Source organism: Pristiophorus japonicus, chromosome 18 (assembly GCF_044704955.1).
Source record: "Pristiophorus japonicus isolate sPriJap1 chromosome 18, sPriJap1.hap1, whole genome shotgun sequence".
In the NCBI taxonomy this organism is placed as follows: Eukaryota; Metazoa; Chordata; class Chondrichthyes; family Pristiophoridae; genus Pristiophorus; species Pristiophorus japonicus.
This window is the reverse complement of record NC_091994.1, coordinates 78,060,400-78,132,488: the sequence shown is the minus strand read 5'-3', so window position 1 is coordinate 78,132,488 and position 72,089 is coordinate 78,060,400.

Here is a 72,089-nt window from a genome sequence, read left to right as displayed (position 1 = left end):
GTTACTTGTTGTGAGCTCTCTGCATTCCAGGTTCTATTGTGGAATGATGGGCTAGTATGGTACAAAGGACATTGCGGTCCAGATAAAGCCTTGTGAAGGCTTATGGAGGTAAATGATTACATAGGAAACACACCACAGAAAGAGGCCATTCGGCCCAGTCAGTCCATGCCAGTGCTTGTGCTCCATTCGAGCTTCATCCCGTCTTTCCTCATCTAACTATCAGCAGAAGCCTCTATTCACTTCTCCCTCATGCTTGTCTAGCCTCCCCTTAAATACATCGATACTATTCGCTTCAACCACTCCCTGCGGTAGCGAGCTCCACATTCTCACCACGCTCTGGGTAAAGATTTTCAGGTACCGTAGTTGCCCGTTGGTGCTGAGGGCTTCTTTGACGAGCAAGTGGAGGAGCTGCTGCATAACTTCACTATCTTTCAATTCTATCCTTCTAGAAATAAACCCTAGTGCTTGGTCAGTTTGTGGTACCTTATCAACTGGTCTATAATTCCCTGGACATGTTCTAGATGGGTCTGTGGGGGGGGAGGTGTTGGTTATTGGCTGTCAAATGAAACACAAATTGAAAGGTGTGGAGTTGGCATTGAGAAATGGATGGGACACAGAGGGACGGCGTGAGGAGAATTTCAGGAGCACCGCTCCGCTCCTTCTGTGGTTTCTCGGCGGCATTGATTTGATTTCTGTCACGATGTGCTCTCTCTTGTCTGTGTCTGATCCACTTGTCTTTGTGGGTTCGTTACTCACAACTTTAGTCTGTAGGTATTTTGATGAAACCGCCCATTTTCTCTCTCTCATCCTGACACCAACCATGTACCTCTAGCAGAAGTAGAAATTACAGATTTTTTTTTAAAATCATTGGATCACAACAAGACCACTACGAGTACTTTAGAGCTACCCTTGTATAGTAAACCATCGAAGCTGTAAATGCTTAATGCAGATTCTGGGTGCAAAACTATCAACTTGTTTCTTTTCATGTAATGTTACTGGCCATCGATTCTGATGCCACCTGAGTATTAAAGGTTGTGGAGTTGGGGAATGTACACCTCCAGAATCCGAGTGATGATCCAGAATGGCGGCACACGGAGCTTCTCTGACACAATCGGAGGGCTTTTGGTGTCAGTACCTGAGCCAGCTGACCTGGGAGTGGTTCCTTGGCAAGTACCCAGGGATTGGCAAGGTAAGAGGGCACCAGTAACAGCTGGGACAAGAGTTTCCCATCGACTCCTTGTCCCACAGATTATCCCAGTTGATCAGGACAATGAGCGAGTACTGATCTGGTTTCAGTTTCCAGGGTTTGAGTATTGATGTCTGCATGGTCACTGCAGTGGATTATACTGTTACGCACTCTGACTATCACGGGGATTATACAAGCTGGAATAAACAAACCTTCTACAGCAACACCCTCTGACTGTCAGCTGGTTAGCGATGATTCCATTGTTCACGCTTCCTTCATCAGGTCTTCTAGCCAGCCACATTCACTCCTAGAGAGATCAGCCAGTTAGTCACAGTCAGTACAGCTCTCTTCCCTTCACTTAAACTGCTTGTGCTCACCCTGCAGACTGTCCCAAGCAATGCCATGAGAGATCTACCAATGATAAGTAGTTGTCCACATTTACAGAACCAGGAGTGAGCACCAAACTCAAGGGCTGGGAGGGGCTGGTCAGTGAGGGAGCTGAGAGTGGGGCTCAGTAATTATCTGTGAGCAGGCTGCAGGCTCCAGACTACCTGTTAACAAAGCTAAAGAAGATCTAATAACAACAAAATGAACTGTTCCAACAACCTACTGTGCATCAGTATTACTGTATCTGTTGAACTCTTTATGTTGCTCGTTATGACTTTTATAAATGAGGATACAAGATCAATAGGTTAATACCAACCTTTCAAAGCTCACAACCTGCTCTCTAATCTGCTGGTTGATGATGTTTTCATTGCTTTTGTTCTCTTTATAAAGCAAAGATGGTGAGATATTGTAGCCGGCCACATTCACCCCTCGATAGATCAACCGGCTAGTCACAGTCAGTGCAGCTCGCTTTCCTTCCCTTAAACTGGTTGTGTCTCAGGTTGCTCGATGTTTACAAACCTATTGTGATGCCTGATCCCACGGTGATGTACAGTGTAGGGTCAGGCTAGCCTTGTGATGTCAGAATTTGACCCGTCCAATTAAAGGGCCTCACCTTGATGCAACTGTGTTTGGCCAAAAACCCTTGTGCTTTAGGTTACAATGACTAGATGCGCTAGAATGCAATAACAGCTTTACACTTGGTTATGACCCAGAGAAGAGGGTACTTGGGTGATGGGCAATCATGAGCTTGTTGGCCTTCTCCGTGCCCCATCTCTGGGTGGAGGATGATTCTAGTTCTCCAATGTCCTTCTGAAACAGAGTTTGTGTTTTTTGGATTTGGAGCGCTGGACGCTCAGATCAACGGTGGTGCAGCAAACTATTGATCAGGACACACTGATGCCGTGTTCTACATCATTTTCCAATCTTCAGCCCAATCTCCCAACACATTCAGATCTGCCTGTAGCAGACGAGCACTTTCCACAGTTCTAACACTCGCACAGATCTTGGGGGCACAAATTTAAGTTGTATAAGGCTAGATCGAGGTTAGACGTCAGAAGGTGGTTCCTTTCCCAGAGAACAGTGGACCTCTGGAACAAGCTGCCCTCTCGTGTGGTGGATGCAGACTCACTGAATTCCCTCAAAGCAAAAGCTGGATTTGTTTTTGGCTGCGGCAGAGATCACCTGTTACAGAAGGGAATTTAATGGCCAGAGTGATCTCCTGGACTAGTTTCGATCGCCTAAATGGGTCCACACTTTCATTTTTAATCCTTCACCCTCCCTTTCCCAACCTTCCCCCTTCAATAACTGAAGTAACTGGGGAAAATCATCATTTGGATCTGGTGTTTAGTAGTGAGCCTGACCTTGTAACAGGCCTCCATGTGGGGGAACATCTGGGCAACAGTGATCACAACATTAAACGGTTCCAATTGGCTGGTGGAATTAAAGGTACTGAAAACCTACAACTCATACCGGATTTCAGAGCGTCAAACTTCTCCAAAATGGCAGTTGATTTGGAACAGGCAAATTGGCTAATCCTCCTTGTGGTGATGCAACCGATGTTAAATATAAATGGAAAGTTTTTAAGAATAATTTTAAAAATGTGGAAAATAAACATGTACCTAAAATCAAAAGAAGAAAATGTGGTAAGAAAAAGCCAAGGTGGCTGACTGGTAATGTACAAAGACAAATAAGATGTAAACAGAAATGTTTCTATTAATTAAAGAAATTTAACACTCAAATAAATAGCGTTGATTACAAAGAAATCTCAGGCTGCTCTTAGATCAGCAAAAATGCTAATGGAAAACAGGATTGTAGACAACTGTGGCAGTAATGGGAAGAGCTTTTTTAGTTATGTGAAGAGTCAGAGAACTATCAATGACTGTATTGGGTCACCGAAGGGTGTTCAAGGACATCATCATCATAGGTGGTCCCTCGTATCGAGGATGACCTGCTTCTACACCAAAAAGGGATGAGTTCACAGGTGTTTCAGTGAAGGGTGGAAGATGCCTATGCATGGATTTTTAACATGTGGTGGCCGTTGCACACCAGCCATCACACAGGCTTGACAGAACTAGGACTTTGTCCAGTGGCAAGGATCAACCAAGACGACTGGAGACCAGCTCTGCTGCACGGATGATAGCCACCCGAGGGTCCTCCGGGAAATGGGACATGTGCTGTGCGAGCCCCTGGCCTGTATGTTTAATAGTTCACTGCACTCTGAAATGGTTCCTACAGATTAGAAGGAGGCTAATGTAGTCTCCATTTGTAAAAAATGTGACAAGGCAGACCCGGGTAACTATAGGCCCATCAGTTTAACATCAGTAATAGGGAAGATGCTTGAAAGAATCATAAAGATGCAATATAGGGAGGGACATATTAGGGACACCCAACATGGCTTCTTAAAAAAGAGGTCATGGGGCCGAATTTGGTGAACCTACCGACAGCTGTCGCCGAGTTTTCTCGGCGGTTTCCCTGTTTTTTTCGGCGCTCTCCCCTCCGAGCGACTTTGGTGAGGCCCTCACGCCGGTGGGGAGAGAAGACCGCTGGGGAGCGCCCGCTGGTGTGTGCCGACGTGCAACGCTGACAAAAGTCCTACCACCCGCTCCCTCCCCAACTTGGTGCGGGCAGTCCTCCGCTCCAGCAGCAGAAGAGGTGCATCTTCGGTACCGAGAAAAGCACCTACAGGGGTTATGATTGAGATGACCGTTTATTTCAGTTAAATCGGTTTGGCAGGACCAGTGGGCACAAATTTAAATTAGGCTAGATATAGGTTAGATGTCAGGAGGTGGTTCTTTTCCCAGAGAATAGCAGACCTAGCGAAAAAGCTGCCGTTTCATTGGGTAGATGCAGACTCACTGAATTCCTTCAAGCAAAAGCTGGATTTGTTTCTGGCTGCGGTGGAGATCACCTGTTACAGAAGGTAGGTACTGCAGGGAATTTAATGGTCAGAGTGATCTCCTAGACTAGTTTCGATCGCCGAGATGGGTCAGAGAGGAATTTCCCAGATTTCTTTCCCAAATTGGCCTGGATTCTTTACCTTATTTTTGCCTCTCTCAGGAGATCACATGGTTTGGGGTGGGGTGGAGTGTATCTGTTGTGATACACAAGGTATCGCAATTGTGTGGGACAGGCTCGATGGACCAAATGGTCTTTACCTGTCTGTCATTGTTCGTATGTTCGTATTCCCAAGTCCCTCTGAACACAAACCAATCTCTCACCATTCAAAACATACTCTGCTTTTCTATTTTCTCTAACAAAGTAGATAACTTCACATTTCTCCACATTATATTATATTTGCCATGCCCACTCACTTCGCCTGTCGCTATCCCCTTGAAGCTGCTTTGCATCCTCCTCACAACTTATATTTCCACCTAGCTTTGTATCATCAGGAAATTTGGATATATTACATTTGCTCCCCTCATCCAAATCATTGATATCGATTGTGAATAGCTGGGGCCCAAGCACCGATCCCCGCAGTACCCGACTAGTTACTGCCTGCCAAGTCAAAAATGACCCGTTTATTTCTACTCTCTGTTTTCAGTCCTTTAACCAATCCTCAATCCATGCTAGTATATTACCCTTACCATGAACCCTAATTTTATCGAATGCCTTCTGAAAATTCAAACAGACCACATCCACTGGTTCCCCCAATCTATTCTGCTAGTTACAACCTCAAAAAATTTAAAACAACTTTGTCAAACATGTTTTCCATTTCCTAAATCTATGTTGACTCTTCCCAATCCTATCATTATTTTCTTAGTGCCCTTAATAATAGATTCTAGCATTTTCCCGACTACTGATGTCAGGTTAACTGGTCTGTAGTTCCCATTTTCTCTCTCCCTACTTTCTTAAATAGTGGTGTTAAATTAGTTGCCTTCCAGTCCATGGGAACTGTTCGAGAATCTATGGAATTTTTGGAGATGACAACCAATGCATCCACTATCTCTATGTAGAGTATGAACATAACACCTTTTTTAAAACCCCAGGGTATAGGCCATCAGGTCCAGGGGATTTATTGGCTTTCAGTCCCATTCATTTCTCCAGTACTATTTTTTTACTAATACTAATTTCTTTCAATTCCTCACTCTCACTAGACCTTTTGGCTCTCCACTATTTTCAGGAAGTTTTTTGCGTCTTCCTCCGTGAAGACAGTCACAAAGTATTTGTTTAATTTCTCTACCATTTCCTTATTCCCCATTATAATTTCTCCTGTCTCATTCTGTAAGGGTCCCACGTTTACCTTTGCTAATGATTTCCTTTTTACATACCTATAGAAGCTTTTACAATCGGTTTTTATGTGTCTCACTAGTTTACTCTCATATTCTATTTTTTCTCTGTATCAATTTCTTGGTCCGATTTTTGCTGAATTGTAAAATCTACCCAATTCTCAGGCTTACTGCTCTTTTTGGCGACATTATAAACCTCTTCCTTTAATCTAATACTATCTTTAATTTATCTTGTTAGCTGTCATTAATAAACCCATATTTTTCCAAGCGACAAATAATTTTGCCTTGGATTTTTAACCGCGAAATTCAGCTCGGTAGGGCCCGGTTTTCTGCACTACGGATGCTGTTTTGTGTCCAAAATGGCATCCATACTGCCTGTGTGCACTTCTGGTGCAGGTCGCACGGGACGCCATTTTGGTCAGGTTGTTGGTGTTAATTGTAGTGAAGTGGTGTATTGCAATTGAGTGCCAATTGTAAGCAGGCGGTGGGAATTAATTGCGGACTCTCATGCTCTCACACATATGGGAGTATGCTGGGGAAGGGTTGCAATCTTATCTTGGGGATGCACAGTCTGTAAAGTGCGTCTCTGTGAACAAAGGCATCTAAAGACTAGGCTTCAGTATTTCTGCTGGCACGACTGGAAAGTGGGGAGAAGGGGAGTAACTTGCTCGGTTGCTTGTTGGCTCTCTGTATTCAGAAAGGGAGAGTGAGGGAGAACCACAACTTCAACTTCTACAACAACTGGAAGAAGATAACATTGACTTGGAAGGAGGGGGACCGCGACCAACCAAAGATCTACATAAGGTGGGTGTTGGTGCACTTTCTCCTCGACTATTACCTGTAGTTGGGGGCAGGAAAGAAGCTAAAGGCTTCAGGGATGCAGTGCGTGTGTGTGTGTGTGCTCTTTCAGAATCAACTAAGCCACGCACACTTATCTTTAATTTCTCTTGTTAGCTGTCATTAATTAACCCAAAATAATGCATCTTTCACATTTTATTCAAACTGGTTTATTGGTTATAAATATAATCGAGACGGGGAAAGGCTGTATGACTGGGTGGGCGGTTGGGGGCAGGAAGTCATGTGATAAAACCTCTAGGAACATGTCCAACCAGAGTTAATAAGAACATAAGTACATAAGAAATAGGAGCAAACGTAGGCCATACGGCCCCTCGAGCCTGCTCCACCATTTAATACGATCTTGGCTGATCCAATCATGGACTCAGCTCCACTTCCCTGCCCACTCCCCATAACCCTTTATTCCCTTATCAGTTAAGGAACTGTCTATTTCTGTCTTAAATTTATTCAATGTCCCAGCTTCCACAGCTCTCTAAGACAACAAATTCCACAGATTTACAATCCTCTGAGAAAAGAAATTTCTCCTCATCTCAGTTTTAAATGGGTGGCCCCTTATTCTAAGATTATGCCTCTAGTTATAGTCTTCCCCATCAGTGGAAACATGCTCTCTGCATCCAGGAAGGGACAGAGCAAACAAACAAAAGAGTGCACTAACAAATAGGGTCCAGGTAAGCAAAAATAGTGATAAGACAAATAGGACTATAGTACAATATCATGTTAAGATGTCTAATAATGTTAAAAAGACACATTTAAAAGTATTGTATCTGAATGCACGAAGCATCTGTAATAAGAAGATAAATTAACAGCGCAAATAGATGTAAATGGATACAATATAGTTGCAATTATGGAGACATGGTTGCAGGGTGACCAGAGTTTGGAACTGAATATCCAAGAATATTCGATATTTAGGAAGGACAAGCAAAAAGGAAGAGAGGGCGGTGTGATGTTGTTAGTAAAGGATGAAATCAGAGCAATAGTGAGAAAGGATATTGGCTCAGAAAATCAAGATGTAGAATCAGTCTGGGTGGAGCTAAAGAGCACCAAGGGGCAGAAAACATTGGCGGGAGTTGTCTATAGGCCTCCAAACAGTAGTGGTAGTGTAGGGGATGGCATCAAATAGGAAATTAGAGATGTATGTAGCAAGGGTACTACAGTAATCATAGGTGACTTTAATCTACATATAGACTGGCCAAACCAAATTAGTAACAATACTGTGGCAGATGAATTCCTGGAGTGTGTACAAGATGGTTTTTTAGACCAGTATGTTGAGGAGCCTACTAGGGAACAGGCTATCCTAGATTGGGTATTGTGTAATGAGAAGGGGTTAATTAACAATTTTGTTGTGCGGGGTCCTTTAGGGAAGAGTGACCATAACATGATTGAATTCTTTATTAAGGAGAAAAGTGAAGTAGTCAAATCCGAAACTAGGGTCCTAAATCTAAACAAAGGAAACTATGAAGGTATGAGGAATGAATTGGCTATGATAGATTGGGAGGATAGGTGGCTAGGCAATGGCTAATATTTAAGGAACTAATGCATGAATTGCAACAGTTATACATCCCTTTGTGGCATAAAAACACAAAAGGAATAGTGGCCCAACCATGGCTAACAAAAGAAATTAAGGATAGTATTAGATCCAAAGAGGAGTTATACAAAGTTGCCAGAAAAAGTAGCAGGCCTGAGGATTGGGAGCAGTTTAGAATTCAGCAAAAAGGACCAAGAGATTGATTAAGAGGGGAAAAATAGAATATGAGGGTAAACTCGCAAGGAACATAAAAACTGACTGCAAACGTTTCGACAAAAAGAAAAGGATTAGTGAAGACAAATGTAGGTCCTTTACAGATAGAAATGGGAGAATTTTTAATGGGGAACAAGGAAATGACTGAACAATTAAATAAACACTTCGGTTCTGTCTTCATGGAAGAGGACACAAATAATGTCCCAGAAATGCTAGGGAACCAAGGGTCTAGTGAGTAAGAGGATTTAAAGGAAATGATTATTAATAAGAAAATAGTTTTGGAGAAACTAATGGGACCGAAGGCCGATAAATCCCCAGGGCCTGATGATCTGCATCCCAGAATACTAAAAGAGGTAGCCATGGAAATAGTAGATGCATTGGTTGTCCAATTCAATAGATTATAGAACAGTTCCTGCAGATTGGAGGGTGGCAAATGTAACCACACTATTTAAAAAAGGAGGGAGCGAGAAAACGGGGAACTACAGACCGGTTAGCCTGACATCAGTAATAGGGAAAATGCTAAAGTCAATTATAAAGGATGTGATAACGGCAAACTTGGATAATATCAATGGAATTAAACAAAGTCAACATGGATTTATGAAAGGAAAATCACGTTTGACAAACCTACTGGAGTTTTTTGAGAATGTAACTGATAGAATAGATAAGGGAGAACCAGTGGATGTAGTATATTTGGATTTTCAGGAGGCCTTTGATAAAGTCCCACATAAGAGGTTAGTGTGCAAAATTAAAGCACATGTGATTGGGGGTAATGTATTGGCATGGATTGAAAATTGGTTAACTAACAGGGAACAGAGAGTAGGAATAAACGGATCTTTTTCGGGGTGGCGGGCAGTGACTAGTGGGGTACCACAGGGATCAGTGCTTGGACCCCAGCTATTCACAATATATATAAATGATTTGGATGAGGGAACCAAATGTAATATTTTCAAGTTTGCTGACGACACAAAACTAGGTGGGATTAGGAGTTGTGAGGAGGATGCAAAGATGCTGCAAGATGATTTAGATAGGTTGAGTGAGTGGGCAAACACATGGCAGATACAGTATAATGTAGATAAATGTGAAGTTATCCACTATGGTAGGAAAAACATAAGGACAAAGTATTATTTAAATGGTGATGGCTTGGGAAGTGTCGATATGCAGGGGGACCTGGGTGTCCTTGTACACCAGTCATTGAAAGCAAACATGCCGGTGCAGCAAGCAGTTAGGAGGGCAAATAGTATGTTGGCCTTCATTGCAGGAGGATTTGAGTATAGGAGCAAACATGTCTTACTACAGTTATACAGGACCTTGGTGAGACTGCACCTGGAGTATTGTATGTAGTTTTGGTCTCCTTACCTAAGAAAGGATATACTTGCCATAGAGGGAGTGCAGCGAAGGTTCACCAGACTGATTCCTGGGATGGCAGGACTGTCGTATGAGGAGAGATTGGGTCGACTAGGCCTGTATTCACTAGGGTTTAGAAGAATGAGAGGGGATCTCATTGAAATGTATAAAATTCTGACTGGGTTGGATAGACTGGATGTGGGGAGGATGTTTCCCTGGGTTGGGATGTGTAGAACAAGGGGTCACAGTCTCAGGATACAGGTAGGAAATTTAGGACCGAGATGAGGAGAAACTTTTTCACTCAGAGGGTGGTGAACCTGTGGAATTCTCTACCACAGAAGGCTGTGGAGGCCAAGTCACTGAATATATTTAAGAGGGAGATAGATAGATTTCTAGAAACAAAAGACATCAAGGGGTATGGGGAAAAAGCAGGACTATGGTGTTGAGATAGAGGATCAGCCATGATCATATTGAATGGCGGTGCAGAGTCGAGGGGCTGAATGCCCTATTACTGCTCCTGTTTTCTATGCTTCTTTTAATTTTTTTAGCGATTTGTGTTGTGGTGGCGTGGGCAATGTTTTGGGAATGTTTTTGTGTTTGTTTTTAAAGGTTTCCCTGCCACTCCCCCCACCCCTCCCCCCACCCCCCACTCCCTGCTGCCTCCCAGTCCTCTCTCAGAGCGAACACTGCCTGGTACTTTAGTTTGTGAGTTTCCCATCCTTGCGCCACGAAATGTGTACAATGCCTCCCTTCGCGTTATGGCCCCTGACGCACAGCCCAGATGGCGAGAATTCCTTACCAAAACGCAGACCATTCCCGGCTGGTAACTGTCCCGTCCCACCTCTGTTTTTGCCCCGAAAACAGAAATTCATAAAATCCAGCCTCTTTATGGCCGGCTAGTAGCTCTTAAGATGTTCTGGCACAGGATATCAAGGAAGGGAATCAAGGGATATGGGGATTGGGTGTAAAAGTGGAGTTGAGGGAGATCAGCCATGATCTTATTGAATAGGCTCGAGGAGTCGAATGGCCTACTCCTGCTCCTATTTCTGCTGTTCTTAAATCTCACCCCCAACCTTGGTTCAGTTCCAGTGTGTTATGCACTAAATGTTGGGAATGTCATCAAAAATATTACTGTGCTGATCTTGTATTATTAAAATCATTGGGTTCAACTTTAACCCTCACTCACACGTGCGGGAGGGGTTCCTGGAGGGAGGCGGGGTTAAAGTATCCGGATCGAGCAATCCGACTCCAGTCCCACCCCTTTAATTGTTGACATGCAGAAATCAAGCCATTGATGCGGCTCCCACATAAGGCAGACTGGGGCCTAATAACCATTCCAAATTCGTGGCCTAACTTTAACTGAGTTGGAGGCCCAAACTGTGGGCCGCCTAGCAGCTGATCTGAGGTGGGAGCTTCCAGATCCTGAAACCAAGGGCTAACAATCTGTTCTTTTAGCACCTCTTGTGGCTCAATAGGAGCAGTACTTCGGTCACCTGAAGAAAAGAGTGTTCGAAGATCAGGCCCTCAAATCGGTCACCAAGCTCATGGTCGACAGGGCTGTAGTGATACGCGCCCTTCTGTATGGCTCAGAGGCGTGGACCATATACAGTCCTCAAATTACTGGAGAAATACCATCAACAATGTCTCCGCAAGATCCTGCAAATCCCCTGGGAGGACGGACACACCAACATTAGCGTCCTCGATCAGGCCAACATCCCCAGCATCGGAGCACTGACCACACTCGACCAGCTCCGTTGGATGGGCCACATTTTCCACATGCCAGACACAAGACTCCCAAAGTTAGCGCTCTGCTCGGAACTCCTACAAGGCAAGCGAGTCCCAGATGGGCAGAGGAAACATTTCAAGGGCACCCTCAAAACCTCTTTGATAAAATGCAACATCCCCACCGACACCTGCGAGTCCCTGGCCAAATACCACTCTAAGTGGATGAAGTGCATCCAGGAGGGCGCTGAGCACCTTGAGTCTCGTCGCCGAGAGCATGCAGAAACCAAGCACAGGCAGTGGAAGGAGCGTGCGGCAAACCAGACTCCCCACCCACCCTTTCTTTCAACCATTGTCTGTCCCATCTGTGACAGAGACTGTAATTCCCGTATTGGACTATTCAGTCACTTGAGAACTCACTTTTAGAGTGGAAGCAAGTCTTCCTCGATTTCGAGGGACTGCTTATGATCATGACAATGAAGCCGATCACTGACCCTAGCCCTACCCCCTCCAGCCCCGATTTCTGCCTCAAGCCTACTGCTCCCCCCTCCCCACGATTGGTGTGACCATCCCCATGGGCTCTGCCTGCAGCTCCGTGCTGTTAGTTTCCCTCCCACCCACTGGCCAGGCTGCCTGATCAGAAGGCAGGTCAGAAATATTGGAATGAGATCGGCACGGCCTCCACTTCCCAGGCCCTGCCAGGTTCTCCAGCTGATTACCTGCTCCTCCCGCACCATCCCCGGTTCCCCGTTATTCTTACAGCACTGAAGGAGGCCATTTGGCCCATTGTGCCCATGCCGGCTCCTTGACAGAGCTGTCCCATTAGTCCCACCCCTATTGTCCTTCAAAATAGTGCCAGCCGTGGCTCAGTGGGAAGCACACTTGCCTCTGAGTCAGAAAGTTGTGGGTTCAAGTCCCACTCAACAGACTTAAGCACAAAAATCTCAGCTGACACTCTGGTGCAGTGCTGAGGGAGGGCTGCACTATCAGAGGTGCTGTCTTTCAGATGAGACATTAAACTGCTCTCTCAGGTGGATGTAAAAGATCCAAGTGCACTCCTTCAACGAAGAGCAGGGGAGTTATCCCTGGTGTCCTGGCCAATATTTATCCCTCAATCAATATAACAAAAAAGCAGATTATCTGGTCATTACCACATTGCTGTTTGTGGGTGCTTGCTGTGCACAAATTGTCAGCCACATTTCCCACATTACAACAGTGGCTATGCTTCAAAAAGTATACCATTGGCTATAAAATGCTTTGAGATGTCCAGTGGTCGTGAAAGGCAAGTCTTTCTCTCTTTGTTTCTTTTGCTAATTAAAATCTGTGTTCTCTAGTCAATGACCCTCCTGCCAGCAGAAACTGTTTCTCGCTGTCTACTGTATGAAAACCCTTGATTATTTTGAATGAACTCAGCTTGTTGCTCCATAACACACATGCTCTGCGACTGCATTATTGGCCTGATAGTGACCAGTGTAAACCTTTCCCCATTGTTGGTTTACAGAATCATTTTTTCGTACATACACACACATGTGCACAAACACACACACATGTGCACAAATATGCAAGTGCACACATGCATGTACAGACACACACGCAAAAGGTTCTAACCAAAACTTTGGCCTATCTCTTTCAGGTGCTGATTCACCTCGGATGTATTTCTAGCGATTTAAAGACGATTTATAGAAAAATTGATGTATGGAAAAAATCAATATGGCCAAAGTGAATTAAGAGCTGAATTTGATGTTTTAACCTCGGAGTAATTTCCAAAATTTAAACTTTAAGCCTTTGTAAGATTCCGTACAGCCAATGAGCTTTCTAAAACATATTAAAATGAGAATGTAATAACACTTCTAGATAAGCAAATATTCTTGTGGTGTCATTGCTGAGTATATTTTGAAGTACGGCACTGGTGAAATATGAGGACAATATATTACTGGGAGTTATGACTAAAATAAATCTGTACTAAAGAGATTAAATTTCTATATCGAAGTGGGTTGGAAGCTGTTCAAGTTTTCATCCTGGGAGAATGAATGTTTACAAAATATTATTATTTTAACTCAAACCCTCTGGCATTCTCATATATTTATTCTACCTCTCCATTGCTTTAATATTGTTGTGTAGATCAATTTCTTAAAAAAAAATGCCAGAATATTCCACATGGGACCAACTGAGTTAAGCGATTGGCTACAAACTGCTTGTATGATTTAAGGCAACCATTACTTCTGCTTGGAGGCTGAAGCAGAGAGATGTGTTCAACGTGAGGTGCTGTTCCAGCCGAGTACACCAGGGAATCATTATTGCTATTATACTCCCTGGTTTGTAAGCAAAATTATGAATAATGGAAAATGAATTGAACATACATGGAAAGTGGCAGATGGAGGTGAAATTTTGAGCTACCGAAGGAAGCCATTTCCTCTCCATCATTATTATTTGCACTGGGGAGGGTACAGAGGAGATTTATAAGGATGTTGCCGGGAGTAGAGAATCTTAGCTATGAGGAAAGATTGGATAGGTTGGTTTGTTTTCCTTGGAACAGAGGAGGCTGAGGGGAGAACTCATTGAGGTGTATAAAATTATGAGGGGCCTAGATTTAGTGGATAGAAAGAGCCTATTTCCCTTAGCAGAGGGGTCAACAACCAGGGGACATAAATTTAAAGTAATTGATAGAAGGTTTAGAGGGGATTTGAGGGGAAATTTCTTCACGCAGAGAGTTGTGGGGGTCTGGAACTCACTGCCTCATGGTGATAGAGGTGGAAACCCTCACCACATTTTAAAAAGTACTTGGATGTGCACCTGAAGTGCCGTAATCTGCAGGGTTACGGACCGAGAGCTGGATTGTGGGATTAGGCTGGATAGCCTCTTGTCGGCTAGCGTGGACACAATGGGCCGAAATGGCCTCCTTCCGTGCTGTAAACTTCTACGATTCTATGATTCCAAGATTCTATGATTATAAATTGATAATAGATGAAAGAGCAAAGTCCATGGTACAGGACACCAGCAATGCTGGACAAAACAGGGCAAAGGACAAAATAAATTGAGGATTCCGGCATGCCTGTATCCTCACTATGTTGAAGTAAATGGGAGTGATGTTGGTTTTTGTCGATAGTCTGTCACTTAAACTAGTAGATACGTTTCTAAAATGGCGAATTTTGAGGTCACCAGATTCCCTTGGGTTTAGAAGCTTTGGTGGGAAGGGGATGTGGATCCATTGAGGATAAATGGGGATGGGGTACAGATGAGCTGTGAAATCATGGAATAGTAGAACATGGCTGAGGGGCTTAATGGGCTACTGTTGTTCCCACGTTGTTCCAGAAAGGGTATCATCATCATAGGCAGTCCCTCGGAATCGAGCAAGACTTGCTTCCACTCTAAAAATGAGTCCTTAGGCGGCAGAACAGTCCAATACGAGAACCACAGTCCCTGTCAGATGTGGAACAGATAGTCATTGAGGGAAAGGGTGAGTGGGACAGGTTTGTCGCACGCTCTTTCTGCTGCCTGCCTGCTCTCAGCGATGAGACTCGAGGTGTTATAACTGCTCAACCATCGGTGGATGTGCCTTCAGCTGTCTGGTCCCTAAGCTCTGGAACTCCCACCCTAAACCTCTATGCCTCTCTATCCCGTTTAGCATGGTGGTAGTGCCACACAACACGATGGAGAGTGTCAGGACTTTGTCTGCACAAGGGCTGTGCGGTGATTACTGCTACTAATGCTGACATGGACAGATGCACCTGCGATAGGTAGATTGGTGAGGAAGAGGTCAAGTAGGTTTTTCCTTCGTGTTGGTTCTCTCACCACCTGCTGCAGGCCCAGTCTGGCAGCTATATCCTTCAAGTCTCGGCCAGCTCGGTCAGTAGTGGTGCTACCGAGCCACTCTTGGTGGTGGACATTGAAGTCCCCCACCCAGAGTACATTTGTGCCCTTGCTACCCTCAGGGCTTCTTCCAAGTTGTGTTCAACATGGAGGAGAACTGATTCATCAGCTGAAGGAGGGCGGTAGGTGGTAATATCGAGGTCAAAGTATCTGGGACTAAGCTGACTCTAAGGAATGGAATACTTTTTGACTTTGTACAAAAGATTTAGTAAATTTTGATGTTAAACTAGATAGTATGACAATCTTATTTTAACTCTGTGAGGATTACATATTGTCCAGTAACATTTTTTAATTATGTTTTTGGCAAACCAGTGGACAGCTTGTCCACTATCCACTGACCTTAAAGCAGATATTACCGTAAATTCTTACAGTTACAAGCAGTTACATTTTTTGTCACAAAGTTTTTTTTCTTTTTATTGAGAAATGTAGTTTAAATCTGAAGTTCCATAGTGCAGGACATCGCCATAATTGAAAAGTAAGAGTGAAGATGGTGAACAAGGACATAGTGATTAGATGATGCTAAACTTGTGTTTAAAACCCTGAGTTTGTAGGAGCAAGATAACACTGAAGGAGGTAAGGAATTCCAAAAGTTTGAGATCCTGGCAAAGAGCTGTAGCTCAGTGGGCAGCACTCTTGCCTTTGAGTTGGAAGGTCGTGGGTTCAAGTCCCACATCCAGGGACTTGAGCATAAAAACATCTAAGCTGACACTCCAGTGCAATGCTGAGGGAGCACCGCACTGTCAGAGGTGCCGTCTTTCAGATGAGACGTTAAACCAAAGTCCCGCCTGCTCTCTCAGGTGGACGTAAAAGATCCCATGGCACTATTTCGACGAAGAGCAGGGGAATTATCCCTGGTGTCCTGGCTAATATTTATCCCTGAATCAACATAACAAAAAAACATATTATCTGTTCATTATCACATTGCTGTTTGTGGGAGGCTTGCTGTGTGCAAATTGTCTGCTGTGTTTCCTACATTACAACAGTGACTACACTCCAAAAGTACTTCATTGGCTGTGAAGCGCTTTGAGACGCCTGGTGGTTGTGAAAGTCTTTCTTTTTTCTTTACGAATTGGAGATAACGTGATGGGTATTGCACCACAGTGATGTTGCAGGGAGAGGAAAGAACATGTTGGAGGTTATGTTTGGCCTCGAGGAAGGACAAGAGAGGAAAGTTCAAAAGGGGCAATGACAGAGTGATATGGATAGGCCTAACCTTTGAATGTACAGGCAACTCTCGATTATCCGCACACGGATCTAACGGAGAACTCGCTGCAAGGCCACTTTAAAAAACTGTCACACACGTAAATATCTCGATCAGCTCAAGTGTCAATCACACATAAATTGAAGCAGGCGTGGACTTCTTTCTCACTTTGCAACTGCCACACGCATTGAAAGCAGTTCAAGCAGTCGGGTGCACAATTTAAAATGTCTTGTGGAGGCACTAAAAGGAAACGAAAGGCATTGTGCATTCAGCAGAAGTTAAAAATTATAAAGAAGTATGAAGCTGGCAGAAATGTGCGTAACTTGATGGAGGAATATGAAGTTGGATCATCAACAATTTACGATATCAAGAAGCAAAAGAAAGATCTTGAAAGATTCACCGATGCTTCTGAATCTCCCGTGAAGGTAATGGCCCGCAAGAATTTGCGAAAGCTGAAGCTTGACAAACTCGACCAGGTGCTTTATGAATGGTTTGCTTTGAAGCGTTCTGAAGGTGTGGCAACTTCAGGGCCAATGATTACAGTAAAGACCAAGGACTTCAAGATGAGAATGAATCCAGATGAAGAGTGCATTTTCTCAGAGGGGTGGCTCACACGATTCGCATACTATCTGCCCCCCAATGTGACCTCGCTCATTCAACCTATGGATCAGGGTGTCATACAGAACTTCAAGTGCCACTATAGGAACAACTTCATGTGCAGGTTGATTAATAGCGATCTATCAATCATTGAATTCCAGCGAGCATACAATATTAAAGATGACATCTCTGCATGCTCTCTGGCATGGAGAGAAGTAAAAAACGTAACACTGATGAGGTGTTGGTGCAAGTTGTGGCCCAATGTCATGATTGAAGACAGTGCTTCTGACGACGAAGAATTCGAAGGTTTCTATGCTGGGGCTAATACAGAAGAGGCTGTCAAAGAAATCGTGGAGATTGTCAGCAGTGCTCATGATACAAACGCACTTAAATCCCTAGCAGAAGATGAGATTGCTAAGTGGATATATGTTGACATCGACACAGCTGTAACACAATCTTATACCGACGAGCAACTTATCGGCATAATCACCAATAAAGACAAATCTGATGAAGAGATGAGCGATTCAGACACTGAGATTGAAGTAAAAGAAAGGAAAACTTGGGCACGTGCTGAAGAGGCAATGAAATATGGCGTAATTTTTTTTGAGGAGAATTCTCATTTCACTTCTCACGAGGTTCTGCAAACTCATATCATCCACAACACTTTAATAAAGAAGAAAATGAATTCATTTAAACAAGCAGATATAAGATCGCTTTTTTAAAAATCAAGCTCAGTTTTAACACTTTTAACTCTTTTAGCATAATAAAATTTCGAGAGATATGAATCCATTGTCATGTATTTTATCACCTTCACGCCATGATAACACGAACTAAGTCTTCGTGGTTGGTTCTATCAACGTCAAATTTCTGCTCTGAGACATGCACTCGCCCTAGCGGCAAAATCGATTACCCAGAATGGCCCGATCCCCGAGGGACCCGGATAATCGAGAGTTGCCTGTATTGCCAAACACTATCATGTCAGAGTTCTTGAATATCATTTGCCCAGTGTGAGCTACACACTAGAGTGAATTAAGCACTGGATGGGCGGCCTTACAAGCTGAGCTGTTTATGTTATGAGGGAAACAGTATAGACAGAGTTGGACATTACAGAAAAGAGCTTTATGAATAGATGATAAATTAGCAAGAGGAATGATAGAAGCTGTGTGTAACATGGCATAATAAGCACAGTGAGACTGATTTTAAGTTGAGACACACAACGGATGGTTGGCTATCGTCCACCCGTTTCACCATTTTCAGGCTGCTAATGCCCCATTTATGCTGGGCAGAGGCACTTAAAATCAGCCTCGGTAATTAGTGCATAAGGGAAGTTTACAGTGTGAATAAAATAAAAATGTTGTTATTTTTATTTGCAATGTTGCTACTGGCAGTGTGATTCTGCTATGACACTGAAACATTATTATATTTAATGATGTGCAGACCTTGTTGGTGCCTGGAATCCCCACCGAGAACAAACAGCACATCAATGGACAGGCATTGAAGTGAAAGACTTGTGCTATTAATTGCCAGAGTTATCTTCATTTTAAAAGCACAATATAAAAATGTCTGTCGAAGCGAAGCAAGGAAATATTTTGTCTCTGACTATAAACTGACCAGTCTTGTATAAATTCAACATCATGTCCTTCGTGCTTTTATCTTCAGTAAGCCAGGGCTGGATTCTCTTCCCGTTAGGTTCGAGGTTCGGTGCCCACGAGACTTTGCTGCTCACTTGCTGAAGTTTCCTTCCATACAGAGTGGATTAGGAGCCGTAATACTGCCCTTGACTGGGTGACTGCTGCTCAGAGGGAGGGAAATACAGCTTTTCTCTAAGAGCTGAGGTGAAATAGTTATTAAACATCTCTGTCATTCCCATCGTCTGAAGTACACAATGCCTCCTCCACCTCCCTTCTAACTAAATGCCTCCAGTTCCTTGTTTGTATCGAATCCTTTGTACAGTTGCATATAGACTCCGTATCCTTTTCCCATTTATTTTTTTCTTATTTTATCCTTTATTATCCTCTCTCCTTTCTGCCCTAAGGTATGTTTCTCCAGACTCTCCTCAGCTTACTATTCTACATTGCTTGAACTCTTCACGATACTTATTTTAACTGCTCGCCCATACACTCTGATTGGTCCCTTCTCCATACCTCATTACTTTAACCCCTCTCTCGCCACTCTATTTAACCTTTGTATGGACATTCATCATCATCATCATAGGCAGTCCCTCGAATCGATGAGGACTTGCTTCCAGGCCATAAAGTTCACCGGTGTTTCAATGAATGACCTAATATTCCTGGCCCCAAACTAAATCTTGAAGGGTGGAAGATGCCTGTGCGTGGATTTTTTTAACGTGGGGTGGCCATTGCACCTCAGCCACCACACGGGCTTGACAGAGCTCGGCCTTGGTCCAGTGGCAAGGGTTAACCAAGACGACTGGAGACCAGCTCTGCTGCATGGACCTAGTGCGCACACATATCGCAGTGTGGGCTGGCCCGTGCTGCCCCTGGGCCCTCGGCTCTTCTGGGCCAAAACTCACGCCTCTCCTGGGCCCCTCTACAATCGCTTGCCGCTCCTTCGCCCCGACCTCGCCGTTCCTGCAGTACCCGCCCACGGTCCAATCAGCGACCTGCATCTTGGTGATGTCCAATCTAGCGTGGCGGCCTAGTCCAGCAGTCTGTGCGGCCCCCGGCCTGCGAGCACCACTCCAGGGAGCCGCACGTGCTGGAGCAGAAGAGCAACGGCAGAGAAGAGGGCGACTGGGATGGACAGTAATGCCTGTTTGTTTTACTTGAAAGTCATGCCGATTCTAGAAATGTCTCGCACCCACTGCCTTAGGAATCTGAAACCTTTCTTTTTACACTATACAGTGGGGGGAAATGAGGGAAAGTTGGGTAGCGAGGCCAAATAATGCATACCCATCCTGCCGACCTGGATTTCCATTCTTTTCCCACTGCAGTAGAGTAGGCAGCTGGAACCCAGACCACCCTGCCAATAGCAGGAAGGCAAGGGAAGGACACCCACCCAATTTCTCTCCCTACCACTGCTGTAACACCTGACCCTGAAGACCAACAGAAGAGGGTTGGCAATGGACCCTGGACAATGGTCGCAACCTAGCCCTCAAGAATGTTGGCGCGAGAAGGCATGTGTCATGTATGCACCCGTGAGTATGCTCACAGGTTTGTAGAGCTGCTGGGTGCCGGAGGGATTGGACTGCATCATCACCCCCGGCAACCGAATTTTCATTTGATTTAAGTTTAATTTGCTGGTTTTAGTGCCCAACCCCCCCACATTTTTAGCCAGGGGCACTTGTATAATTTGTGTTTCAGTGCCCTCAAAAAAAAAACAAAGGTGTACTTGGAAAGTTTTTTTGGAGTATGCCCCCCCCTTTAATCAGGGGGTACTTGACTTTGATTTAATGATTTTTTTATTGTTCACAGCAAAATAGTTGTAGAGCTGTTGCATTGTGAGTGGCTTAGCCAGTCATGTGATGTTCACAAGACTCAATAAAACTCTAGTCAGTTGGGTCTAGGTCATCCACGATGAGGTATGCAGTTGTGAGTCTAATGGATGAACTGATAATGTGTAGTGTGATTGTTAATGCTTTGTTAATAAACCAACTTGTTTGTAATAGCAATGTGTTGCTATGAATTCTTAAGCAAGAACCCATGAAGAAAATACATTGCAATCACCTCTCATTTTTCTAAACTCCACCTTCAGCAATGCCATCCAAAAGCATCTAATATGCTTCACATGACTCCCTGCTTTATCCCTCTGCCTCCACCTTTCATTCCACCTAGAGCAACATTATGCTCGAAGGGTCTTCACTTCCTCCAGCTTAATGTCTGTTAAACTAAAGCCATCCTCCTTGGCTGCTGACAGTACCTTCATGACCCCTACAGCTAAAGGGATCAAGGGGTATGGAGATGAATGATCAGCCATGATCTTATTGAACGGTGGTGCAGGCTCAAAGGGCCGAATGGCCTACTCTTGCACCTATTTTCTATGTTTCGATGTTTCTATGACACTGCCCTGGACCCGATCATCTGGCCTGGCTGATCCAGTGCTGTGAGGCTCTGCGTGCTTCCTTCCCACACCCAATCCGATATGAAGATTGCTTTCTTCCATCTCTGGAATATTTCCCACTTCTCTCCTAGCCTTCCTAACCACTACCAAATTCCTAATCCATCTATCATCTCAGGCCTGAGCTTTCAAATGCTCTCCTTGCTGGTCTCCCTTCCTCCATGCTTTATGTACCATAACTTGCACAGATTACAGCATTCCATGTTCTCCCCAATAGAGCCCAGAATACAGAAACTTTTAGTTTCCCACTTCCGCTATTGTACTTTTTGTGAATATTCCTTTAGCTACTACACAGTATCCTCTGGAGCTCTGTCCTAAAATCCACCTGAATCTCTACCTCCCTTCCAGCTTTCAAAAGCCTCCTTGAGACCCTTCCATCTGACCATTATTTGGCTTCCCCTCCCGATTCACGATTTTCCCCTCTCTTTTCCTTTCCTTTTTGACATCCACCTCTTTGGAAAACACTCAAGACATTCGGGGAAAAATTCAGTATTGTCCCGTTTGGGGCCAGTAACAGTCGGGAGGCGTGAGACTTTGGGCCAGGCGCTGAAGTCTCGCCCCTCTCCAGAAATTCGGGTTACCGTCCCCAGAAGGAAGTGGAGCGCTAAATCAAGCGCTTCACTTCCTTCCCGGGGCGCTAACGGGGCGGACGCCCCGGCACCGCTGCACACTGGGCAAAGAAAAAGGGACTGACCTGGACCACCGGGGAGCAGGGGTGCCGGGCTGAGCAATCGCTGCCAAGATCGTGCGAAGAAACCACATCAGGAGCGGGAAATCGAAGGTTCAGAGAGAAAAAAAAAAGGAAACAAAAATAGGGGCAGAGGTTATGGTCTGAAATTGTTGAACTCAATGTTGAGTCCAGAAAGATGAGGTGCTGTTCCTCGAGCTTCGTTGGAACAGTGTAAGAGGCCGAGGATGGAGGGACCAGAATGGGAGTGGAGTGGAGAAGTAAAATGACAGGCAACATCGAGTTCAAGAATTTCAAACCATATCCTCGGCCCCTATTTTTTTTTCTTTTCTTTGTTTTTTTTCTCTCTTTCACACACCAGCTTTTGATGATTCTGCAATCTCCATTTACACCATATCTAGACTCATCTTTTGTTTCTTAATTTGTCCCATTACCATCTCCTTTTGCCTTGCACCATCATCCCTTTTGTCTCTCTAATCTCTCCTGCCTTCCATCCCATCACAGACCTTCCCTTTTGTTCTTTCCTCCCCTTCCCCCCTTTCCCTGCACCTACACTTGCTTAAAAACCTGTTACAGCTCTAACTTTTTCCAGTTCTGACAAAGGGTCACAGGCCTGAAACGTTAATTCGGTTTCTCTCCACAGACGCTGCCTGACCTGCTGAGTATTTCCAGTATTTCCTGTTTTAATTCCAGATTCCAGCATCTGCAGTATTTTGCTTTTCTATATAAATTGCTAGTGTGCCGTGGTTGTCAGTGGGGGTGGCTGGGTAAATGAGTGAGATTGCTGATTTAGTGGCAACTTATGCTGATTGGGGAACTTTGTGCCGTGGACCTATGCCCAGTGGGAAATGGCTGTGACTGTTAGTGTGCATTTCACATCGGGCCACCTGCAAGTTGGCAGCGGAATACCACCTGGGAATAAGTTGGACGAATATATCAGACACTTCAATCCAGAGTTGCTGTGCCAATTTCTCATCTTTCCGCATAAGCTAAATAATATGGATGTGCAGCATAAACTCAGTTTGATCGCTCAGTATTAACTCATTTTTCTCCGTGCGCTCCAGTTTTGGCATCACTGATGTGATACTGAGATACAGACGTGGAAGGTCTTTGGGGGGTGGGAGGCATCATGGTTTAGGCTCTGGTCTTCCCCCACAAACCATGGTTGGCATGGAGTCCCAGCACAGGCAGACAAGCTGCCAGAAACACAGCATAAAAACATCATCATCATCATAGGCAGCCCCTCGGAATCAAGGAAGACTTGCTTCCACTCTTAACATGAGTCCTTAGGTGGCTGAACAGTCCGATACGAGAGTCACAGACCCTGTCACAGGTGGGACAGACAGTCGTTGAGGGAAGGGGTGAGTGGGACTGGTTTGCCGCACACTCTTTCCGCTGCCTGCGCTTGATTTCTGCATGCTGTCGGCGATGAGATTCGAGGTGCTCAGCGCCCTCCCGGATGCACTTCCTCCACTTAGGGCGGTCTTGGACTAGGGACTCCCAGGTGTCAGTGGGGATGTTACACTTTTTCAGGGAGGCTTTGAGGGTGTCCTTGTAACGTTTCCTCTGCCCACCTTTGACTCATTTGCCATGAAGGAGTTCCGAGTAGAGTGCTTGCTTTGGGAGTCTCATGTCTGGCATGTGAACGATGTGGCCAACCCAGCGGAGCTGATTAAGTGTGGTCAGTGCTTTGATGCTGGGGATGTTGGTCAGCATAAAAACAATGCAAACCCACACCACTTTCAAAATCCCTCGGGGGGAGTGGGGGTGGGGAGGCAGTCGGAAGTCTCTATCAACTCTTACTGAATCACGGAGAACTCGAATGCATTGAGAGAAGTGCATTCTGAAACTGGCACAAAAGGAATCACCTTGGCTCCTCAACAGAGGCCAGGTTATGTCCTTTTAACAACTGGGAAGTAATGTCCATTCTGCCCAACACCATCTATTCTGCTACCCGTCTAGCCACATTCAAAAACTGTTTAATGGATGGGAAATCACAGGCTGTGGGCCCATGAGTGAAGTTTGCTGATGGAGTGCTGGATTACTGAATTTGCCACGATTGTGCGAGGAAATCAACAAATACAGAAATGATATAGAATTCAAGATACTGTGCTTGTTTCATGTGTTATGCCAGCCCTAGAGAGGCTCAATTATGATTACCTTGTGCACTCCCTGGGATCTCCTTACAGACCACATTTTGAAAACCTATGGTGTAGGCTCACACTTATGGCGTGTCAGCTGTGGCTCAGTGGGCAGCACCCTTGCCTCTGAGTCAGGAAGGTTGTGGGTTCAACTCTCACTTCAGGGAGTTGAGCACAAAACAAACTCTAAGCTGGGAGTGCTACACTGTCAGTGATATGTTCTTACTATACAGTATAAATGCACATGAGACCCATACTTGAGAGAAGGTCACTCTGTGACCAGTTACCTTTATTACCGAGGCTGAAGGTGGGTGGAACTTCCACTTTTATACCGGAAAGTCCATGTTAGGAGTGTCTCCCACAAGTTCGCCCCCTGTGGTCAATATTCTCAAGGTGTACAACTTAGGTCAGCTTATACATGGGTTACAATGATCATTGAATACATGACATCACCTCCCCGCCAAAGTCTTATTGGGATCACAGGTTAAATCTCTCTGGTGGTTTACGCTCCCTTGTAGAGCGCCTGAGTTGGGGCTCCGGTTGTTGGGCGCTGGCCTGAGTGTCTGCTGTTTGAGGTGCCTCAGGTCTGGACTGCCCACAGTGACTGGGCTCTCCTCCACTTGGTTCCGGTAATCGGTCACCTGTGGTGGAGTAAACTCTATGTCGTGTTCGTCCCCTGCTTCTTCTATGGAGTTGCTGAACCACCTTTTAGTTTGATCCATGTGTTTGCGGCAGATTTGACCATTGGTAAGTTTAACTACCAAAATCCTATACCCCTCTTTGGCAATCACAGTGCCTGCAAGCCATTTGGGCCCTGCAGCGTAATTAAGGACAAAAACAGGATCATTGACATTAATACATTGCGCCCTCGCATTCCTATCATGGTAATCACATTGTGACTGACGCCTGCTCTCAACAATTTCTTTCATCGTAGGGTGTATAAGGGATAACCTGGTTTTAAACGTCCCTTTCATTAGCAGCTCTGCGGGTGGAACCGCTGTGAGTGAGTGTGGTCGGGATCTATTGGCCAACAGGAGGCGTGATACGCGGCTTTGTAGGGAACCGCCTTGGATTCTGAGCATCCCCTGTTTGATTATCTGCACTGCTCGTTCCGCCTGGCCGTTTGAGGCCGGCTTGAACGGTGCCGTTCTGACATGGTTGATTCCATTGCCTGCCATGAAGTCCTGGAATTCAGTGCTTGTGAAGCACGGGCGATTGCCGCTGACCAAGAGGTCCGGTAGACCATGGGCGGCGAACAATGCCCGTAGACTTTCTACCGTGGCAGAGGATGTGCTTGAATTTAAAATGGCACACTCAATCCATTTGGAGTAGGCGTCTACTACAACCAAAACATTTTTCCCATGAAAGGACCTGCGTAGTCCACATGGATGTGTGACCATGGCTTGGTGGCTGTCCCCCCAGACCCAATCGCGACCTTTGCGTAGGAGCACGTGTAGCAGTTCTAACAGCGTGCTCAATTTGGGAAAAAATTTGCCAAAATAGTTCAGGAGCCGCAAGAATGAACGCAGCTCCGTCGTGTTGTGGGGTCTGGGTGCTCTCTGGATTGCTTTGGTTTTGGACGTAGTAGGTCTGATCCCGTCTGCTACTACCCTCCTCCCCAGGAATTTTACCTCTGGAGCTAAGAAGATGCACTTCACCTTTTTCAGTCGCAGCCCTACCCGGTCCAGTCTGCGTAGCATCTCCTCCAGGTTGTGGAGGTGTTCTTCAGTATCGCGACCCGTGATGAGGATGTCGTCTTGAAAAACCACCGTCCTTCGAATCGACTTGAGGAGGCCTTCCATATTTCGCTGAAAGCTCGCGGCGGCCGAACGAATCCCGAACAGACATCTGTTATACTCAAACAACCCCTTGTGTGTTGTGATGGTGGTCAGCTTCTTCGATTCACTCGCCAGCTCCTGGGTCATGTAAGCTGAGGTCAGGTCCAATTTTGAAAAAAGTTTGCCACCGGATAGCGTCGCAAAGAGGTCCTCCACTCTCGGTCGCGGGTACTGGTCTTGGAGTGACACCCGATTGATGGTGGCCTTGTAATCACCACATATCCTGACCGACCCATCCGCCTTGAGCACCGGCATGATCGGGTTTGCCCAGTCACTGAATTCGATTGGCGAGATGATCAGATTACCAGACTGATTCCCGGGATGGCGGGACTGACCTATCAAGAAAGACTGGATCAACTGGGCTTGTATTCACTGGAGTTCGGAAGAATGAGAGGGGACCTCATAGAAACGTTTAAAATTCTGATGGGTTTAGACAGATTAGATGCAGGAAGAATGTTTCCAATGTTGGGGAAGTCCAGAACCAGAGGTCACAGTCTAAGGATAAGGGGTAAGCCATTTAGGACCGAGATGAGGAGAAACTTCTTCACCCAGAGAATGGTGAACCTGTGGAATTCTCTACCACAGAAAGTTGTTGAGGCTAATTCACTAAATATATTCAAAAAGGAGTTAGATGAAGTCCTTACTACTCGGGGGATCAAGGGGTATGGCGAGAAACCTTCAAAGTTACCCTTCTGGACCATGGTCTCTGAATTAACTGTTTCATTCTCCATCCTAATGCAGAATTCCACCATATCATCGTCACTCTTCCCCAAGGGGCCTCGCACAATGAGATTGTTAATTAATCCTCTCTCATTACACAACACCCAGTCTAAGATGGCCTCCCCCCTAGTTGGTTCCTCGACATATTGGTCTAGAAAACCATCCCTTATGCACTCCAGGAAATCCTCCTCCACCATATTGCTTCCAGTTTGGCTAGCCCAATCTATGTGCATATTAAAGTCACCCATTATAACTGCTGCACCTTTATTGCATGCACTCCTAATTTCCTGTTTGATGCCCTCCCCAACATCACTACTACTGTTTGGAGGTCTGTACACAACTAACACTAACGTTTTTTGCCCTTTAGTGTTCTGCAGCTCTACCCATATAGATTCCACATCATCCAAGCTAATGTCTTTCCTAACTATTGCATTAATCTCCTCTTTAACCAGCAATGCTACCCCACCTCCTTTTCCTTTTATTCTATCCTTCCTGAATGTTGAATACCCCTGGATGTTGAGTTCCCAGCCCTGATCATCCTGGAGCCACGTCTCCGTAATCCCAATCACATCATATTTGTTAACATCTATTTGCACACTTAATTCATCCACCTTATTGCGGATACTCCTTGCATTAAGACACAAAGCCTTCAGGCTTGCTTTTTTTAACACCCTTTGTCCTTTTAGAATTTTGCTGTACAGTGGCCCTTTTTGTTCTTTGCCTTGGGTTTCTCTGCCCTCCACTTTTCCTCATCTCCTTTCTGTCTTTTGCTTTTGCCTCATTTTTGTCTCCCTCTGTCTCTCTGCATAGGTTCCCATCCCCCTGCAATATTAGTTTAACTCCTCCCCAACAGCACTAGCAAATACTCCCCCTAGGACATTGGTTCCGGTCCTGGCCAGGTGCAGACCGTCCGGTTTGTACTGGTCCCACCTCCCCCAGAACCGGTTCCAATGCCCCAGGAATTTGAATCCCTCCCTGCTGCACCACTGCTCAAGCCACGTATTCATCTGCGCTGTCCTGCGATTCCTACTCTGACTAGCACGTGGCACTGGTAGCATCCAGATAATCCAGAGTGGCAACCTGTTCTCCGAATCTTTGTGGGTCACGACTACCGTGGCGCTGCCTAGCACCGGAATGATCTCCTTTGTATATGTCCGTAGCAGTACATCAATCGGCAATAATTTTGGCCTCCTGGCCTTGGACACCCACAACCTGTCGAACTGTTTGATACTCATCAGGGACTGTCTGGTCCCCGTGTCTTGCTCCATTAATACTGGGATGCTATTGAGGAGCACTTTCATCATTATCGGTGGCGAACTGGTATATGAACTGTATATGTGCTCCACATGAACTCGCTGAACTTCAGCTTCCAGCGATTTCTCCCAGTATTCATTTGGCCTCGTAGGGTTTACATCGGGCCCGTCCTCCTTGTACATCAACCTGGCTGCAGGCTTCCTGCACATACTCACCAAGTGACCGCTGATGTTGCAGTTTCTGCAGGTATATTGCTGATATCTGCAAGCTCTGGCTGGGTGTTTGCCTCCACACCTCCAGCTGGAGGCCCCATTGTTGGAAACAAAAGGTCCATTACCAGTTGATCGTCTCTGACTGTCTCTGTAACTGTCCTTAAGCGCACCATTAACAGGTGTTGATGGCCCCATTACTGGCCGCATTGTCCATTGCGATGGCATGAATCGCTGTTCAGCTAACCATTGTCTCTGTTGAATTCCCCCTTTGGGTTTGACTGCATGCTGGGGCATGACTGATTGCCCTTGTCTGCCTAGAGAACTGTGTGCCGTGTTAACAATGTTGACTCCATGGTCGTTTGCCGCATTTGAGCCAAGATTTTGTCATAAATCATTCAGGTCTCTTCCTCCCCTGAGATAATTGTCTGGGCTATCGGAGCCGCCGCTTCCAAGGTCAAGTCTTTGGTCTCAATCAGTTTCCTGAAAACCCCAGCGTGCCCGATGCCCTCAATAAAAAGGTCTCGCAGCATCTCCGCTCTGCATGCATCTGGGAACTTACATAGGCTCGCCAGTCGCTGGAGATCTGCCACGGAGCTTTGCCCTTCTCGCTGCCGGTACGTGTAAAATCGGTGTCTCGCCATGTACATGCTGCTCGCCGGTTTAAGGTGTTCCCTGATCAACTTACTGAGCTCTTCGAACTTATTGTCCGCCGGCTTCTCTGGCACTAGAAGGTCTTTCATCAGGGAGTACATTCTGGATCCACAAACCGTCAGGAGATGAGCCCTGCGTTTGTCGGCCGAATCCTGTCCCAATCATTCATTAGTGACAAAACTTTGCTGTCGTCTCTCAATAAAGTCGTCCCAATCATCACCAACACAGTACCTCTCTTCTGTGCTGCTAGTGGCCATGCTCGCGTGGTTTAAATCCCAGTTTCTCGTCGCCAATAATAAGAACATAAGAATTAGGAACAGGAGTAGGCCATCTAGCCCCTTGAGCCTGCTCCGCCATTCAAAAAGATCATGGCTGATCTGGCCATGGACTCAGCTCCACTTACCCGCCTGCTCCCCATAACCCTTAATTCCCTTATTAGTTAAAAATCTATCTATCTGTGACTTGAATACATTCAATGAGCTAGCCTCAACTGCTTCCTTGGGCAGAGAATTCCACAGATTCACAACCCTCTTGGAGAAGAAATTCCTTCTCAACTCGGTTTTAAATTGGCTCCCCCGTATTTTGAGGCTGTGCCCCCTAGTTCTAGTCTCCCCGACCAGTGGAAACAACCTCTCTGCCTCTATCTTGTCTATCCCTTTCATTATTTTAAATGTTTCTATAAGATCACCCCTCATCCTTCTGAACTCCAATGAGTAAAGACCCAGTCTACTCAATCTATCATCATAAGGTAATACCCCTCATCTCCTTACTATACAGTATAAATGGACACATCGCCCATACTTGAGAGAAGGTCACTCTGTGACCAATTACCTTTATTACCAAGACCTCAAGAGGCTGAAGGTGGGTGGAGCTTCCCCTTTTATACCGGAAAATCCAGTTTAGGAGTGTTTCCCACAAGTTCGTCCCCTGTGGTCAATGTTCTCAAGGTGTACAACTTAGGTCAGCTTATACATGGGTTACAATGATAGTTGAATATATGACAGTCAGAGTTGGCATCTTTTGGATGAGTCGTTAAACCGAGGCCCCTTCTGCCCTCTCAAGTGATCCAAAAAATCCCATGCCACTATTTTAAAGAAGAGCAGGGGAGTTATCCGAGGTGTCCTGGCCAATATTTATCCCTCAATCAACATAACAAAAAAAACAGATTATCTGGTCATTATCACATTGCTGTTTGTGGGAGCTTGCTTGTGCACTAATTGGCTGCCGAGTTTCCTGCATTACAACAGTGACTACACTCCAAAAGTACTTCATTGGCTGTAAAGTGCTTTGAAACGTCAGGTGGTCGTGAAAGGCACTATAGAAATGCAAGTCTTTCGTTTTTTTTCTTTTATCTTTCACATATGAAAAATGGGCACTTGAGCAGTTTTCATAGAATCATAGAAATTTACAGCACGGAAGGAGGTCACTTCGGCCCATCGTGTCCACGCCGGCCGACCAAGAGCTACCCAGTGGTGAGGGTTTCTGCCTCTACCACCCTTTCAGGCAGTGATTTCCAGACCCACACTACCCTCTGGGTGAAGAAATTTCCCCTCATAGCTCTTCAAAACCTCCCCCTAATTACTTTAAATCTATGCCCCTTGGTTGTTGACCCCTCTGCTAAGGGAAACAGGTCCTTCCTATCCACTCTATCCAGGCCCCTCATAATTTTATACACCTCAATCAGTTCACCCCTTTGCCTCCTCTGTTCCAAAGAAAACAGACCCAGCATCTCCAATCTTTCCTCATAGCCAAAATTCTCCAGTCCAGGCAACATTCTTGTAAATCTCCTCTGCACCCCTTCCAGTGCAATCACATCTTTCCTGTAATGTGGTGACCGGAACTGCACACAGTACTCCAGCTGCGGCCTAACCAGTGTTTTATACAGTTCAAGCATAACCTAATTGCTCTTGTATTCCATGCCTCGACTTATAAAGGCAAGTATTCCATATGCCTTCTTAACCACTAGTCTGCAACCTTCAGGGATCTGTGGACCTGCACTCCAAGGTCCCTTTGTTCCTCTACACTTCTCAGTGTCATTCCATTTAATGTGTATACTCTTGCCTTGTTAGACCTCCCCAAATGCATTATCTCACACATATCCAGATTGAATTCCATTTGCCACTGTTCTGCCCATCTAACCAGCACATTGATATCTTCCTGCGGTCCGCAGCTTTCTTCTTCATTATCAACTACATAGCCTATTTTAGGGTCATCTGCTAACTTCTTGATCATACCCCCAACATTTAAGTACAAGTCATTGATATATACAAAAAGCAAGGGACCCAGCACTGAGCCCTGCGGAACCCCACTGGATACAGCCTTCCAGTCACAAAAACAGCCATCAACCATTACCTTTTGCTTCCTGCCTCTGAGCCAATTTTGGACCCAACTTGCCACTTTGCCCTGGATCCCATGGGCTTTTATTTTCGTGACCTGTCTGCCATGTGAGACCTTATCAAAAGCTTTGCTAAAATCCATTTACACTACATCATCCGCACTGCCCTCACCGACCTCCTGGCTCCCTCCTCAAAAAATTCAATCAAGTTAGTCAAAAACATAGAAATAGAAACATAGAAAATAGATGCAGGAGCAGGCCATTCAGCCCTTCGAGCCTGCACCACCATTCAATATGATTATGGCTGATCATGCAACTTCAGTATCCCACTGCTGCCTTCTCTCCATACCCGCTGATCCCTTTAGCCATAACTCCCTTTTGAATATATCTAACGAACTGGACTCAACAACTTTCTGTGGTAGAGAATTCCATAGGTTCACAATTCTCTGGGTGAAAACATTTCTCTTCATCTCAGTCCTATATGGCTTACCCCTTATCCTTAGACTGTGACCCCTGGTACTGGACTTCCCCAACATCGGGAACATTCTTCTTGCATCTAACCTGTCCAATCCCATCAGAATTTTATATTCTTCTATGAGAACTCCTCTCAGTCTTCTAAATTCCAGTGACTATTGTCCAGTGACAATAAGCCTAGTCGATCCAATCTTTCTTCACGCTAAGAGGCTGCAGGGTGACTTGGACAGGTTAGGTGAGTGGGCAAATGCATGGCAGATGCAGTATAATGTGGATAAATGTGAGGTTATCCATTTTGGTGGCAAAAACACGAAGGCAGAATATTATCTGAATGGCGACAGATTAGGAAAAGGGGAGATGCAACGAGACCTGGGTGTCATGGTTCATCAGTCATTGAAGGTTGGCATGCAGGTACAGCAGGCAGTGAAGAAGGCAAATGGTATGTTGGCCTTTATAGCTAGGGGATTTGAGTATAGGAGCAGGGAGGTCTTACTGCAGTTGAGGCCTCACCTGGAATATTGTGTTCAGTTTTGGTCTCCTAATCTGATGAAGGATGTTCTTGCTATTGAGGGAGTGCAGCGAAGGTTCACCAGACTGATTCCAGGGTTGGCTGGACTGACACATGAGGAGAGACTGGATCAACTGGGCCTTTATTCACTGGAGTTTAGAAGGATGATAGGGGATCTCATAGAAAGGTATAAGATTCTGACAGGACTGGACAGGTTAGATGCGGGAAGAATATTCTCGATGTTGGGGAAGTCCAGAACCAGGGGACATAGTCTTAGGATAAGGGGTAGGCCATTTAGGACTGAGGTGAGGAGAAACATCTTCACTCAGAGAGTTGTTAACCTGTGGAATTCCCTGCTGCAGAGAGTTGTTGATGCCAGTTCATTGGATATAGTCAAAAGGGAGTTAGATATGGCCCTTACGGCTAAAGAGATCAAGGGGTATGGAGAGAAAGCGGGAAAGGGGTACTGAGGGAATGATCAGCCATGATATTGAATGGCGGTGCAGGCTCGAAAGGCCAAATGGCCTACTCCTGAACCTATTTTCTATGTTTCTATGTTTCTATATTTCATATGTCAGTCCTGCCATCCCAGGAATCAGTCTGGTGAGCCTTCGCTGCACTCCCTCATTAGTAAGAATGTCGTTCCTCAGATTAGGAGACCAAAACTGCACACAATACTCAAGGTGTGGTCTCACCAAGGCCCTGTACTATTGCAGCAAGACCTCCCTGCTCCTATACTGAAATCCTCTCGCAATGAAGGCCAACATGCTATTTGCCTTCTTCACCGCCTGCTGTACCTGCATGCCAACCTTCAATGACTGATGTACCATGACACCCAGGTCACTTTGCACCTCCCCTTTTCCTAATCTGTCACCATTCAGATAATAATCTGCCTTCCTGTTTTTGCCACCAAAGTGGATAACCTCATACTTATCCACATTATACTGCATCTGCCATGCATTTGCCCACTCACCTAACCTGTCCAAGTCACCCTGCAGCCTCTCAGCATCCTCCTCACAGCTCACACTGCCACCCAGCTTAGTGTCATCTGCAAACTTGGAGATATTACATTCAATTCCTTCATCTAAATCATTGATGTATATTGTAAATAGCTGAGGTCCCAGCACTGAACCTTGTGGCACCCCACTAGTCACTGCCTGCCATTCTGAAAAGGACCCTTTTATTCCCATTCTTTGCTTCCTGTCTGCCAACCAGTTCTCTATCCACGTCAATACATTACCCCCAATACCATGTGCTTTAATTTTGTACACTAATCTCTTGTGGGGCACCTTGTCAAAAGCCTTTTGAAAGTCCAAATACACCACATCCACTGGTTCTCCCTTATCGACTCCACAAAAAATTCTAGAAGATTTGTCAAGCTTGATTTCCCTTTCATAAATCCATGTTGACTTGGACTGATCCTGTCACTGCTTTCCAAATGCGCTGCTATTACATCTTTAATAATTGATTCCAGCATTTTCCCCACGACCGATGTCAGGCTAACCACTCTATAATTCCCTGTTTTCTCTCCCCCTCCTTTTTTTAAAAAGTGATGTTACATTAGCTACCTTCCAATCTATAGGAACTGATCCAGAATCCATGGAATGTTGGAAAATGACCACCAATGCATCTACTATTTCTTGGGCCACTTCCTTAAATACTCTAGGATGCAAACTATCAGGCCCTGGAGATTTATCGGCCTTCAATCCCATCAATTTCCCTAACACCAGTTCCCGACTAATAAGGATTTTCCTCAGTTCCTCCTTCTCGCTAGACCCTCGGTCCCCCAGTATTTTCGGGAGGTTATTCGTGTCCTCCTTAGTGAAGACAGAACCAAAGTATTTGTTCAATTGATCTGCCATTTCCTTGTTCCCCATTATGAATTCACCTGATTCTGACTGCAAGGGACCTACATTTGTCTTCACTAATCTTTTTCTCTTCGCATATCTGTAGAAGCTTTTGCAGTCAGTTTTTATTTTCCCGGCAAGCTTCATCTCATACTCTATTTCCCCCCTCCTAATTAAACCTTTAATTCTCCTCTGCTGAGTTCTAAATTTCTCCCAGTCCTCAGGTTTTCTGCTTTTTATCACCAATTTATATGCCTCTTCCTTGGATTTAACACTATCCTTAATTTCCCTTGTTAGCCATGGTTGAGCCACCTTCCCCATTTTATTTTTACACCAGACAGGGATGTACAATTGTTGTAGTTTATCCATGTGATCTTTAAATGTCTGCCATTGCCTATCTACCGTCAACCCTTTAAGTATTATTTGCCAGTTTATCCTAGCCAATTCACGTCTCATAGCATCGAAGTTACCTTTCTTTAAGTTCAGCACCCTAGTCTCTGAATTAACTGTGTCATTCTCCATCTTAATGAAAAATTCTACCATATTATGGTCACTCTTCCCCAAGGGGCCTCACATGACAAGATTGCTCATTAATCCTCTCTCATTACACAAGACCCAGTCTAGGATGGCCTGGTCAGACACTACCTTCCCTTGACAAATCCATGCTGACTGTCCTTGATTAATCCATGTCTTTCCAAATGAAGATTTTGATGGAGAAGAGGGCAGAAAATTTTAACAATAAAAGCACATTGCTGTTTTGCGCTCTGTGATTCCCTGTTGCTGCTTCTCTGGCCCTTTCTACTCCTTGATCGATGGGATCCGTAACTGCTGAGAAAAAGAATTAGAAGTAAATGAATAATTGGGTGTCAGAACTTGGCAACGGTTTTAATTTATATGATAGAGGAGAGGGAGGCTACATGCAGAGTGTAGAAGCTCAATCATTCCTGACCATCTCAGAAAAATGCAAATCGCTTGAGTTTTAAAGAGAATTGAATTCACCTAAGGCCCTGCCCTCAAAGGCCTGAGTGGCACTGTTTAACATTTCCAGCAATCCAGCTTTTGAAACTCATCTTTGATTTTGAATGACTGCAGCACGGATGTAATATAAATGAGGTAGTTCACATGCCTCGAGAGGCAGAGAACCCCTCTTTCCTAAGGTGGCCTCATTTTCTGCCTTTCGGGAAAAGTGCTGGTGAAGGCTTTCACTATTGTCCACATGTACAGGCCATCAATAAGAATAAGAACATAAGAACATAAGAAATAGGAACAGGAGTAGGCCATACAGCCCCTCGAGCCTGCTCCGCCATTCAATAAGATTATGGCTGATCTGACCATGGACTCGGCTCCACTTCCCTGCCCGCTCCCCATAACCCCTTATCGTTTAAGAAACTGTCTATTTCTGTCTTAAATTTATTCAATGTCCCGGCTTCCACAGCTCTCTGAGGCAGCGAATTCCACAGATTTACAACCCTCTGAGAGAAGAAATATCTCCTCATCTCAGTTTTAAATGGGCGGCCCCTTATTCTAAGATCATGCCCTCTAGTTCTAGAATATGGCTATTACCTTGTTGTCCCATGCATATCTCCCCCTTCCCCACCAATCTGTGGTCAGAATTGTAAAGCTTTGTTCAAGATTTTTGAACTACTAGTCATGCTCAGCAGTTTTGGTGTTGTTACTAATCTCCAAAAGCATCTTGAAAGTGCCTATGAGTAGAGATTCTATTCTATATCGCTGCAGAACTTCTGGATTGAAAATGGGAGTATCATTGCTCCAAATGGTTTCTAACCTGAGTCCATAATTTTGGGAGATAAATGAGAGCACACAGAATGTGAAGTAGTCTTTTAACTTCAGATGGCAATTGGTTGGGAGGTAGGAGGTAGAAAGTGGGATTGAAGAGTATGTACTCAGATGTGACAAGTGGTGTTCCCCAGGGATCGCCCCAACCCGCTTCTTAATCTTCCATGCTCCACCTCACAGTCAACAAGCTCCCCGCTGGAATGGAACTAACCTACAGAACCAGTGGGAACCTGTTCAACCTTCACCGTCTCCAGGCCAGGTCCAAGACTACCCAACTTCTTTTGTCGAGCTACAGTACGCAGACGCGCCAGCGTCTACGCACATACAGAGGCTGAACTCCAGGATATAGTCAATGTATTTACTGAGGCATACGAAAGCATGGACCCTACACTAAACATCCATAAGACAAACGTCCTCCACCAACCTGACCCCGCCACACAGCACTGACCCCCAGACATCAAGATCCACGATGCGGCCCTGGACAACGTGGACCACTTCCCATACCTCGGGAGCCTCCCATCAACAAGAGCAGGCATTGAAGATGAGATCCAACACCACCTCCAGTGCGCCAGTGCAGCCTTCAGCTGCCTGAGGAAAAGACTGTTTGAAGACCAGGCCCTCAAAACTGCCATCAAGCTCATGGTCTACAGGGCTGTAGTAATACCCGTCCTCCTGTATGGCTCAGAGACATGGACCATGTACAGTAGACACCTCAAGTCGCTGGAGAAATATCACCAACGATGTCTCCGCAAGATCCTACAAATTCCCTGGGAGGACAGACGCACCAACATCAGTGTCCTCATTCAGGCTAACATCCCCAGCATTGAAGCACTGACCACACTTGATTAGCTCTGCTGGGCAGGCCACATAGTTCACATGACAGACACGAGACTCGCAAAGCAAGTGCTCTATTTAGAACTCCTTCACGGCAAATGAGCCAAAGGTGGGCAGCGGAAGCATTACAAAGCCTCCCTGATGAAGTGCGACATCCCCACTGACACCTGGGAGTCCCTGGCCAAAGACTGCCCTAAGTGGAGGATGCTGAGCGCCTTGAGTCTCAATACCGAGAGCGTGCAGAAATCGTGCAGGCAGCTGAAAGAGCGTGTCGCAAACCAGTCCCACCCACCCCTCCCCTCAACGACTATCTGTCCCACCTGTGATAGAGTCTGTGGCTCTCGTATTGGACTGTTCAGCCATCTAAGAACTCATTTTAAGAGTGGAAGCAAGTCTTCCTCGATTCCGAAGGACTGCCTATGAATGAACTCAGATGTGACAATTGTGTTCCCCAGGGATCTGTACTGGGGCCTCAGCTTTTCACCTTATTTATTAATGACTTGGATGAAGGAATAGAGAGTTGTACATCCAAGTCTGCAGATGACACCAAGTTATATAAATGGGAGTTTTGTGTACGTAAATAAACCGACAAACTGAAACAGGAGTAATGTAACTTACCGTGTCCTTTATAGCAACTCCCAAAATGGTGCACAAAACCAGTGTGAACCAGCATGTTGACAGCAACAGTGAATAGCTCCCGCGGGGTCCTAATGCCTGTCTAGTTAGGGTTTGTGTAACAAACAAATAGAGTATGAACACAACAGGGAGCTTGACGTTGCAACGGACATTGCCAGACTGAGTGAGTGGGCAAAACTGTGGCAGATGGAGATTTACAAGGGTGATCCCAGAACTGAGAGGTTATAACTTATCAGGAAAGACTGTACAGACTTGGGGTTCTGTTCTCAAGAAAAGAGAAGGCTGAGAGGTGACCTGATCGAGATCTTTAAAATTCTGAAGGGGTTTGAAAGGGTAGATGTAGAAAAGATGTTTTCACTTGTGGAGGGTGCGGGGGCATAATTATAGGGCAGTCTCTAATAAATCCAATCGGGAATTCAAGAGAAACCTCTTTACCCAGAGAGTGGCGAGAATGTGGAACTCGCTGCCACAGGGAATGGTTGAGGCAAGTAGTACAGATGCATTTAAGGGGAATCTAGATAAACACATGAGGGAGAAAAGAATAGAAGGATATGTTGATAGGGATAGATGAAGAGGGGTGGGAGGAGGCTCGAGTGGAGCAGGAACACTGCCATTGGCCAGCTGGGCCGAATGGCCTGTGTCTGTGCTGTAAATTCAATGTAATGTGGTCGATGTAATAAGTTCTAATGATTGAGAAACTTTGTTATTCGATATAAAAGCCCACAATTATAATTTGTTTAGTGTCCTCTCTAGTCATTAAATAATAACTTTGTTAAATTGACCAAAGTGATTCAGTGAACTGCAATAAATCTTCACGTGGCTTGAAAAGGCAACATAAGGAAAAGGATTTTTACACAGCGAGTGGTTGGAATCTGCAATGCACTACCTGAAAGGGTAGTGGAGGCAGACTCAATTCCTGCTTTCAAAAGAGAATTTAATAAGTACCTGAAAGAATTTGTTTTGCAGGGCTATGGGGAAAGGGCGGGGGAGTGGAACTCGCTGAAGTGATCTTGCAGAGAGCCGGCTCGGGCTTGACGGGCCGAATGACCGTCTTTACTGCTGTAACCATTTTGTGATTCTATGATTCTTCTATGAACTCCCCTCAGGCTTAGCTGGTAAATGCCAACAAGGCCCCACATTTGTCAGTCACTACTGTAGTGTTCATACTCTATTTATTTGTTGCAACTCGCAGGACGGGCATTAGGACCCTGCGGGAGCGATGCACAGGTGCTGTATTCATTCTGGTTCATGCCGGTTTGGGACATCATTTTGGGTTGTTGTATAAAGCACACGGTATAAGTTACTTTTCTCCTGGCTCAGTTTGTCAGTTATTTACGCATACACAACATCTACTGAGTTAACTGATCTCCACCATTGCTCCAGCTCAGCTATGATGCACCTATTGCCCCGATAACCAAAATGTCTGGTGACACTTGTTAAGTATCGAATAACTCGATGAGGCTAAGTACAGTGAGTTAGTGCAGGCATGACCTTACTCCAGTTTATTTATTCTCAAAGTGAGGATTCAACATGACTGCCAACATTATATACACGGCTTGCACGTGTCTGCCAATGACCATTAGGACTCCGACAGTCGCGCCCTCCGGTGGTAGGTAAAACCCAGTTAACATACATAACAACACTCACTACCCCGGCTCGTGTGTGTGCTAGAGTCGGAAGAAGGGGAACATTGTAGTTCAGGATACATGGCGATGGGAACGTATACAGCATAAATTTTTGTTTCAATGGCACAAGGATTACTTAATAATTCACAACTATCAAAGTTGGCACTGGTAAATTAAGCTGAAGGTTATATTTGTTCTGTAAGGAACTGGAGCCACTAAGTGATAAAATGAGAAAAATGGAAATACTATTACCTTGCCTGCCTGATTGAACATCACTTGCAGACAATTGGTCAGGCAATACCAAAGTACTTATTATTGTGGCAATCAATATTACCTTAAAATAAAAACTCTGAGATAAGAGTTATGTATTGGGGAGAAAAAAAAACTGGGCAGTGTTACGTAATTTAAAGTGTAATCTGTTTAAAGTGCTCGCTTTCAAAAAAAATCACTTAATACTGTTGTTGTTTTGCAGCTGTCAGTGTCACTGGATATGGTTGAGATTGAATCAGTAGCAACGGAAGATATATATCTGCCCATTTTCCTCTGCATATTAGATTCTGAGTGTAGCTATTAAGCAAAACAAGTGTAGAAATGTCATTGGGCTCTGTGTAACTCTATTGTATGTCTGTGATTGAATGCACTATTTAATAACATTTCAGAAAACCATTTGTGGTGCCAAGGTTTGTAGATGCCAGGCAATAACTTTTGCGGCTTGGATTATGGCCGTGAATGTCCCCGCTACCTCCAGCTCTTACACTGCGTTAGATGCCAGTTTGCTTATTTTGTCGGCAGCTTTGTTAATGCACCTGGCCAAGCCTGCGGCTCATTTGCTTTCACTGCACTTTGGGGAATGTGAGATCCAGATGAAACTGGTGCAGCTGCTGATTCCGGCAGATATGAGGAATTTTGGACCTGTTTTTTAGTGCCCTAACTGTACAAACTGATTTCTGGCTTCAGACATTTTTCCAATGCATTTTTCTTTCAGTTTTGCTCATTGAGCCTGCCACGTGACCCTCCGCCCCAACAGTGCTACACTTTCATAAGAACATGACAACATAAGAATTAGGAGCAGCAGCAGGCCATTTGGCCCCTCGAGCCTGCTCCGCCATTCAATGAGATCATGGCTGATCTTCTACCTCAACACTTTCCTGCACTATCCCCATATCCCTTGATTCTCTTAATATTCAAAAATCTATCTCTCTCTGTCTTGAATACACTCAACGACTGAGCCTCCACAGCCCCCTGGGGTAGAGAATTCCAAAGATTCATCACCTTCTGAGTGAAGAAGTTTCTCCTCATCTCAGTCCTAAATGGCCGACCCCTTATTCTGAGACTGTGACCCCTGGTTCTAGACTCCCCAGCCAGAGGAAACAGCCTCCCTGCATCTACCCTGTCAAGCCCTGTAAGAATTTTGTATGTTTCAATGAGATCACCTCTCATTCTTCTAAACTCTAGAGAATATAGGCCTAGTCCACTCAATCTCTCCTCATAGGACAGTCCTCCCATGCCAGGATTCAGTCTGGTGAGCCTTCGTTCGCACCCGCCCCCATACTCAGAATGACTCTGGAGAAGGAATGGCACTCAGCCTACCTCTCTATGCCACCTGTAATAGAGCTCCACCTAGTGGACTACTGTGGTAATGCAACTACTGATGTAAATACAATGAAGGATCAGGTGACACAGTCACATGATGACAGGTTTCTATGTTGGAGCCACCTTGTTGAGTGTGTTTGTTGGTGATGTCGTACATCACACCATCCTAATGGAGGAAGAAAATTAAGTGGAGGCGAAGTTAAGGCAACGTGATAGAAGTCACCTGGTAATAACCTCCACAGTTTGTCTATAGTCAACATCCGTCGACCTTCTCTTGGGGGCAGTTCTGTGTTGAAAGGGTGCGACCTAAGGCTGCTGTTGCATGTCTTGTGTGACCGTCTTCGCGGAGATCTTCAATGTCGTTCCGCTGCAAGTTGGGGCACGACTGCTATGCTGAGTTGGGGCAAATTTAAAATGAGATCACGCAGGCTCCACTAGTTTGCTTAAAGCCCTCTGTGACCAGTGGCACCACAGGACATTGCCTGCCTCACCAATGAAGAGAACCAACTTGTTATCTAAGATCTTGCCCGTGCATTTTAAGTTTGATTGGGCCTCTTGTTTTGTACTAGTGGTGCTGCCCGCTTCAGGTGGGCACGTGTGCTGGTACAGTATTTGTCCTGGTGGTATTGGGCCCACACCCAGTGCCACTCCATTGGCCCAGAATCAAAATGGAGCCAGTGTAGTGTAAATGAGTGCTGAATTACAACAGGCTGGAATCCTCCAACGCTGTTCCCAAAGTGTGGAACAACGTGACGGCCTCCTGCCTCCTTTACCCATATCCCTGATATCTGGAGGTGTCCATGCTACTTAAAGGCAGCCGGCATTCCTTAAAGGGGAGGTGGATTGTGGCTGCAAGAAGTGTTGTGTAACACTATCACTCAAATGGCTGAAGCTGGGAGACAGTGGGCACCGAGCTTCTATAATGCTGCATGGGAGGCCTTGGCACAGGTGGTGCCTACTTTTTAAAAATATTCATTCACGGGGTGTGGGTGCCGCAGAGAAGCTCAGCATTTCTTGCCCATCCCAAATTGCCCTTGACAACTGAGTGGCAAGCTAGGCCATTTCGGAGGGCAGTTAAGAGTCAACCACATTGCTGTGGGTCTGGATATAGGCCAGACTGGGTAAGGGCAGCAGATTTCCTTTCCAAAGGGACATTAGTGAACTAGATGGGGTTTTATGACAATCCGGCACTTTCATGATCGCCATTACTGATACTGGCTTTTTATTCCAGATTTATTTAATTAGCTGAATTTAAATTCCCTAGCTGCCATGGTGAGATTTGAACTCGCGTCTACTGGATCATTAGTCCAGGCCTCTGGATTACTAGTCCAGTAACATTAACACTATGCCACCATTCCCATTATCTCCCCAGTGGATAGGAAGCCCTTCAGGCTGCTGATCAGGAGACAATGGGAGATCGGCAATTCGGTCAATGTCAAGACCATTATTCCCAGGTCATGGAGGCAGTGCTGCTAGAAGTTTAATGATTGGACTCAAGTCATTGAGATAGGACCACTGTTCAAATGCCTTCTCATCACAGCTGCACCACTCTCAACCACATTTATTGGAGCACCCTTAGCAATCCCCTCCCCAGTACTATGCACTCTGCTGCATCAGCACAGCACAATTCTCAATATTCTTTACCACATCCTCACACACACACACACACAGCACTATTACAAACTTCACACCTGGAACTCGCTCCTCACACACACTGGCAGCTATTCAACCATGACAGCCCCAATCATTCCCGACTCTCATTAACATATTTCTCTCTTTCTTGTCGGAGGTGACACATAATAGCAGGCTGTCACCAGGGGGCACCAGCACGTTGGTACACCTTGGGTTAGAACTTCCACTTTTTTTGCATGCTTAACGCCCACTTAAAGCCCATTTTACCACTGAAATAACGTCCATTTAGCCACAAAATGGACACTGACGCCCATTTTTCGGAAACTTATCGGCGAGCGTTACTTTCCCCATGTGCTTAACAACGGGAAAAAATAATACCGCCCGCTTTTTTTGGGCGGAATCATCAGAATGGGCGAAATCAGTGCCCATAATATCGCCCAGCGTTACTTTGCACACGGAATTAACAGCGAGATTCAATAATACCGCCCGCCCACTTTTTTTTGTTGTAAAGAGCATATTTACCGAAACTAGCGACCATGAGATCGCCCAGCGTCACTTTCACCACCTCGCACACATATCGCCCACAATATCGCTCCCATAGAAAATGCCCAGAAAAAGTGGAACTAACTGGAACTAATCACAGCGTTATGGACATCATGTTCTACATCACATGTCGCAACCTTTAAAAGGCTGCTGTGCTTCAACCTCGGGGGAGTTCGGATGTACTCTGGAGGTCGTTGGAGTTGATGTGACCATACTGTGACCGATTGGAATTGAATAGGTGTCTTCGTCGGGACATTCATTCTTTGTGACCAATCGGTGGAAAAAATGAGCTACTGCAATGGGGCCTGTCCTTTCTCACCCTCTCTTGATGACCAATTACATGTAGCAGACTCGGGATCGCCGAAGGTATGCTCCACAGAATTATGTGCCCAATGTAAGACGTGCCAGACTGATGAGGAGGACCAGACGTTACATCCCCCCGCAAGTACAAGTCTTACCTCGTCTTTCCCGACACCACCTGCCTTCGGAGACTGTGCTTCCACTAAGAGGTTATCACTGAGGTATGCCAGTTGATAAGGGGAGATCTGCAGCCTGCCAGCACCATCAGTACTACACTGCCTGTCAAGGTCAAAGTCACCGCAGCACTGTCGTTCTACGCCTCGGGTTTTTTTGAGGCCACAGCTGGAGACATTTGTGGACTTTCTCAGCATGCCACACATTGTTGCTTTAGACAGGTCACTGAAGCCCTGTACGCATGCAGGACTTGATCAGCTTCCCTATGACCAGGGAGGCACAGAGTAAGAGGGCTCTAGGATTCTCCCGAATTGCAAACTTCCCCAAGGTGCAGGGAGCAATAGACTGTATGCACATCGTGATGCGGGCACCTTTTCAGGATGCAGAGGTTTTCAGGAACTGCAAGGGATTCCACTCCCTGAATGTCCAACTGGTTGTCGACCACCAGCAAATTATACTGGCAGTGAATGTTCAATATCTGGGCAGCATCCATGATGCTCACATCCTGCATGAGAGCACTGTATCTAACTTGTTTAACAATCAGCCACAAGATCAATGCTGGATGCTTGGTGACAAAGGATATGGCCTTGCCACCTGGCTGATGACCCATCTGCATGACACCCACACCGAAGCCGAGAGGCGATACAATGAGAGCCACAGAGCAACTCACAATATCGTGGAGAAAACCATTGGAGTACTGAAGCAGCGCTTTAGATGCCTGGACCACTCAGGAAGCGACCTCCAATACGACCCTGAGCAGTTAGCTCAATTCGTGGTGGTGTGCTCCATGCTGCACAACTTGGCTATCAGGAGGGGACAAAAATTGCCTGATGAGTCTGACAGTCCACCTCACCAGAGAGAGGAAGAGGAGGATGAGGAGGCGGATGCTGATATCGGCCCAGACAATCAGGCTGACGCTGAAGCTATGCCCCCGCCCCCCTTGTAGACTGCATGAAAGGGCCGGTGGTGGCATGATTGCTGCAAGAGCCTTACGTCAGGAGCTCATCAATGATCGCTTTGCCTGAAAGAACATTGCTGTTATTTACAAGGCTGACACACTGCTGGGTGTGCAGGTGATACATCAATGGTGGGCATCACCTTGGTGACAGTTAAAGTTTAAGTTGATTGAAGTTAAGTGTGATTATACCCATTGATGTTAAGGAATCATCAGCGTGTAACGGTGCAGCTCTCTGAGCCAATGTGCAACAAGGTTTTGTTAAATAAAAAACATTTAAACCGAACATTTGTCTGAAATCATCAGTATTTCTGTAAAAAAAACAACCCTTCCCCCCCACCCCCACTTCTCCTCCCCATCTCTACCCCTTCCCCTTCCCCTCCTGACTCCAAGCCGCCTGGCCGAGGAGCTCCTCAGGTGATGCTTCATTGGGGGGGAGAGGGATGATGGCCGAACTGCTGCTTGGATGGATACGGGAGAGGAAGGTCCCAAGGTGGGAACGTGCTCCGAGCCATAAGCAAGATGTTGCTGCTGGCTCTCATGTGTGGTTGGCAATGGGGATGTGGCACCTTGGGGTGCAGTGCAGCGCTCGAGGACCACTGGGAGCCCTCTGCCACCAGTGTTCCTGGCTACCAGCTCCAGGGCCTCCACCATCCCTTCCATGTTATATATTATACAAAAACTCGGTGCCAACTATGTTCTTGGTGCTTAGTAGGCTTTTTGCTGCTGGTGAATCTCCGTCGTGCCTCCCACAACAGCCAGAAAAGCACACACCACAGCCACACACGCCTTCAGTCCCTCTGAGCTCCCTCTCTCTCTGTCTCCTCTTCTGTGCATGTCATGATGACCCTTGACCTCCTGAATTGCGGGAATCGAGCGTTGCCATGCCATTGCTAAGGACGGCGACACTTTACCGCAGAAGGTCAGCGAGATTTAACGCTACTGCCCATATTGCTCGCGATAACGCCCATTTTCAAAAATGGAGACTAGGTGCTTTGAGAATGGGCGAGAAGCCGGCGATCTGAAAACCCTTTTTTACCGCCCATGCCGGAAATAATGCCAATTTTTGGGCGATAAGCACAAAAGTGGAAAATCTAACCCTGTGTCCCCCATTTGAAGAGACCGTGATTGGAGATGAAGCAAGCGGTGTCCACGAGAGGTGGGCGCCGGAGAGACTGGAGTGCATCATCACCCCCGCAACCAAATTTTAATTTGATCGTAAAAGTTTAAACGTTAATTTGTTTAATTTGCTCGCTTTAGTGCCCCCCATTAACGAGGGGGCATTTGATTTATAGGTTAACAAAAATAATTGTGGAGCTGTTCCAGGCACTTGATTTAAAGTTTCTACTCAAATAGTTGAAGAGACCATCGTGGGAAGGGGCAGAGTGGAAACGGTGGCCACTGGCCGGGGGCTCATGGGTCTCCTGACCCCACAAAATACCTTTTGTACTTGCTTCAGGCCCCTGCTTCTGGTCCAACAGATTCCACTGAGAGGCGTATGGTGGCGGACACTCATCCCGTGGTCTGTGAAAATAGCGTCTCAGCTTAAGATCCCGAATGGCAGTCAGGCGTGCGCCTCAGCAGCTCAGCCTTAAGATGGTCACGGGATGGAAAAAGAGCAGAAAGTGAACCAATTTAATTTTAACCCCCTCAACTGATGGGCGGAGGAGTTTAAGATCACACTCTTATAGAGAGGCATTAACTTCTCCACATCGGCATTCTGGTAAAAGAGTAGACAGGTTCATCCAGGGTTCGTGCTTCTGATTACTGTCCAGAGTGATCGCTGTTGGAAGATGTAATGTATGCTCCTGTGAGTATGCTCACAGGTTTGTTGAGCTGTTGAGTTGGGGGTGACTTAGCCAGTCACGTGATGTTCACAAGACTCAATAAAACCCCAGCTAGTTGGGTTCGGGGAATCCACGATGAGGCAGGAGGTTGTGAGCCTGGTGGATGAACTGGTAATGTGTAGTGTGATTGTTAAACCTTTGTTAATAAACCAACTAGTTCTTAATATCAATGTGTTGCTATGAATCCTTAAGCAAAGAACCCATAAAGAAAATACATTACTGTCAGCAGAATGATGTGTATTAAGTGTGATGCAAGCAAGACCAGAAAGAAGGTGAAGAAGCCACTATGCAGATATCAAGATATGGTCAGAATCAGCTTGGGCGAAATGCGGTGTGTTATAGACTTGCAGAGAGATGCTTTGGGATAATCTATTTCCAACGAGGAGGAAAAACAAAGTGAAGAGGAACAGAGAGTGCTTTCATTCTATTCCAGGAATATTAATATTTGTATAGTTCTCTAGTTCACACTGCTGGACTAGATGACTTCTGCCAGGTAGCCCAAGAATTAAAGTATAAATAATAATCTCTAACCTGCAGGTGAAGCACGGAGGGAGGCGCTTACAGTTCTGGAAGACGGGAAGCAGAGCATGAATGCTGTCCTTTATAAACATTGGGCCAAATGCTGCTGTAGCAGGGCCTCCAAAGGTGCCTACCATTAGTTAGATTTGTCCTTGCAACCTTCATTTCAAAACATTTTTTCCCATTAAGTTGCTGAAAGTGCGAGCTGATAATGGCTGGGGTTTTATTGAGTCTTGTGAATATCACATGACTGGCTAAGCCACTCAGAACTCAACAGCTCTACAACTATTTTTGTAAAATGTTAATACAAATGCCCCCTTATTAAAGGGGCACTAAAACCGACAAATTAAACAAATTAAACTTTTTTGAATATGGTTAAATTAAAATTTGGATGCCCTCCAGTCCCTCTGGTTCCCACCTCTCGCGGAAGGCCGCGAGTGTACCGGTGGGCACCATGTGCTCCATCTCCACAGGCACCCTGGCTCGAACGTAACCGCGGAGAGAGGCAGGCAGTCGGGCTGAACGATCCCCTCGACCGCTCGCTGCCTGGTTAATGGTCAAGAGCTTTACAAACCTGTAGCATACCCATTCTTGATGTTCCCATGATTACTTTCTATTACCAGTATAATTTTAAGGCTTGTGTTTTCTGCAAACCCAATTAAATATTCAAAACAAAATAACTGATCTAAGTTATATTGTCACATGCGGTAATTTACACCGAAGCTAGTTGGTAGATTTGATATTGCCAAGTTTGTCAAAGATTTGGAAAGCAGTCTTTATCTTAATGAACTGCAGAATGAAATGATAGATGACTTACAGACTATTTAATCATTAGGACCAGAGAACCAGATGTCAACTTAACAACGAAACTGCGTTATTTTGTTGAATACATTTAAATAAGTTGACAACATAATTGACATCGGCACTTTCAGACAAATTGCCTTGATGCTTTAGGACTTATCCTGACATGATTATGTGTCATAATAAGGGATCAGATAAAAAGTAATTGCATTGGAGCTCAGAGTATAATAGATCAGTGTACCCACAACCATTACCTGCTAAACGATGAGCCTTCTGAGTTCCAGTTAATGTGTATCAATCAGGTTTGAATGAAGAGCCATTAATCAGCCATGTACAAAATTAGCAGTGGTACAAAGAGGCAGCCAAAGACTTTGCATTGCATAAGACAAAGGAATTTATTATCACCCCAGGTCAGGACTGGTCTAACCTTTCCATCTTCATATTTCATACATAGATAAACTAACCAAGGAACTCAGATACGAAACAGTTAGGACTAAACTGGAGTATCTTTGATTTCCTTGAATGGGAACTTTAGTCTTCGAGATCGTCCGTCATGTAGTTCTAAGTTGATCTGTAGGGCTTGCATTCTTCTGCTTGAGGCTCCGATGAGCAATAAGGTCGGGGTGATAAAGTGAAGGGTTGAGTCTCTAGCTTTGACACATGACTCTTATCATTGAACAGTGTAATAGTCACATGACTGGGTCCCAAAAGAACAATTTAAGCGATTTCCCATTTTCCCATTAAAAGTGACTGACAGTTGGCATATCAGATCCTTGCGTTCTTCACATTACTAGTTATAAACCATTGTCTGACCGGGTGCTGCCTGAGGAGACAGACCTGAATTGGAAATCAAAGGATTTAAATTAGATAGCCTCCAAAAACTGGTGCAGGGTTTGCAATGCACGATTAATGTTCAGTGCAATGCACCAACTTTGTGCTGCCTGCTCATTATAATGATTACACCATGCAACCAGCACTCCCCATGCTGTTCATTGGCTGCATGCATCAGCAGGGAGCCCAATATCATTACTGCCCAACACTACTTAAAACTCGCCTGCATCTCTTAAACCTAGCCTGCACCTCTTAAAGGGAAGGTGCATTGTGGCTACTGGGGGTGCTGGGATCAATGGGAATATTGTGTTGTGCAACAATCAACAATGGCTGACCATGGGAGAGTGCGGGTACTAAGGTTTTTGGACGCTGCACTGGAGGTCTTGGTGGTAAAGGTAGAACGGAGGACAGATGTCCTGTACCCTCAGGGGAACGGGAGGCCCTCCAGACACATGCTCAGAAGGCAGTGGCAAGAGATAGCAGAGGAGATCAACGCCAGGAGTATAGCTCCAAGAACATGGATGCAGTGCCACAAGGAGTTTAATGACCTCACGCAAGAGGTCAACGTCAGTGAATGCATCTTCAAATGCCATATCTTACCAACTGCACCACTAGCCTCAGCCACTGCTCAATTCACCGCATCCCCATCTCTCTCCTACCAACAATCTCAATCAGGACTCAGACCTAATATTCATATGCTTCACCTCACCCTCACACACTTAGCGCTGTGGCAAGCTTCAGACCCATATCTCAAAGCTTGCATGCATTGCCAGTTACTCAACCTTGACAGCCACACCACCCACACAGATTGCACAACACTCACTGACACACTTCCCTTTCTCTCGCTGGAGAAGGTGGCGCACAACCCAAGGCAGCAGGAACTAACTGGAAGGGGAGAGCCACGCCTGCATGTTGTAACCCCGTGGAGATTATGGTGCTGCCATTTTGAAAAGAACCATTGCTGAGGCCATGGCCACCGGCAGAACTGGAGCCTTTGAAAATGAGGCTATCTGTATACTTAATCCTCCTTCTCTCGTCCCACTTCTCCCTCATCCCACAATCCCACAGAGAAGCTGGTGTAAACATGCATTTCCTACTTTCTCCTCTCCCCTCACCATATCATCATCATAGGCAGTCCCTCGGAGTTGAGGAAGACTTGCTTCCACTCTTAACATGGGTTCTTAGAACCACAGTCCCTGTCACAGGTGGGACAGACAGTTGTTGAGGGAAGGGGTGGGTGGTACTGGTTTGCCGCACGCTCTTTCTGCTGCCTGCGCTTGATTTCTGCATGCTCTCGGCGATGAGACTTGAGGTGCTCAGCGCCCTCCCGGATGCACTTCCTCCACTTAGGTGCCGGTCTTTGGCCAGGGACTCCTAGGTGTCAGTGGGGATGCCGCATTTTATCAGGGAGGCTTTGAGGGTGTCCTTGTAACGTTTCTGCTGCCACCTTTGGCTCATTTGCCGTGAAGGAGTTCCGAGTAAAACGCTTGTTTTGGGAGTCTCGTGTCTGGCGGAGCTCATCAAGTGTGGTCAGTGCTTCAATGCTGGGGATGTTGGCCTGGTTGGGGACGCTAACGTTGGTGCGTCTGTGCTTCCAGGGGATTTGTAGGAGATTGCGGAGACATCGTTGGTGGTATTTCTCCAGCGACTTGAGGTGTCTACTGTGCATGGTCCATGTTTCTGAGTCATACAGGAGGGCGGGTATTACAACAGCCCTGTAGACCATGAGTTTGGTGACCACGCTTGATCAGCTCTGCTGGGCAGGCCACATTGCTCGTATGCCAGACATGAGACTCCCAAAGCAACCGTACCCTTGTTCACTTTACCTTTCAGATACCCAAAAACTGAAAGCTGCCCAGGCATTAGAGGAAGAGCAAAAGACAGCGAGGATGAAGACGCACCATCATTCGAATTCGCAGTTGCAGCCATCAGTTCAGATACTGACACTGTGCGTAATTTAGAGGATAGGATGGAGGCGGGATCTAGACGGGGTGAGACACCGGGCACAATTGTATTGCAGCCAGGGCAGCGGAAAAGGATAGCGCAGGTGCCAGCTTGCCAGAGGGCGAGGTCACACACTAATTCTGCTGCAGAGGACTCAGATGATGACTTCGATGGGCCAGTCTGCAGAAGAAGGCTGATGGGTGTACACGCCCAAATGCTTGGTGCACTAGGATGCCTACTAGAAAGCCTGCGTTCAATGTCAAGGAGCATGGAGGAGTCCAGCTCCAACTTGGCACAGGGCTTTGGAGCCCATCTTTCCAACTTGGGTGGCTACCTCCAGCAGCACACCTGTGGAATGCACCATGATGCAACATCTGTTGGCCGATGTTTAAGCTTCCATTGCACACAAGCAGCATCCGCCCAACGTTTGTGTGTTACAGTAGGAGCTCAGACTGCTGTTATCATGGCTCTGGATACCAATGTACAAAGAGGCTTCCAGGGCATCACAGAACTCCAGTGATCTGTTCTCCAACAGATCTGTTCCTTAACGACCCACTGTGGATATGGCCTTCTGCCGAGACCCCTTCTCTCCCTCCTCCTCCTCCCTCTTCTAGCACCTTGTCCTGCTCTGTGTGGCCTATGCTCATTCTCCCAGTCATGCTCAATGCCAAGAGTAAGGCCTACTAGTCCACCTATGTCTGGGAGCATGTCTTTAAGTTGGCAGAAAAGACCTTCAGCATCTACCACACCGGTCCCTGTACACTATTGAAGTTTTAACCAACTTTAGAAAGCACCCAAAACTCATAGAATTGCCGCAACAGCTAGAGAAATAATCCAGCAACTAACCTGTAAGGAGTTGATCCCTTTAAATAGCGCTGCTGGGGGGGGGGTCCTTCATGGTGCTGAACATCGTGTTCAACTCAGCGAGGGTAAGATGTAGGCTGGAGCATTGCCCTGGTAAATGGAGGAGCTGGCATCAAATCAGCGTTGCGCACTGATTGACATCATGATCTGCCTGCTTTACATGCTGCTGGCAGACGTTAGGTGCGCGCACGCTAACCCCTTTACAAATATGGCGTCAGGTGCACTTCCTGTCGAAAGTGTGCGTGCGCCGCGGAATCCATTTTGGACAATAAGGGGCCACATAACACCCAAAAAACGAGCGCTACCGAGCCCAATTTCATCCCCCGAGTTTTCAACTGTCACAGTAACATCATATCCTTTAGTGCAATGCTCGACCCCACGTTAGCAATGCAAGAGTCACATGATCAAGATATATGGTCTGATGTTCCATGAGGGTGTCGAAGGTTATTTAAACAGAGCACTTGTGATTATTGTCATTTTCAGCTTGGCTCAATGGTTGCAGTCTTGTCTCGGAGTTGGAAACAGCAGGGACTGGGCATATGGGAAATCCCATGACAGGTTCCAGCGCACTGTGTTATCGGTATCCCCTTTTGCTTTAAGAGTCATTAATCAGCCACATACAAAACTAGCAATGGTAGAAAGTGGCAGCCAAAGTCTTTGTGTTGTACAGAACAAGGGATTTTATTAATATCCCTCCTTATAGATCACCCCAGGCTTTTTCCTTTCGAGGGAGGTCGGAAGGTTTGCAGGTTTTAGGACTTGAACACATAATCTAGGCTGACATTTCATCGTAGAACTGAGGGGGTGTTGTAGTGTCAGAGGTGCTGTTTTCCAATGAGATGGGAACAGGCCTCACCTGTTCATGGTCTTTAATGGCTGTCACTCGGATCCCCTCAGACAGAGAGAGCATGCACACAATTAATACATGCCAACAATATGATGGAGTTGAGCTATTTTACAAACGATTGAAGCAGCGTGAATAGATCCATGATGGAAGTTTACCACTTTTATATTTCAATTGATACGGTAAACTTGAATAAATTGAAAGGAACTCCAATCATTTTATTAAAATTGCTGTTGCTCATTGATTAATTTAATGGCCCTGAAATGAAAACTATGGATTGGCAGATTTTTTTAAAATTCCAACATGATTTGGGGTAAGTTCAGATACAAACACTTTGCTACTATGTACTATTTTTAGGCTTAGTTAAAATAAACTTCACCCAACGGAAAATACACCCCAAAGTTGATTAATAATGTGAATTCGATACGTAGAGGAGACCAAATAATGCTTGTCCAGCAGCATTTTGCTGAGTACATGAAAGGCTTGCTAAGTGCTACAATACACACTCACATAAAGGATGTGATAACGGCACACTTAGATAATATCAACGAGATTAAACAAAGCCAAAATGGATTTATGAAAGGAAAATCATGTTTGACAAACCTACTGGAGTTTTTTGAGGATGTAATTGATAGAATAGCTAAGGGAGAACCAGTGGATGTAGTGTATTTGGATTTTCAGAAGGCCTTTGATAAAGTCCCACATTAGAGGTTAGTGTGCAAAATTAAAGCACATAGGATTAGGGGTAATGTATTGGCATGGATTGAAAATTGGCTAACTAACAGGAAACAGAGAGTAGGAATAAATGGGTCGTTTTTGGGGTGGCGGGCAGTGACTAGTGGGGTACCACAGGGATCAGTGCTTGGGCCCCAGCTATTCACAATATATATAAATGATTTGGATGAGGGAACCAAATGTAATATTTCCAAGTTTGCTGACGACACAAAACTAGGTGGGATTGTGAGTTGTGAGGAGGATTCAAAGTCGCTGCAAGGCGATTTAGATAGGTTGGACAAACACATGGCAGATACAGTGGATAAATGTGAAGTTATCCACTTTGGTAGGAAAAACATGAGAACAAAGTATTATTTAAATGGTGATGGCTTGGGAAGTTTCGATGTACAGAGGGACCTGGGTGTCCTTGTATACAAGTCATTGAAAGCAAACATGCAGGTGCAGCAAGCAGTTAGGAAGGCAACTGGTATGTTGGCCTTCATTGCAAGAGGATTTGAGTACAGGAGCAAAGATGTCTTACTATAGTTATACAGGGCCTTGGTGAGACCTCACCTTGAGTATTGTGTGCAGTTTTGGTCACCTTACCTAAGACAGAATATACTTGCCATAGAGTGAAGGTTCACCAGACTGATTCCTGGAATGGCAGGACTGTTGTATGAGGAGAGATTGGGTCGATTAGGCCTGGATTCACTAGAGTTTAGAAGAATGAGAGGGGATCTCATTGAAACATATAAAATTCTTACTGGGTTTGATAGACAGGATGCGGGGAGGATGTTTCCCCTGGCTGGGAAGTCTAGAACAAGGGGTCACAGTCTCAGGATACGGGGTAGGAAATTTAGGATCGAGATGAGGAGAAATGTTTTCACTCAGAGGGTGGTGAACCTGTGGAATTCTCTACCACAGAAGGCTGTGGCGGCCAAGTTACTGAGTATATTTAAGAGGGAGATAGATAGATTTCTGAAAATAAAAGGCATCAAGAGGTATGGGGAAAAAGCGGGAATATGGTGTTTAGATAGAGGATCAGCCATGACCATATTGAATGGCGGCGCAGACTCAAAGGGCTGAATGGCCTACTGCTGCTCCTATTTTCTATGTTTCTATGTTTCTACGTTTCAGTGCACAAGTTCAGACAGAGTACAGCAGTTCTCCACACTAATCGATAATAATTGCTTTTCTTTTAATCTCTCAATGAGTTGGGAAGAATTAAGATGTCTACTAATTGCTGGTTAAAATTGAATCAAGAAATGGAGAGATTTTGATGATAGAATTTAGCCCAAACTTGTTGGCCAGAGATTTGAACCCGTAATTGCCTGGTCATTCACTTTAATGGACAGAGCATCATGGGATGGCAAGTGCAGAAGCAGAAAACCCATGCCATCGTCATTAAAAGCAAATTTAACAGCAAGCACCCTACATTCAATTCTACCTGCGTTAACAATAGCTGTCCTCAGAGAGGTCCCAGGTGGGGGGTTTAGAGCAGGCTCTAGGGGGCGCTGATTGCGACTCCTGTGGATTCGGTGCCGCACTCCTGTTCCTCCTAGTTTTTTCAAAAAACCTTGCTGTTAATTGGTTGCTATGGGGACAGCTGAAAAATCCCGAGTGCCCCAACGCCTGTCCTGCTCATCACTGACTCATTTCTCGACGGATTCCTTGAAAAGGCATTGAGCTTCTCATTTACATATTGAAGGCGCCTAACACCTCTCTATCTGGGATGCCTAAAAAAAGGCCCCCACAAAGTTAGCAGTGGGACTAATGCCTGCATAGATTGAGCGCAGGGTATCCTCATGCTAAATTGGTATGCTTTGCACCTGCTTTATGCCCGAAAAACTCGTGCAACACATAACAATTGCTACTCCCTCCATCCCTTATTTTTACTGTTCAATTTTTTGATTCATGACTTGAGTAGACTTTGGAATATTTTGAGGCCTTGTTCATACAGGCGGACTGTCTTTTATGGGGCAATCGCGTGGTTTTGCCTAAGAAAGGCAAAGAAACGTTCATACATGACCTACACAGTACCCACCCAGACATAGTAATGATGAAAGCCATAGCCAGATCCCATGTGTGGTGGCCCGGCATCGACTCAGATTTGGAGTCATGTGTGCGCCAATGCAACACTTGCTCTCAATTGAGCAATGCATCCAGAGAGGCATCGCTAAGTTTGTGGTCATGGCCCTCTAAACCGTGGTCCAGGATTCACGTTGATTTTGCGGGCCCGTTTCGAGGCAAAATGTTTTTGGTTGTTGTGGATGCTTATTCAAAATGGATTGAACGTGTAATAATGTCTTTAAGAACATCCACTGCCACCATCGAAAACCTACGAGCCATGTTCGCCATGCCCGGCCTGCCTGATGTCCTTGTGCTTCACCAGCACTGAATTCAAGGAATTCATGACCCACAATAGGATCAATCACGTCACGTCTGCCCCGTTGAAGCCCACATCTAATAGCCAGGCAGAACGGGCAGTCCAAACCATCAAGCAAAGCTTGAAACGTGTATCAGAAGGCTCCCTGCAGAGCCGGCTGTCCCGAGTCCTACTCAGCTACCACACCAGAACCCACTCGCTCACCGGGGTTCCCCCAGCCAAGCTGCTCATGAAAAGGGCGCTCAAAACAAAGCTCTCTCTTGTTCACTCTGATCTCCATGATCACGTCGAGGGCAGGCGGCATCAACAAAGCATGTACCATGATTGCGCAAATTTGTCACGCGATATTGAAGTCAATGACCCTGTATTTGTACTCAACTATGGACATGGTCCCAAATGGCTTGCTGGCACCATCATAGCCGAAGAAGGGAGTAGGGCGTTTCAGGTCAAACTCGCCAATGGACTAACTTGCAGGAAACATTTGGACCAAACCAAACTGCGATTCACAAACAGCCACGAGCAACCTGAAGAGGACACCACCAACTTCGACCCTCCGATACACACACAAGTGGCAAGCGACATCACGGTCGACCACAAAGCTGAACTCACCATCCACAGCAGCCTGGCAAGGTCAGCTGCCCAGCAGTGCAGCGAAGAACCAACCAACTCACCCACACCTGCATTTGTACCGAGACGATCGACAAGGGAGCGAAAAGCCCCAGATCGTCTCACTCTGTAAATAAGTGTACTATTGACTTTGGGAGGGAGGAATTAATGTACTTTAAACTGGAAATCATTCTCGTAATTTTTTGAGTTTATCACCTTTGTTACATTGAGATCACTGTAACGGCCTCAGTCCATTGAAGTGAATGGGTTACACTGTAATGATGATAATGCCTGCTATTATCCCTTTCCTGGAGATAATGTTGTCGCCTCTGTCAGCCTGTTACAATGAACACAGCTAAATGACAAACCATTCCCTCTATCAGCAACAGCATGGCAGATTGACTGGCACACATAAACAACAATGATGATTTCCTGAACTACTTACTTTCTAGATTGTAAAGCTTTAGCTTCTCTAATCTTTCCTCATAGCTCATCTCATTTATACATAAGATCAATATTGATCAGTGTGTAGTTAGATTCACTGATGTAAATCCTTCAGCAAAACTTTAGCTGCATTGTCTGTCTTTACTGGTCTCTCTAATTTTAATTCATCCGAAATTTGATGAGCCCCAGCATCCAAACCATTTATATTGGGATTGAAAATTACATTGGTCAATCCAAGCACTAATCCTTGTGGGACTCTACTCTCAGTATGGAGCATCACTAGGCAACAAGTGGGTGGTCCTGCTGGCAACACAAGGGTGTGCGCCAAATCGACTCAAACTGTGATCGGCGGCGATCAACGTGCTACCCGTAGGACGGGATAGCATCATCATCATAGGCAATCCCTTGTATCGAGGATGACTTGCTTCCACGCCAAAAAAGGATGAGTTCACAGCTGTTTCAATGAAGGACCTAATATTCCAGGTCCCGAACTACATGTTGAAGGGTGGAAGATGCCTGTGCGTGGATTTTTTTAACGTGTGGTGGCCATTGCACACCAGCCACCACACGGGCCTGACAGAGCTAGGTCTTGGTCCAGTGGCAAGGATTAACCAAGACGACTGGAGACCAGCTCTGCTGCATGGGTCTAGTGCGCGCACATATCGCAGTGTGGGCTGGCCCGTGCTGCCCCTGGGCCCTTGCCTCTTCTGGCCCCCGAACTCACATCTCTCCCGGCTTCCGATCACATCCCTCCATATCCTCTCGCCATTCCTTCGCCCCGACCTCGCCGCTCCTGCTGTACCTGCCCACGCTCCAATCACCGACCAGGACCTTGATGACATCCCTCTTCGCTGCGGTCGCCCTCCTGCACCAGCTCGCGCTGTACCTTGCAGTGGTACGCCACCACGCTGCCCAGTAAAAAGGAGGGGATAGCAAAGCTCAGATAAACGGTGTGTTTTGATACCCTTCGGGTGTTCAAACTGGGATAGGGGCCCCAGACAAAAGCCCAACGTCAGCCTCACTCCAACAGGGCTGAGCAGACTCTCCCAACCACGATCAATACCAGGCGAGAGTAAAGACACTTTGAACGCAACCAACAGCGGCTAATCAACTCAGGTCACCCCGGGCAGGAATTCGCCGCCAGTCCAAGGGATCAGGGGCCATGAGAAGATTCTCCAAGATGTCACAAAGGACACTGAGGAGAAGCACCTCTAGAAACAGTCAAAGAGACTGCGTTATCCAAAGACTGTCCGAGATTTCACGACCAGAGCCCCAAAATGTGGGTATGGAACCAGGTTGGATTCCACACAGGGATGTGAGGGTGAATAGTTGTTTTTGTTGTACCTGGTTGGTTTTTTGTCCATTATCGTTAAAGTATTGTTTGTTGTAATAACGCGAGTCTGGTATAATAAAGCTCCGTACACATCAGATGATGACTAAAGCACGATTAACTTTAACCTCACGACACTGGCTCAGTTTGGCCTCTACTTTGGTGGTGGTTTCCATGCTGGGTGAGACCTGTGAAGGCCGCCCATATTCACGAAAATCTACCCGGTCCTCCCTCGCACCTGAGTACCCGCTGCCCTCCTGGGCCTGTGATGATTCGCTGGTCTTGACCTTGTGGACGAGCCACGTAAAGACTCAAAAAAGGCACTCATTTCATCATCATAGGCAGTCCCTCATATCGAGGATGACCTGCTTCCACGCCAAAAAGGGATGAATTCACAGCTGTTTCAATGTAGGACCTAAAATTCCAGATCCCGAACTACATGCTGAAGGGTGGAAGATGCCTTTGCGTGGATTTTTTTAACGTGTGGTGGCCGTTGCACACCAGCCACCACACGGGCTTGACAGAGCTAGGTCTTGGTCCAGTGGCAAGGATTAACCAAGACGACTGGAGACCAGCTCTGCTGCACGGGCCTAGTGCACACACATATCGCAGTGTGGGCTGGCCCATGCTGCCCCTGGGCCCCTGGCCCCGAACTCACGCCTCTCCTGGGCCCCGATCACGGCACTCTACAATCTCTCGCCGCTCCTTCGCCCCACGTCGCCGATCCTGCTGTACCTGCCCGTGCTCCAATCACTGACCGGGACCTTGGTGACCTGCAAGGCCCTGGCCTGCAATTTAATGGGACCCTGTCCCACGAGTGTATCCAGATAGCCTAGTAGTTATGCTACTGGACTAGTTATCCAGCAAACGTGAGTTTGAATCCCACCATGGCACTTTGAGAATTTGAATTCAGTTTATGTAAAGGATACTGGTTCATTAACTCCTTCAAGGAAGGAAACCTAACGTCCTTACCTGATCTGGCCTGTGACTCCAGTCCAATGTGGTTGACTCTTATCTGCCCTCTGAAGTGGACAAGCCACTCAGTTCAGGGCAAGGTGGATGCAGAGTGGGTGTTTCCACTGATGGGGGAGACTAGAACGAGAGGACATAATCTTAGAATAAGGGGCCACCCATTTAAAACAGAGATGAGGAGGAATTTCTTCTCTCAGAGGGTTGTGGATCTGTGGAATTCGCTGTCACCGAGAGCTGCGGAAGCTGTGACATTGAATAAATTTAAGACAGAGATAGACAGTTTCTTAACCGATAAGGGAATGAGGGGTTATGGGGAACGGACAGGGAAGTGGACCTGAATCATGATCAGATCAGCCATGATCGTATTAACTGGTGGAACAGGCTCGAGGGGCCGTATGGCCTACTCCTGCTCCTATTTCTTACGTTCTTATGTAACTAGGGCTGGGCAATATCCACATCCAATGAATTAAACAAAACAAAGTAGCTTTGATATTGTGGCCCGATTGTGGGTTGAGCACTCAAGTCTTAAACTGATTTTAATTGCATTAAAATAGGCACAAAGGAATTTTAAGCAAATGCATTAACCAGTGTGGTACCACAGGGTATGAAACCACTTTAATTGTGAAAGTAATACCAGCAGAATAAAATACCTGATTGCCATTCCTTGAAGTCAGCAAATAATAATAAACATGGTAATGCATGAAAATTGGGTTTCTCAAATATTGAATATTTAAACATTTTTCGATTTTAAAATGTTCAATATCCTGAAGGTTTAGATAGAGTGAATAAAGGGAATCTGTTTCCAATGGCTGAAGGGTCAATGACCAGAGGGCACGGATTTAAGTGATTAGCAAAAGAATCAGAAGCAACATGAGGAAAAACCTTTTTATGCCACGAATAGTTAGGATTTGGAATGCACTGCCTGATGGGGTGGTGGCTATAGAGTCAATAACAGCCTTTAAAGAGGAATTGGATAAATATTTGGAGAAAAAGTTGCAGGGATACGGGGAACGAGTGGGGAAGTGGGACAGTCGAGGAGGCGGGAGCTCGGAGCAGCGCGAGTCCGGGGTCGGCGAGAGGCCTATAAAGGCCAGCGGGAGTCGAGCAGTCAGTCGAGGAGGCGGGAGCTCGGAGCAGCGCGAGTCCGGGGTCGGCGAGAGGCCTATAAAGGCCAGCGGGAGTCGAGCAGTTCGAGCAGTCACTCGAGGAGGCGGAAGCTCGGAGCAGCGCGAGTCCGGGGTCGGCGAGAGGCCTATAAAGGCCAGCGGGAGTTGAGCAGTTCGAGCAGTCAGTCGAGGAGGCGGGAGCTCGGAGCAGCGCGAGTCCGGGGTCGGCGAGAGGCCTATAAAGGCCAGCGGGAGTCGAGCAGTTCGAGCAGTCAGTCGAGGAGGCGGGAGCTCGGAGCAGCGCGAGTCCGGGGTCGGCGAGAGGCCTATAAAGGCCAGCGGGAGTCGAGCAGTCAGTCGAGGAGGCGGGAGCTCGGAGCAGCGCGAGTCCGGGGTCGGCGAGAGGCGTACCGGTGCAGCTACAGGGAGAAGGCAAAAAAACAAAGGTGACGTCACAGCCTAGGGGGTAAGTGATTGGCTGGTGATTGGTGAGTAGTTTTTCTTTTTCTTCTTATATTGGTCAGTAACTTTTAACATTGTTATTACCAGTTTAAGTGTATCTAAGGGTTAAGACATGGCAGGAGAGCTCGGTCGGGTGTTATGCTCCTCCTGTACCATGTGGGAACTCAGGGACGCTTCCGGTGTCCCTGACGACTACGTGTGCGGGAAGTGTATCCGCCTCCAGCTCCTGACGGTCCGCGTTACGGAATTGGAGCTGAGGGTGGATTTACTCTGGAGCATCCACGATGCTGAGAATGACGTGAGTATCACGTGTCGTGAGTTGGTCTTACCGCAGGGAAAGGGTCCACAGCCAGATAGGGAATGGAAGACCAGCAGGAAGAGTAGAGCAAGGAAGGTAGTGCAGGGGTCCCCTGCGGTCATCCCCCTGCAAAACAGATACACCGCTTTGGGTACTGTTGAGGGGAATGACTCATCAGGGGAGGGCAGCAGCAGCCAAGTTCATGGCACCGTGGCTGGCTCTGCTGCACAGGAGGGCAAGAAAAAGAGTGGGAGAGCGATAGTGATAGGGGATTCAATTGTGAGGGGAATAGATAGGCGTTTCAGCGGCCGCAACCGAGACTCCAGGATGGTATGTTGCCTCCCTGGTGCAAGGGTCAAAGATGTCTCGGAGCGGGTGCAGGACATTCTGAAATGGGAGGGAGAACAGCCAGTTGTCGTGGTGCACATTGGTACCAACGACATAGGCAAAAAAAGGGATGAGGTCCTACGAAACGAATTTAAGGAGCTAGGAGCTAAATTAAAAAGTAGGACCTCAAAAGTAGTAATCTCGGGATTGCTACCAGTGCCACGTGATAGTCAGAGTAGGAATCGCAGGATAGCGCAGATGAATACGTGGCTTGAGCAGTGGTGCAGCAGGGAGGGATTCAAATTCCTGGGGCATTGGGACCGGTTCTGGGGGAGGTGGGACCAGTACAAACCGGACGGTCTGCACCTGGGCAGGACTGGAACCAATGTCCTAGGGGGAGTGTTTGCTAGTGCTGTTGGGGAGGATTTAAACTAATATGGCAGGGGGATGGGAACCAATGCAGGGAGACAGAGGGAAACAAAAAGGAGACAAAAGCAAAAGACAGAAAGGAGATGAGGAAAAGTGGAGGGCAGAGAAACCCAAGGCAAAGAACAAAAAGGGCCACTGTACAGCAAAATTCTAAAAGGACAAAGGGTGTTAATAAAACAAGCCTGAAGGCTTTGTGTCTTAATGCAAGGAGTATCCGCAATAAGGTGGATGAATTAATTGTGCAAATAGATGTTAACAAATATGATGTGATTGGGATTACGGAGACGTGGCTCCAGGATGATCAGGGCTGGGAACTCAACATTCAGGGGTATTCAACATTCAGGAAGGATAGAATAAAAGGAAAAGGAGGTGGGGTAGCATTGCTGGTTAAAGAGGAGATTAATGCAATAGTTAGGAAAGACATTAGCTTGGATGATGTGGAATCTATATGGGTAGAGCTGCAGAACACCAAAGGGCAAAAAACGTTAGTAGGAGTTGTGTACAGACCTCCAAACAGTAATAGGGATGTTGGGGAGGGCATCAAACAGGAAATTATGGGTGCATGCAATAAAGGTGTAGCAGTTATAATGGGTGACTTTAATATGCACATAGATTGGGCTAGCCAAACTGGAAGCAATACGGTGGAGGAGGATTTCCTGGAGTGCATAAGGGATGGTTTTCTAGACCAATATGTTGAGGAACCAACTAGGGGGGAGGCCATCTTAGACTGGGTGTTGTGTAATGAGAGAGGATTAATTAGCAATCTCATTGTGCGAGGCCCCTTGGGGAAGAGTGACCATAATATGGTGGAATTCTGCATTAGGATGGAGAATGAAACAGTAATTTCAGAGACCATGGTCCAGAACTTAAAGAAGGGTAACTTTGAAGGTATGAGGCGTGAATTGGCTAGGATAGATTGGCGAATGATACTTAGGGGGTTGACTGTGGATGGGCAATGGCAGACATTTAGAGACCGCATGGATGAAGTACAACAATTGTACATTCCTGTCTGGCGTAAAAATAAAAAGGGGAAGGTGGCTCAACCGTGGCTATCTAGGGAAATCAGGGATAGTATTAAAGCCAAGGAAGTGGCATACAAATTGGCCAGAAATAGCAGCGAACCTGGGGACTGGGAGAAATTTAGAACTCAGCAGAGGAGGACAAAGGGTTTGATTAGGACAGGGAAAATGGAGTACGAGAAGAAGCTTGCAGGGAACATTAAGGCGGATTGCAAAAGTTTCTATAGGTATGTAAAGAGAAAAAGGTTGGTGAAGACAAACGTAGGTCCCCTGCAGTCAGAATCAGGGGAAGTCATAACGGGGAACAAAGAAATGGCAGACCAATTGAACAAGTACTTTGGTTCGGTATTCACTAAGGAGGATACAAACAACCTTCCGGATATAAAAGGGGTCAGAGGGTCTAGTAAGGAGGGGGAACTGAGGGAAATCTTTATTAGTCGGGAAATTGTGTTGGGGAAATTGATGGGATTGAAGGCCGATAAATCCCCAGGGCCTGATGGACTGCATCCTAGAGTACTTAAGGAGGTGGCCTTGGAAATAGCGGATGCATTGACAGTCATTTTCCAACATTCCATTGACTCTGGATCAGTTCCTATGGAGTGGAGGGCAGCCAATGTAACCCCACTTTTTAAAAAAGGAGGGAGAGAGAAAACAGGGAATTATAGACCGGTCAGCCTGACCTCAGTAGTGGGTAAAATGATGGAATCAATTATTAAGGATGTCATAGCAGTGCATCTGGAAAATGGTGACATGATAGGTCCAAGTCAGCATGGATTTGTGAAAGGGAAATCATGCTTGACAAATCTTCTGGAATTTTTTGAGGATGTTTCCAGTAAAGTGGACAAAGGAGAACCAGTTGATGTGGTATATTTGGACTTTCAGAAGGCTTTCGACAAGGTCCCACACAAGAGATTAATGTGCAAAGTTAAAGCACATGGGATTGGGGGTAGTGTGCTGACGTGGATTGAGAACTGGTTGTCAGACAGGAAGCAAAGAGTAGGAGTAAACGGGTACTTTTCAGAATGGCAGGCAGTGACTAGTGGAGTGCCGCAAGGTTCTGTGCTGGGGCCCCAGCTGTTTACATTGTACATTAATGATTTAGACGAGGGGATTAAATGCAGTATCTCCAAATTTGCGGATGATACTAAGTTGGGTGGCAGTGTGAGCTGCGAGGAGGATGCTATGAGGCTGCAGAGTGACTTGGATAGGTTAGGTGAGTGGGCAAATGCATGGCAGATGAAGTATAATGTGGATAAATGTGAGGTTATCCACTTTGGTGGTAAAAACAGAGAGACAGACTATTATCTGAATGGTGACAGATTAGGAAAAGGGAAGGTGCAACGAGACCTGGGTGTCATGGTACATCAGTCATTGAAGGTTGGCATGCAGGTACAGCAGGCGGTTAAGAAAGCAAATGGCATGTTGGCCTTCATAGCGAGGGGATTTGAATACAGGGGCAGGGAGGTGTTGCTACAGTTATACAGGGCCTTGGTGAGGCCACACCTGGAGTATTGTGTACAGTTTTGGTCTCCTAACTTGAGGAAGGACATTCTTGCTATTGAGGGAGTGCAGCGAAGGTTCACCAGACTGATTCCCGGGATGGCGGGACTGACCTATCAAGAAAGATTGGATCAACTGGGCTTATATTCACTGGAGTTCAGAAGAATGAGAGGGGACCTCATAGAAACGTTTAAAATTCTGACGGGTTTAGACAGGTTAGATGCAGAAAGAATGTTCCCAATGTTGGGGAAGTCCAGAACCAGGGGTCACAGTCTGAGGATAAGGGGTAAGCCATTTAGGACCGAGATGAGGAGAAACTTCTTCACCCAGAGAGTGGTGAACCTGTGGAATTCTCTACCACAGAAAGTAGTTGAGGCCAATTCACTAAATATATTCAAAAGGGAGTTAGATGAAGTCCTTACTACTCGGGGGATCAAGGGTTATGGCGAGAAAGCAGGAAGGGGGTACTGAAGTTTCATGTTCAGCCATGAACTCATTGAATGGCGGTGCAGGCTAGAAGGGCTGAATGGCCTGCTCCTGCACCTATTTTCTATGTTTCTATGTTTCTAATGGCATTGCTCTTTGAAAGAGCCGGCACAGTCTCGATGGGCTGAATGGCCTCCTTCCGTGCTGTACTATTCTATGATTCTATGATTGGGATCCTTAACCGATTGCGAGATAAGAGCACAAAATCACAGTGGAATATATAGTGATCTTTCCCAGGAGAAGTACAGCTCAGAATGTCGCAGTGCATTCCATCACAGATAACTGCAACTGGCCAGTCTGCCAGCAATAAACATTTTTTAACATCGCTGGAAGTTCCTTTTAAGCATGTTAGCATGTGGACTGATTAACGATCGATAGCTGGATAGTTTTATGTTAGTCAATAACAGCAGTATTTTTGTGGGAGACAACCCCAGTGCATTGTGTAGAACAAAGACTCCAAATCCAATCTGACACTGTGCAACATTTGGCAAACAATTAAAAATGACAAGCTTGTTTTTTGCAATAAAGATCACCCGTGAGCAATCTATATTGTGAAAGCTGAGCTCCTGACCGAGCATTATAGTCATGCTAAAGGCACATTTCCTCAATTACTAGCTACCAGACAATAAGCCATCTGCAGTCTGTGGAAGTCCCTCAATGCTTGCTTACTTTTTCCTTTATTATTTAATTTGAAAGTTTAACCAGAACGGTTCAATGAGTTGAACTTTACATTTTCTTTTGCTAATAGTCTGGAGATGCTGTCAGAAGGTAATAAGGATTCTCAGCTGAATATCGGCACAGATATGAGGATAGCAACTTCAGATCGATATTGCCCAGAAGCTTATTCCGTTTAATTGTCACATAATCTTTAATGTCGCTAAAGTGCAGCTGATGGGAAACAAGAGGCTGCCTTTCCATCCTGGACACACAAAGGAGCTGAGCTGCCGTGGAATCCACTTTTCTTGTGACTATCATTGGATTCATTGACTCCACTACTGCTCCGCTGAATTGCTGAGCTGAGTTAGTGCATCGGATGTCACGTTATCAATATTGTCATGACATCAGTAGCACCGAAACTGTCCAATGGAAACTGCTTCGATCGCAACGGAGACATCTTAATAATGCTGTCATACTGCTGACATGCACACAAAAGCGGAATCCATATTCTTATGTTGCAAGTGTTGCCAGGTGGGAATAAGCAGGCCGGCTCTGCTGGAAAGTTGGTACAGCACGGCTTTGCACAAAACAAATTGTGTTGTCGCAGCGGGGCAAAAATGGCAAGAGTTGGCCTGGAAGCAAAGAGGCCGTGCACGCCCTCTCTTTTGCACATACATCATCCAAACTGCTGAGTGCGGAAATCGGTATCTAAGTACATCGGTACTTTTAGTAGTCAGATATAATTGAGCCAGGAGAATCACTACAGAAGGAAGACATTTAGCAAACTTGGACAATTTTCTCTGGAAAAGAAAAGACTAAGGGCTGAATTTTCGTCACCGTCCATTTTGCGGCGTTATCCATGGCGGGGCGATAATTAATAGCGCCCGGAAAAAGTTAGCGTCTCAGTCAGCAAAATTCACCAGGTGGGCTATGAGTGTGGGGCGAGCTTCTGCTCAGGGAGGCAGTACACACTTCTTTTAGGGCACAAGGCCGGCTGAGCAACTGAAATGCCATTGCTAAGGAGCCGGCCTTGGAGCGACCCAGTAGAGGATTCTGTAGCAAAAGAAAGAATCGCAACTAAAAACACATCAAACATTCCCAATACCTTGAACACCCCACAATAAGCTACCTCGCAAAAAAAAACGAAACAAAACAATCACACTGACCTCATTCCCCAATTCTATCACTCACTGCCGCCGGTTCAGCTCTGACCGCTGGGTTTTCCAGGCAGTCCCACCACGGCGTGCTAGGGGTCGCTATGGGTTCAACGCACAATAAATTTCAAAGTGCGGTCGAAACCGGTGACATTGCACAACAGTTCGACGCGGCTCCGCCCCCTCCCCCCCCACCCCCCCGCAAAACCGGCAACTAATTTGTCAGCGGGCCGTTGGAAGCTGGCCGTCTGCCCGGAAAGATTTTCCTCCGCCATTATCGCCTCTCCGGGGCGCGAACAGAGGCGGCAACATAACAAAAATCCAGCCCTAACAGGAGAACTGATAGAGGTCATTTTAAATTATGAAGGGGTTTGATATGGTGGATGAAGAGAAACTTTGTACACTTGCGTCTGAGTTCAGAACAGGGGGGCATAAATATAAGACAGCCACTAACCAACAAAATAAAACATTGAGGAAGAATTTTTTTATGGAGCAGTGAGAATGTGGAGTGGTTGAAGCAGTTAGCATTGATGCATTTAAGGGGAGGCTTGCTGCGTACATGAGAAAGAAGGGAATAGAGGGATATGGGGGCAGATTGGGAAGAGGCTTGAATGGAATATAAACACCAGCATAGATCAATTGGGCTGAATGGCCTGCATTTGAGCTGTAGATTCTAGGGGCCCAAATTTGCGCAGGAGTTGCTCCGTTTTTTTTGGAGTAACTTTAAAATCACAATTCTGCCCATTTAATTTGCACCAGTGTAAGTGAGTTAGTTAGGATTTTTTTAACCTAGTTTTTTTTTCAACAAGGGGTGTTACCAGCCACCTACACCTGTTTTGTCCATTTAAGCCACTTTGGACAGCTAATAGTTGCTCCAAACGAACTTAGGCCAGCATATGTGGCCACTTGTGGCCCGCACAGAAATCCCTTGCAGAGAGTTAAGAAATCAGCGCAAGTAAGTATATTTAAAGCACCAAGCACTAAACAAAGCACAAAAATAAGCATTCAATAGCAAATAAAAAATACAAGGAAGCTAAAAAAACTTGCACCTAGCACCGACTTACAAAGCCCTAAACACAGCACAAAAAGTAATAAGCATTCAATAAAAAATAAAGAACTGAAGTAAATAATTTAATTAACAAATAAAGAACTGAAGTAAATCCTATCTTCAACTAAACTCGGCAGCGGCCGGCCTGTGCGGGAGGCCATTCGGCCTGGGATAGGGGCAGTAAGATGCACACCGGGAGGCTAGGCTCAACGCAGCATCTGTGAATGGGGGAGGGAGGGAGAGGCTGAACGTGGCATCGGTGAAGGGGGGGGGGAGAGAGCCACAGCGGGCCCACCCCGGCCGGCGCAGGAGTCCCTTCGTCAGGGATGGGGCGGTGTGCTTCTGGCGCCTCCCACAGAGTCTGCAGAGCACACTCACAGATTCTGGGGGCGAGGAGTTACTCTAGTGCGCATGTGCAGAGGTCCCAGCACTGTTTTCAGTGCCTGGACCTGGCTCCGACCCGCTCTGCTTTTGCCATGCCACGCCAAGGCCTACGATGGTCCACGGAGTGGGGAGAATACGGTGCTACATTTTCGGCACCGTTTTTGGAGTACAAAGTCGGCGCACCTCAGGCAAGTGCACCATTTTAACCGGAGAGCCAAATTTTAGCCTTAGGTAACTACAAATTGCATTTATAAAGTGCCTTTAACATAGAAAAATGTCTCAAAATGCTTCAGAGACATAATCAGACAAAAATGAATGCCAAGACAAGAAGAAGATATTAGGAGAGATGGCCAAAAGATTGGTCAAAGAGGTGAGTCTTAAGGAGGGCCTTGAAGGAGGTGTAGAGGCAGAGGGGTAAAGGGAGGAATTCCAGTGGGGCTAAGATGGCTGAAGGCATGACCACATTATTGGGGTGAAGGGTGGGGTGAGAAGCACAAAAGGCAGAGGAACGGAGAGTTAGGCGGGGTAGTTACAACAACAACAACTTGTATTTATATAGCACCCTTTACATAGGGAAACGTCCCAAGGTGCTTCATAGGAGTATTGTGAGACAAAAGATTTGACATCGAGCCACAGAAGGAGAAAATGGGGCAGGTGACCAAAAGCTTGATCAAAGAGGTATGTTTTAAGGAGTGTCTTGAAGGAGGAAAGAGAGGTAAAGAGGCAGAGGTTTAGGCAGGGAATTCAAGAGTTTAGGGCCTAGAAGGCATGGCCACCAATGGTTGAGCGATTAGAATCAGGGATGCACAAGAGGGCAGAATTAGAGGAGCGCAGACATAGAAACATAGAAACATAGAAAATAGGTGCAGGAGTAAGTCATTCGGCCCTTCGAGCCTGCACCGCCATTCAATGAGTTCATAGCTGAACATGCAACTTTAGTACCCCATTCCTGCTTTCTCGCCATACCCCTTGATCCCCCTAGTAGTAAGGACTACATCTAACTCCTTTTTGAATATATTTAGTGAATTGACCTCAACAACTTCCTGTGGTAGAGAATTTCACAGGTTCACCACTCTCTGGGTGAAGAAGTTTCTCCTCATCTCGATCCTAAATGGCTTACTCCTTATCCTTAGATCGGTAGGATTGTGGGGCTGGAGGAGATTACAGAGATAGGAAGGGGAGAGGCCCTTTAGGGATTTGAAAATAAGGATGAGAATTTTGAAATCGAGGCGTTGCTTAACCAGGAGTCAATGTAGTTTAGCGAGCACAGAGGTGATGGGTGAGCAGGACTTGTTGCGAGTTAGGACACGAGCTGCCAAGTTTTGGATCAGCTCTAGTTTATGTAGGGTCATCATCATTATCATAGACAGTCCCTCGGAATCGAGGAAGACTTGCTTCCACTCTAAATATGAGTCCTCAGGTGGCTGAACAGTCCAATATGAGAAACACAGTCCCTGTCACAGGTGGGACAGATAGTCGTTGAGGGAAAGGGTGGGTGGGACTAGTTTTCTGCACGCTCTTTCTGCTGCCTGCACTTGATTTCTGCATCCTCTCGGCGATGAGACTCGAGGTGCTCAGCGCCCTCCCGGATACACTTCCTCCTCTTAGGGCAATCTTTGGCCAGGGTCTCCCAGGTGTCAGTGGGGATGTTGCACTTTATCAGAGAGGCTTTGCGGGTATCCTTGTAACATTTCCTGTTTCCACCTTTGGCTTGTTGCCATGAGGGTAGAATGTGGGAGGCCAGCCAGGAGTTATAAGAATGGAACCAGGCGAGTGCAGTCCCACCCAGCTGGACGACGGTGGAGAGGCGTTGGAGAAGGATAGAATGGCCAACCGTGTCAAAGGCTGCAGACAAGTCAAGAAGGACCTGGAGGGATAGTTTGCCTTTGTTACAGTCGCAAAGGATACAATTTGTGACTCTGATGAGAGCTGTTTCGTTACTGTGGCAGGCGCGGAAACCGGATTGGAGGGATTGAAACATGGTATTGTGGGAAAGATGGGCACGGATTTGGGAGGTGACAACATGTTCAAGGGCTTTGGAGAGGAAATGGAGGTTGGAGATGGGATGGTAGTTTGCAAGAACGGAGGGGTCGAGAGTTGTTTTTTTTGAGGAGAGGGGGCGATGATGGCAGATTTGAGGGAGAGGGGGACAGTACCTGAGGAGAGAGAACCGTTCACAATGTCAGCTAACATGGGAGCCAGAACAGGAAGTTGGGTGGTCAGCAGTTTGGTGCGAACAGGGTCAAGGGAGCAGGAAGTGGGTCTCATGGACAGGATGAGCTCGGAGAGGTCATGAGGGAAGATCGGAGAGAAACTGCAGAAAGATGTGAGGTCAGGGCTAGGGCAGGGTGCTTCCTGAGAGGAAGTTTGGCCTGGTGGGCTTCGGGAAGGAAGGGAAGTGGCGTCAGCAACCGAATGAATGGTCTCAATCTTAGAGACAAAGAAGTCCATGAGCTCCTCGCACAATGTCGGAGGTGAGAGTGGAGACTGGGGAGAGGGGTTTAAGAAGACGGTTAGCAGTTGGGAATAGAAACCGGGGTTTATCTTTACATTCCAGGATGATTCTAGAATAGGGAGCAATTTTGGCCGGTGAGAGCAGGACCCGACAATGCTTTATGTGTTCCAGCCAGATCTGACGGTAAATGGCTAAACCAGTTGTCTGCCATATCCATTTAAGTGTGTGTCCCTTGGACTTGAGGGAGTGACGATGAGGGCCGTACCAGAGGGAATGGCCAGGGTGAGAGAGAGTAGTTGTCTTAACAGGGACTAGGGCATCAAAGGTGGTGGTGAGGGTGTGATTGAGCAGATCGGTAGCTGCAGAAATGTCATCTCTTATACCAATTTCACCGTTGATCTCTACATTCAATGCATACCACCAATAAATCATAGTACAGCAAAGATACATACAAGTAACAACAGAATAACAACATGTGACCCCAACAACGGTGCACTTAACTCTTCTAAGCATTTTATTACCATGAGCTGGTCCCTTTATGTCCCCCAATCTGTGATTGCCTCTCCCCCAGCCCCACCCCCACCCCGTTTAACCACTAACCTCTAGTTTGGCTCCGCAGAGAAACCACGAGATTACCCATCCCCCACCCACGATTGGCGAGCTGCCTGTGAGGTCTGATCCAACGCTCACGGCCAATTCCATGAAAATGAGGCCTGAACATTAAAATGGCTCACCAAAGCCATTGGGTAGTCAGCTGAAAGCTTAATCCAGTCCCATGATCTGTACTGCAGCCACTACGCGACCACACCTGTAATAGGGTTTGGTTCTACTGGTGCCGGTTACACTCTGGCACCTCGCTCAAGTGCCTATTTTTGATGTGCATGTCTGAACTGTGAATGCCAAATGTAGAGCCGCCATAGTTGAGCTCAATCTGTGCTCAAATTGATGCACGTAGCTATTAGCTCGTTCTTTAAGGGGAAATGAGGAGATATTATATCACACACAGGGTTGTTGTGATCTGGAACACACTACCTGAAAGGATGGCGGAATCAGATTCCATAGGGACTTTCAAAAGGCAATTGGATATGTATTTGAAGAGAACTAATTTGCAGGGTTATGGAAAAAAAAGTTGGGGTGTTGGATTAAATTGGACAGCTTTTTCAAAGTGTGGCACAGGCATGACGGGCTGAATGTGAAAAGTTTCTATTCTATGAATCATGATCAGAAGATAAATAGGACTGAGCAAGATTATTTTGACCATTTACTTCATCCATCCAAGGTAAACCTTCACAGCACCCAAGGTGATAAAAATAGTTGGATTTTGCACTTGTTAAACAAGCATCGTGCAGAATAATCGATGTTCAGAACTGATTACAGCAACGGGCTGTGAAAAATGAGGTGTGCTGATAAGGGAACCATTACTGCATTTGAGGTTGGTGTGAGCCACTAGGTGAGAACAATTTGTTTTTCAGAGTAAGAATTTTTTTCATTGCATTGCTGGGTTAATACATGAAATATGTTGAAATATGTAATGTCTCATTTAACTTCTTCAACAGAAGTCAAAGAAGGTTATATTTCTGAAATAATTCTGGTTTTAAATGTTATGCACATTTCTATAAAGGTTGCATACAGTATTATTGATTTGTATAAATGAGGACATTAAAGATAACCTGTGCAGGATTTTTCTGCATCACATGAAACTGTTATTAATCATATTCTAACTTTAGCACACTTGCAATACTTCTGGGACAAACCATAGGCTTGAGCTTTCTTCAAACTGACCATACACATGAGCTCCCAAGGTACCTCTGTGAATTTATGAGTCGACTAGTAGAGGTATGGAGACCAGGAAGATACCAACCTTGATTCCCAGTCTGTGCTAAGTTAGTTGGTCTCAGCTGAGATGATGGGACAAATTGCAGCAACACCCTGGGGTAGGCAGGAGAAAGTTATTCAGGGCTCCCACTTTTGGTCGCTATCTTATTGTTCCTGTAAATATGAGAGTCTGGACTTTGGGTGGGGACAGGATCAGGGTTAGGTGTGATTCCTCCTGCAGCAGAATAGTATGTCAGCCCTCACTGTATGTTGTTGTGCAGGCTTGTATCCATCAAGTGATATTTTTTAATTAATTCATGGGATGTGGGCAAGGCCAACATTCATTTCCCATCCCGAATGTGGTTGTGATATTATTCCCATGGGCGCAGCCATCTGGCAATTCAGACACATGTGCTTGTAATTTACATTGGATTTTTAGCTGTTAACCAAAACAAAGAAGCCCTCAAAGTCTCTCTGTCGGTTGGCTGAATCATCTAACAACAAAAATTTCAGCTTGGTTATCCAGAAATCCTATCCTTCGTCGTCAATGTGCTATATTCTGTACGACCTCATAAACACACAGGCTCTAAGATGGTTGACAACTTCAAGAACCTGTTCCCTCTTTATTGTTGTAAACAGCAATGGATGCATTACTACAATAGTCCACTGGGTGGAGCTATATATATTACACTGAATGGCTTGCTAGGCCATTAAGAGTCAACCACATTACAGGTCTGGAGTTACATATGGGCCAGACCAGGTAAGGTGGATTTCCTTCCCTAAAGGACATTAGTGAACCAGTTGGGGCTTTCCAACAATCCAGTAGTTTCATGATCACCATTACTGATACTAGCTTCTTATTCTAGATGTTTTTTGTTGATTTGATT